Raw genomic sequence first — 72,089 nt, forward strand, 5'->3', positions numbered from 1 at the left:
GAGTCCTCCTCTTGGTCTTGATCCAATGAGTCGTCCTCTTTGGATTCTCCTTGATTTGGTACAGTGGAGGGGATCTCATGAATTCTTGCCAATTTGCTCCAAAGCTCCTTGGCATCTTCAAACTCTCCAATTTGTTCCAAGATGTTGCTTGGCAATAAATTGACCAAAAGCTTGGTCACTTTGTCATTGGTCTCACATCTTTGGATTTGGTCTTTGCTCCACTTGCTCCTTTTGAGTACTTTGCCCTTGGAATTTGTGGGAGCTTCAAAACCTTCCATGAGAGCAAACCATTGCTCTATCTCCATCATAAAAAAATTTCGATTCTTGATTTCCAAGAATCGAAGCTTGTAGATGAATATGGTGGAGCCACCCTTGTGTCAAATCCAAGTCCATCTTGGAATTGCATCTTGAAGTTGAGCTTGATAAAATCTTGAACTTGAAGAATTTGCTCCAACTTCTTCACCCTCTAGCTTTTCTTGTTATGCTTGACCCTTCCGGCGATGATTCCGGTGAAGAGCGGCCTCGCTCTGATACCACTTGTTATGACCAAAAGTAGCTAGAGGGGGGGTGAATAGCTCGTCGCGTTCGCTCGGTGCTCGGCGTTGCTTGTTCCTTCAAAGATGTGCAGCGGAAATACAAAAAAACAAATCACACAACGCTAACATGGTTGGTTTACTTGGTATCCACCTCACAAGAGGTGACTAGTCCAAGGATCCACACCTACGCACGCACCCTCCACTAATAAAACTCTCCTTTATGGTAACTACCAAGGGCGGAGAAGCCCTACAAGACTCAGTACACGAAGAGAGAGAAAGGATACAAGAAATACAAGTTTACAAGCTTACAATGAGTACAAACCCTAACCCTAGCTTCTCTTCTTGACTTTGATCCGCCTCTTGACTTGGAAACCTTCCAAGATCCTTCAAGAACTGGCGATCTGAGCTTTGCAAGTGCTGTGGAGAAGCTGGCGAGAGATCTGGAGTGAATCGGTGAAGTATTTCTGCAGCCAACGCACGCCTGCAGCTCAAATACGACGCAACGGTCGGATCCCGATCGATTCGAATATTCCCAATCGATCGGGGAGGCTTTGGATCGATCCACGGATCGATCCAGAGTGCCTCTGTGCTCTGGAAAAACGCCTGGATCGATCCACGGATCGATCCAGCGCTTATCGCGCAAAGCAGCCGTGTCCCAATCGATCCACTGATCGATTTGGACATCTGGATCGATCCACGAATCGATCCAGAGGCTCTCTGTTCGCTAGGAAAGGCCTGGATCGATCCACTGATCGATCCAGCACTTGATTTTTGCCCAAAACCAAGTCTCAAGCCTCTCAAACCAACATCCGGTCAACCTTGACCTGTTGATACATCATGCCTAGCATCTGGTCACTCCTTTGACCTGCTAGGACTTCCCACCAAGTGTCTGGTCAATCCCTTTGACCCACTTGGACTTTACTCGTCGTGCCAAGTATCCGGTCACTCTCTTGTCCTACTTGGACTTCCACCAGATGTCTGATCATCCTTGATCCATCTGGATTTTCCCTTGCCTGGCTTCACTCACCAGGACTTTCACCTGGCTTCACTCACCAGGATTTCCTTCTGCCTAGCTTCACTCACTAGGACTTTCACCTGGCTTCACTCACCAAGATTTCCAATCTGCCTAGCTTCACTCACTAGGACTTTCACCTGGCTTCACTCACCAGGACTTTCACCTGCCTAGCTTCACTCACTAGGGCTTTCCAATCTGCCTAGCTTCACTCACTAGGACTTTCACCTGGCTTCACTCACCAGGATTTCCAATCTGCCTAGCTTCACTCACTAGGGCTTTCCTTCTGCCTGGCTTCACTCACCAGGACTTTCACTTCTGCTGCCTAACATACCAGTTAGGATTTCCTAGTCAGGTATCCGGTCACTCTTGACCTACTTGACTCTCCTTCAATCACACTGATCAATCCCTGATCAGAATCTCCCCACATGAACAACTGCACCTGCATTGTCCATGTGTCTACATGTATTGTCAAACATCGAAACTATGACCAAGACCCAAGCTTGGTCAACTCAGTCAACCTTGACCTAAAGGATATTGCACCAACAGATCCAGCACTTATCGCGCAAAGCAGCCGCGTCCCAATCGATCCACTGATCGATTTGGACATCTGGATCGATCCACGAATCGATCCAGAGGCTCTCTGTTCGCTAGGAAAGGCCTGGATCGATCCACTGATCGATCCAGCTCCTGGATCGATCCACTGATCGATCCAGCACTTGGTTTTTGCCCAAAACCAAGTCCCAAGCCTCTCAAACCAACATCCGGTCAACCTTGACCTGTTGATACATCATGCCTAGCATCTGGTCACTCCTTTGACCTGCTAGGACTTCCCACCAAGTGTCTGGTCAATCCCTTTGACCCACTTGGACTTTACTCGTCGTGCCAAGTATCCGGTCACTCTCTTGTCCTACTTGGACTTCCACCAGATGTCTGATCATCCTTGATCCATCTGGATTTTCCCTTGCCTGGCTTCACTCACCAGGACTTTCACCTGGCTTCACTCACCAGGATTTCCTTCTGCCTAGCTTCACTCACTAGGACTTTCACCTGGCTTCACTCACCAGGATTTCCAATCTGCCTAGCTTCACTCACTAGGGCTTTCCTTCTGCCTGGCTTCACTCACCAGGACTTTCACTTCTGCTGCCTAACATACCAGTTAGGACTTCCTAGTCAGGTATCCGGTCACTCTTGACCTACTTGACTCTCCTTCAATCACACTGATCAATCCCTGATCAGAATCTCCCCACATGAACAACTGCACCTGCATTGTCCATGTGTCTACATGTATTGTCAAACATCGAAACTATGACCAAGACCCAAGCTTGGTCAACTCAGTCAACCTTGACCTAAAGGATATTGCACCAACAATCTCCCCCTTTTTGATGTTTGACAATACCTTTAAGTTAGGACCATTCTAAGTTAAGCTAATCCCATAGCCTTAACTCCATTCATGCCAAAAGTATGAATGTTGGTTCCCTTCATTCTCCCCCTATGAGCTCCCCCATAGGTAGTGAAAGCATAGCTTAAACCACACATTCTCCCCCTATTGGCACACATCAACCCATCTTTGAGCACACATCAACCCATGCCTCAATTTTAGGCACACTTCAACAAATGCCCCATTGTTGAAAACTCTCCCCCTGAAGAGTTGCTCATCGTTGTTCACAACTTCACTCGTTGTGGTCAACACGATAATGAAGGTCTCATACCCTTCATTATCCTTAACCTTACATTCTCCCCCAATGTAGGCAAATGCCCATCCTTGAGCATTATCCACTAGAACCCACTTGAACAATGAGGATATCCACTCCCCATTAAAGTTCAAACGCTCAACCTTGAGCATGTTCTTAACAGAAGGTTAACCACCTTCCAAGGTTCATGAAAAATAATTTTTCATGTCTTTAAAGAGTCCCTCCCCCTAAAGACATGGTGGTAACTTCTATCATTGCACCAACAATGACTTGGAATTCCTAAACCTTTAGGAAACCCAAATTTTAGAAGTTTTGAGGTTTAAATGTTCAATATTTGAAACAACCTCAACCTAAACTTCTACTTAGTCTTCGTTAACCAATCCATCCTTGTTTTCAACATGAAAACACCCTTTTTATGTATACAAATGTATTTTGAGGGGTTAGGAATGGTTACATTGACTAAAATAGGTTTAGAGTGCTGAAATCAGACCTTCCCAGCCAAAATCAGCGTCCTGGATCGATTGGAGTTGGGTTCCAATCGATTCAACCTATTTGAATCGATCCACTGATCGATTCAGGATGTGTGGATCGATCGGCTGATCGATCTAGTGAGCTTCTGCTCGCGAGAATTACCTTCTGGATCGATCCACGGATCGATTCAGGCACTCCAATCGATCCATGGATCGATTGGAGCTCTGATAGTTGCTGAATTTCAAATTCAGCCAACTTCAGAAACCCCTAGAAAATTCTACAAAAATCTAAAAATCAAGAAATTTCATGTAGACATTATTTAGGGCATACTTTATCATGGAAAAATAGTTTTCTATGAAAATACTTCATATTTTCAAATATTGACACAAACTTGAAAACATGCTAAAACTTTAGCGTTTTCTTCAAGTTTGTGTCTAACTATTCAATGGTGATTACTATCAAAAGATAGCCTTCATCAAGGTTTTCCAAAAGTCTTTTAAAATAATTTTCAAAACCAATATCCCATCACATTCCTTGGGCTTAATGCACATGACTTGTACATTAGCTTTCCCAATGATGGGAAAACACATAACTATGTGTTTTGATGAACCTAAAACTCAAAAGAATGCACTAAATCAACATGTTGAGTTTTGTTCATCATCCTAACATCTCACTTGTATCTATTGTGGGCAAAACACATAAAAGTCATCTTATAGGTCTTTGTGAGATATAAAATTTGATTTTGCCCTATTCTAGGGATCATGCATGTCTATCTAGGCATTTTAGAGATATTAGACATCCACCCAGGATGTCACTTGTTAATAAGTGTTGTTAAATGTCATTTGTCCTTAATTACAAGGAATTTAAACTTAATGCATGATTATGTTATGGCATACATCAAAAGGAAATAATTTTCAAAAGAAAATATCTTATAACTACATGATGTATGTATGACATGACATGGTATTTTTTGTATTTTCATAACAAGGTATGAGTGCAAGAATAAACATGATGTCATGGCATATGATGGGCAAGCAATCATGGCAAGTTTTAACATAAATAAAAATATACCTAGATTCCCTATCTAAATATCCTTAACCACTTAGCTACCTCAAAAGGTTAAACCTAAATTGCCCTAAATGCTTCAAGAAAATGTCAAAACCTAAATTGACATTTATATTTCTCTTGATTTGTTTATGCCAACTAAAAAATTAAGCATATCCTCAAATGTTAGTATATTCCATTTTTCCTCAAGAATAATCACATAAATCAAGGCCCGGATTACCTTAAATTTCTAAGAGAATACCAAAATCCCAACTTGGTATTTCTCTAGGTTTTCCCAATTTATGCCATTTTAAGATAAAATCAATTTTTCACCATTAGGCACATTTTACTCTTTCAAGGAGTAAATAATAATTCAATTTCATTTTCAAAGGTTAACAAAAACCTTGAAAATGCTCCTTGAGTGTCAATTTCTTCATGATTGGGTTAACTACCCTTTCACTTAAAGTTGACACTCTCTAACCCATTTATGGGGTAGAGAAAATGCTCCTAGGAACCCAACACCTATTGGTGCTCCTTGGATGCTCTAGGTATTCACTAGGGATAACTTCCCTAGATACCTTCCTAGTGACCTTGTTTGGCTTCTTAGAAGCCTTGGTCACCTTTTCTAGGTCAACTCTAAGGATAGCCTCCCTTGTGACCTTGTTGGTGACTTTCTTAGAAGTCTTAGTCACTTTGGTTGCAAAGATACTTCTAGGGATATCTTCCCTTGTATCCTTGACTTGACCCCTAGACTTAGGGTTTGTTCCATAACTATATGGAACCCTATGATAACTAGGCACATCCTTTTTAGCTTTGGGTTTGTATCCCAAACCTCTATGGTCATTGGATGGCTTTTGTACTCATAAACCTAGGTTATGCTCATTTTGCCCTAATAGGATATTTTCCAATCTTTTTAGGGTCTTTTCTAATTTATCAAGTCTTGACCTCAAGACTTGATTTTCCCTTACTAAGTCCTTAGTATTTGATTTTTCATTTGATCCATGAGCATTTTTATTCTTGGGCTTGTATCTATTATCCTTAGTGTTTTTGCCCAAATGTCTATCTACCTTCCTAACCTTAGGTTGGGTAGTCTTGGCATGTAGGGCCACATGCTTTTCCTTAATGCCCTCATGCTTTCTATTCTTATGGTAAATTGCATTAAAATGATAAAAATTTGAACTATCATGCTTTTTACCATAACGTAAAGGGTTAGGCTCAATAAATGTTACCTTCTTCTTTACCTTAGAGGCTCCCCCTTGACTAGTGCCTCCTTGAGCCTTGACCATCTTCTTCCCCTTGGGGCATTGACTTCGGTAATGCCCTTTTTGTTGACACAAGAAGCACACAATGTGCTCCTTGCTCTTCTTTGTCCCGGGGGTGGTCTCCTTGGGCTTCTCCTTGCCCTTTTGTGTCATTTGACCCTTCTTCTTAGCCAAGTTGGGACACTTGCTCTTGTAGTGCCCACTTTCCCTACACTCAAAACATATTATATGATTTTTATTTTTAATTGAGGCATTTATACCTTCTTGTGTAGGGATGGCACTTGCTCCTCCATTTGATATTTCTTGAATTTTGGAGGTGGCACCATCTTCTTCTTCTTCACTTGACCCGGATGTGGAGGCCTCTTCTTGCTCCGGGTTCATTGATCTACACTCCCCCTCAATCCTAGAGGTGGAGGCTTCATCATCTTGTACATGGAACAAGGAGTATGCTCCCTCCTTGTTCTCTTCATTGCACTCCCTTGAAGATGAAGCTTCTTCTTGGACTTCTTCTTCGGAGGTTGAGCATCTCTCAACCTTGGAGTCCTCCTCTTGGTCTTGCTCCAAAGAGTCACCCTCTCTGGATTCTTCTTGCTCTTGTACAGTGGAGAGGATCTCTTCATGAAGCTTGGTCAATTTACTCCACAATTCCTTTGCATCTTCAAATTCTTCAATTTTGCAAAGGATGGTGCTTGGCAATAAATTTACCAAAAGCTTGGTCACTTTGTCATTGGCCTCGCACCTTTGGACTTGCTCTTGACTCCATTTGCTCCTCTTGAGAACTTTGCCCTTTGAGTTTGTTGGAGTCTTGAAGCCTTCCATAAGTGCAAACCATTGCTCTATGTCCATCATAAGAAAATTTTCGATTCTTGATTTCCAAGAATCGAAGCTCGTGGAAGTGTATGGTGGAGCCACCCTCGTGTCGAATCCGAGCCCATCTCGGAATTCCATTGTAGAAGTTGAGCTTTTGAATTTCTTTGACTTTGACAATTTTGCTTCAACTTCTTCACCCTCTAGCTCTTCTTGTTATGCTTGACCCTTCCGGCGATGATTCCGGTGAAGAGCGGCCTCGCTCTGATACCACTTGTTAGGACCGAAAAGTAGCTAGAGGGGGGTGAATAGCTCTTCGCGTGCTCGTTGCTCGGCGTTGCTTGTTTCTTCAAGGATGCGCAGCGGAAATACAAAGAAACAAATGCAAACACGCTAACACTTGGATTTTACTTGGTATCAACCTCCAAGGGAGGTGACTAATCCAAGGATCCACACAACGCACGCACCCTCCACTAATGGAACTCTCCTTTATGGTAACTACCAAGGGCGGAGAAGTCCTACAAGACTCAATACAAGAAGAAGAAAGGGTAGTAAAGAAATACAAGCTTACAAGCTTACAATGAGTGCACAAACCCTAACCCTAGTTTCTTCTTCTTGCTTTGATCCGCCTCTTGACTTGGAAGAGCCTCCAAGAACCTTCAAGAACTAGCGATCTCGAGCTTGAGTAGAGTTGTGGAGGAGCTGGTGAAGATCTGAAATGAATCTGTGTAGAGATGCTGCAGCCAACGCACGCCTGCAGCTCAAATACGACGCAACGGTCGGATCCCGATCGATTCGAATATTCCCAATCGATCGGGGAGGCTTTGGATCGATCCACGGATCGATCCAGAGCGCCTCTGTGCTCTGGAAAAACGCCTAGATCGATCCACGGATCGATCCAGCGCTTATCGCGCAAAGCAGCCGCGTCCCAATCGATCCACTGATCGATTTGGACATCTGGATCGATCCAGAGGCTCTCTGTTCGCTAGGAAAGGCCTGGATCGATCCACTGATCGATCCAGCACTTGGTTTTTGCCCAAAACCAAGTCACAAGCCTCTCAAACCAACATCCGGTCAACCTTGACCTGTTGATACATCATGCCTAGCATCTGGTCACTCCTTTGACCTGCTAGGACTTCCCACCAAGTGTCTGGTTAATCCCTTTGACCCACTTGGACTTTACTCATCGTGCCAAGTATCCGGTCACTCTCTTGTCCTACTTGGACTTCCACCAGATGTCTGATCATCCTTGATCCATCTGGATTTTCCCTTGCCTGGCTTCACTCACCAGGACTTTCACCTGGCTTCACTCACCAGGATTTCCTTCTGCCTAGCTTCACTCACTAGGACTTTCACCTGGCTTCACTCACCAGGATTTCCAATCTGCCTAGCTTCACTCACTAGGGCTTTACTTCTGCCTGGCTTCACTCACCAGGACTTTCACTTCTGCTGCCTAACATACCAGTTAGGACTTCCTAGTCAGGTATCCGGTCACTCTTGACCTACTTGACTCTCCTTCAATCACACTGATCAATCCCTGATCAGAATCTCCCCACATGAACAACTGCACCTGCATTGTCCATGTGTCTACATGTATTGTCAAACATCGAAACTATGACCAAGACCCAAGCTTGGTCAACTCAGTCAACCTTGACCTAAAGGATATTGCACCAACAACCTCGACTCAATAGCGGCGCAAGCGTGCTTGCATGGAAGTTTATTGATCTGCCAAACTCTGCATGAACAATTCTTATCCATTAAATCAACAACAAAGGATTTTTCACCATCAACTACCTCAAACTTCCAATTACATGACCAATGCACTCTCAAATTTCAGGATTCAAGATATACTCTAGCAATAGACTTCTCCTTTCTCGGACTTAATTCCTTAACCATCACCAATGTTGATTCACGTCGCCGGTGCATTATGTTCATGATATGCATGCGTATGTGGTCCACCATAGCCACAATAGGGAGATAACGAGTTGGTTTAACCCAATTATTCCAACACTCTGCTATGTTATTATTCATAACACTCCATCTATCACCAAGAAATAAAGTATTTGTCTAACTTTGAGGATGAGATTGTACAATAAATCCTCTGGCAAGTGGCATGGAGTCGATGATATTGTTTATATGTTGTTCATGCTCTTGCAAAGATAGAGCATACGCAGCTTTCTTGAATACCAAAGACCAGTGCTTTTTGTTATGTTTTGGATAACTTTACAACACCTAGAATAAGGCAAACAAACCATTTTAGATTCAAAACATGTAAATAGACAAAAGTAAGTAATTAATTATTTACCCGCTTCACAAAATTATCCACTAAATGCCTCAAACAATAGGAATGGTGACTACCCACAAATAATTGTTCAACTGCCTTCATAATCCTAGGATGTTTGCTTGAGAACAAAGTGAACTCGTTGAACGAAATGCTTTGACACGAAATTAAGGCACTTCTCAAATGATAACAAAATCATTCTCAATTAGTGTCATTCTCCGCATCCACTACAGAATAACCAATTGTGAAAAAATCATCGTTGGTATCCTTCGATACAGCAACTAGGATACAACCTTTATACTTATTTTTTATATGAGTCTCATCCAAAAAAACAACGACCTACAACCAGTAAGAAAACCAACTACACATGCATGGAAACAAATGAATAACCGTTTGAATTTAGATGTTATGAGATCAATCTCGCACTCAGCAGCATTGCCAAGATTTGTTTCTCGAATAACACAACAATACCATCTTAGCCTATCGTAGCATCCCTTCTCTGTGTCATGAATATCATGCATCGCTAACTCCTTGCCTTTCCATACTTTGTGGGAGTCTAACTCTACCCCATAATCTCTTTGCAAATCTTTCTGAATTGTACAAGAGTGATAAGAGGGCTCTCCTCTCATTTTTCTTTCACAACATTAGCAATCCAAGTTGCATCGGCTTTAGGACACCCTCTACTACGCAAATTATTCTCACCACATGTATGCCACAGGTTGCATTTTCGAATCCCAAATATACTATCTGCTTTATATTTTGAAGTATAGATTCTCCATCCACAACTCCTTTCACTACAAATAATAATTACCTTCTTGCGGTCATTTTTTCTATACAAAAATGAACATCTTGTAGCAACAGCATAGTTTTTAACACATCTTTTAAAATTAGTAGCATCCTTGAAATTTTGCCTTTCGCCTTAGATGTAGTTAATCCAAGCATCTATAGTATTCGGCAACGGGGCTTGCTCGATCTCCTCATCACTCCTTGACTGTGTTTGTTCCTCCTAAAGCCTTACTAGTTTAATACGATTAATAGTATCAACTTAACTATAACATATGCACTTATGCTAGATATAACATATAATATTATCAAAACCACAATATGAAGAGGGATATAATATATGTTACCTCCCCAAATTTAGGTTGTCGTCGACATGTTCGTTTCTGCTCTCTACTCTCAAATCTATCATGCTCAGCTTCATACACATGAAAATGTATCATTTTGAGCACATCATCATCATCGTTCAAAGTCACATACATCTTACGTTGTGGAGCTAGGTATTGCAAAATCATAGATTCGGGAGTAATCTCGACACATTTTTTACCAAGACTCATATATATATCCATCAAATTACAACAACTGAAAATTGAAATAACAAACAACTGGTTCTTGCACTTACAACTACCCAAAAATGCAAGGTTGCAAGGTCCATTTTCAGAATCCATTTTAACCTAATCCATAAAAACATAACATTTAATTCAATCATAAAAAAACTGAATATCAAAACTTCATTCATATACAATTCAAGAATTTTTTTTCCAGAGATTTACTAATGATTTAAGAATTTTTCCATTCAAGAACTAAACAAAAAAATTTGTCATCAATTCGTCTCTAAATAATACAAATGAATTGATGGCAAATTTTTCACAACCCCTAAACCCTAAATCTTATCTTATTCACAAACCCAGTTTTATTCAACCTCACAAATTTTGAACATTATACTACTTAAATTAGGTACAATACTCCATTTATTGATAATCACTACAAAATATCGATATATCTTATTCTTTTTTGAATTGAAAAAGATGCAATACAAACTCATTCATAAATTTACGATTCTAAAATAGCAATCGAATTTTATTCAACCTCGACCTCACAAAATAAAAAACAACCATGAACTAAAACACCCATGACCTAAGGCTTCATTTTTTCACACAAGAATAACAAATTAGTCAAAATCTAGGACAAAAAATTATAACTTATCGATGATTCTTAGGTTGAAGGTGAAAGTAGGGTTCTGTCGATTCTCCGATTTCTGCCTTCAACGTCGATGGAGATGCTTTAGAGTTGAAGTAAGGGAAGGTCAAGTCGTCGTTGATAGTTTGGAGAGGAAGTCGAGGACTGCGTCGCCGATGGCTTGGAATCATGTAGGCTCGAAGTAAGGGGAGGGAGTGCATCGGTAGTTAGGAAAGAAAGCAGAAATAAGTAATATTTGAGGGTTTTAATTTAATAAGAGGGCAAGTTAGTAATTTCATATGGGTTAGGAAGTTGAAACAAATAAATTCATTTAATCAGGTATCGAGAAGAAAAAAAACTGACGCAGGGACTGAATGTAAATATTTAAATTTGCATGGAGATTTTAGAGCAAGTTTCCCTTAATTCAAAGGTATTTATAAAAAAAGGAAAAAAAAAATGAAGGTAAAGTGAAAATTTCTCACCTAGTTATCCAAAGCATTTACTGGATCGCTTTAGACAAGAACTAGAGTTTTCTCCTTTGGCATGAGATAGATACGTGGCTGTTCATAAGCTTGTCAAAGGCACTAGAAATGAGCAGCATCTAGATGGACCCTTCATGAGTTTGACATTGACAAAAAGAGACCTCCATCGACAAAAGCAACATTTTATGCCGCTTTCATTTGCTGGACTCTGATATAATGCGACCACACACATAATCGTCAAAATATAACAAACAAAATTTGTGTTGAATATAAGGTCAAAATTATGGCACAAGCCTTCTCTTGTGTTACCTCCTGGCTTGGTAGTATCTTCAGCATGGGTGATGGGTGTAGACACTAATCTGCAACTTGCATTTTCAGGCAAGAGGAAAAGATAGAGATACTGTAAGTTGATCAGAATCACCAACAAGCCCCAGACCAAAAATTAATGGGCAAGTATATATACCTTATCTGCTCCTACTAGTGAAGAATTTCTAGTTCAAAATATTCGCTTTAAATCCACTCACCTATTATAATAAAATATTCTCCTTGGTCATCAAATTGTTTCACCAAACATTTTGGTAAGGACCAGTTTAAGTATTTGCTCAAAATTAATGCTTGATGGTCTTTGTCAAGCTGATGTTAGTGTTGATCCTAAGCCAACCACCAACTAACCACAAGAAAGAAATAATTAAGTGTTCTCATAATGTATTCTTGTTCCAGGCCCCAGGCCAGCCGTTTAAATAAATAAAAAATCCCTTATATAAGATCAAAAAACTGAATTAATGGTGGAGGCAAAAAACAGAAATATGGCGGCCAATGTGCGACTGCACACAGTTTAAAGAAGAGAATAAAATTCTAGCTTAGTACTAGTCTTTTCTGGAGAAACAGAGACCATGATGCTTAGAACCCTTAACCATGTGGACATAGATGTATATTGGTGTAATCGAGCTCTTAGATTTTGATGTTTGTTTGACAATATGTTTAATGGAGTCTAATTAAGTCAATGTTGACTAGATGACTTACAAGTGGTAAGTAGTCTACCGAGTGGCTAAATCCAAACAGATAAAGGTGACTAATGCTTGGCAAGAAGAATACCCTAGGAGGAGGTAACCCTAGGTAAAGAGGAAAACCCTAGGGGGAGGTAACCCTAGGTCTCGGAAGAGTGAAGTCTAAGTGAAAGTCCTGATAAATAAAATCAAGTGGTGAAAACCCTAAGAGGCAACCTTAGGTAATAAGAAGTTTTAGAGGAGTGAACTTCAAGCAAAGTTGATCGAAAGGCTTCCGATCGGTAAACCTAAGTTTAGTTTTACTATAACATTTTACATTACTATTATTATTGTTGGCTAATTTAGTATTGCAAAAGCAATCTTAGCCAAAATATATTTGGAGGATAAATGTTTGGTTTGTAAGTTGAGATAAGCAACTAGAGTGGAGCAATGAGGAGGTCATGTCCCAGGAAAGGACAAACCCTAGGTCGTTGATCCAACTGAAGAAATCAGGATGTTTCCAAGTTGAGATCCAGATATGTCTTACTATCTTCTCTTACTTATGCATTATTTAATATTATACTAACTTTGTTATACAGGAATATTATTATTATATCAAACTAACTCCATTTTGCAGAAATTGAAAGGATCGGCCAACCGAACAGAAGGTTCAGTCGATTGAACCAAGCTGACATGGCACAGAGTTCAAGTCGCATAGAACACATTTGGAATTTAGGTGAATCGGTCAACCAAACCTAATTTGGTAAACATAGTGGTAGATTTGATCTCGGCAAAGTTGAAAAAGACAGGGATCAGTCGACCAATCAAGATAATCGATCAAACATTAAATGACATTAATGACACAAAGATCGGAACTCACCGAAGAAGAAAGATTAGTTGATCAGTCAACCGATAGGGAGATCGATCGACCGAAAGGATCCATCGACAATTTTTTCGATCAATCAAACAATGCTTATAAAAGTACATATCGGTAAGAACTTCTGTGCAACCTTCTAGTCTTCTTTCTCTCTGTTCGTGCTGCTACTGCTCTATGCTTCAAATATGTGCAAGTTATAGCAACAAAGAGCTACGACAATCTTCATCTTATATCTTAATTGTTAGTACATTTGCTTTTAGTTTACATAACTCCTTGTAAACTTCATTATACGAATTACCTCTTTTTTAAAAATTTCGAAAAGAGAAATTCTAGTTGATTATCCAACAGTGCGATCAAGGATCATGAATCTTAGATTTAGGATAAAAGAAACGATTTGTCACCAGTGATATTCACCCTCCCCTCACAATTCCGATCCTTCGTATACCTGCTATTGCAAATTCACGGTACAATATCAGTGTGAAAAACAAAAAGCGAACATCTAAAAAAACGAAGATGCATGTATAAGATTCGCCAGTAAATAAGTATTTTTTTAAAAGTTGGGTCTAAGTTACCACACCGCTCAATGAGATGCATCCCTTTGACTAGAAAGATATGGATAAAATATTTTAAACAGTCAAGGATTTCTACCCAACTCTGGAATCAACCTTGACTCCAGCCATGGGTATTACTAACCGGCATGTGGCCACTAAATACTGATACACTAAACTAGCCTCAATTATTAGAAGCTTCAGCGGAGTGGGATGCGGAACAACCAATATGAACTCAGACAACATACACAGAGATAGTAGGGTTAATCTAGCATTACCAGGGTTGAAGAAATATTAATCTAAGAAACCAGAGTAGGAGACATAAATCTGATTGAGTTGTGTAGCTGACACATAAAATACCACTGACCTTTATGCCTAAGTTACTGTGGTAGTTCAAAATTTATATCTGGCAGAAAATGAGATGATGGAAACAATAATCATGCAATTTAAATGCCAAATTTACATGAAAAAGATACATTTTCTGGTAGAATAAAAAAATAACATTTTTATTTTAAATAACAAGAATATGGTGGCAAAAAAGGCCTTGCATAAGGATACTGTAAATATTCAAAAAAATTCTTTTGTTTGTTAGATAAGAAAGATTAAATATCTAAGATTGCATGACATGTTCTCAAACAAACAAAGATTTATGTGTTGAAAAGTAGAGGAAGACTTGAACATTACTAATGATGGTGTCACAAAGAGTTCTATAATGAGATAAGATACGTGCAACCAGCCTCAACCGGTGCCAAATAACTTGGGACAAATATGGTATGATGATGATGAAAGTAAAAAAAAAAGAAACTAGTTATATCCTAGACTTTCATTTTAGCTACCCCTTTTTAGCAACTTACCCTCTCATCGAGTTTAATACTGAACCTTTAAATATCAAAAACAATTCTAATGCATTCATGCGTTTTATACAGACAATTTGACTAGTATCTGTTATCAATCATTAAAAGGAGACCAAATACAAGAACATGTAAGCGGGAATGACAATTTCAGAAAGGGAATGCCAGATGTTTGATTAGTGGCATGACATGCAATCTTTGTCATATTCACATGCAAAACTTGCACGTAGAAACTGTACGAGTCAGCAGCACATTTGTACAGTTTTCTCACAGAAAAGTATATATACTAACTCCATTTATAAAACATCAAGAAGATTACAAAAAAGATCTAGGGTTTATCTCTATGCTACAAAAGGACAAAGAAAAGAAAGCTGGAGTATATTCCAGCAGATTAACCAATGTGGTTTTACAAATTCACTCCAACTATCATCAAATTCTTCGTTTCAACTTGAACCAAAGCTACCAATAAAAAATGGTTACATAATGCAGCATCATATTATTGAGATAAAAACACTCACGAGACAAGAATTGTTTGTGATTAGCATGAAAGTCAGCTATAAAATTAATAAATTGTACTACTAGACAGCTGCAAATTGTTTCTGCTGTAGGAAAAAAAAACTAATGCATAGATCAATGAAATACTTCATAAATACATAAAGAACTACTGGCAAAGTATGATATTACATTTTTTAGTTGAATGTATACACTTGTTGGAAATGGCAAATGAACTAACACAACATGCATATTGCTGCACAAGTGATTGACATGTGGTTAAGACAATGTGTTTAGTCCTCCTGTTGAACAATTTATAATTTACAAGAATGAAATATTTTGAACGAGCAATAGCTCAAGTTACATACAGCATAATAAAGGAATTAATAAGGGAAGCGCATTTGAGATTGCCAGAAGAATCGCCACGAGGTCAAACCACCTATAAATAAAGTAGGGGAGTTAAAAAAAAAACTAAACTGTATTACCTTCTCTATCCTCTGTAATCATAAGATATGGTGTGATGGTGGAAGAAAAGTAAGTTTACACCTCATTTTTCTTATATTTGTGAGTCAGGTTTTGACAGCACCTAGAAGGATATGTAGATAGATTAAAGAACGTATGAAATTCATAATTCATCATAACTATTGTTTGATTTTAAAAGGGTTACCTCAGCGAATCGAATCTGTCGACGTCGTGATCTTGAAGGCCTGATATTCGTTTCTTGTTTCACGTCATTAGAGGGTGTTTGCACGGTTTGTTTCCTATTCTGAAGTTGAATGCCTAATAATGACTGTGGAGCTGGATTTTTTGATGAGACAGAAGGCAAAGTTCTAGAAAGCCAAGACTCTGATGGTGATTTCGGCAATGGTGGAGGCAGCAGTGACAGCAAAGGATTAATGCCACTCTTCAAATGCAATGGCTCACTATCATTGCCACGATTTCTATTATCATCAACATCCATATTCCCATTATTTAATCTTTTTGAAGGGAAGAGTGAAATGGGCATAGAAACTTTGGTGACTTCTGGTTGCAACGCATTTTTTTTATCAGCTCCAGCAACTATACTTTCTCTACTCCAACTATCTATACCAATCTCACCAGAACTCATCATACTTCTAGTATCACTGACAGCATAGAAGGAACTAGCCTTTGAGTCCGAAGATCCTGGTCTATTACCTGAATCTACACGCAGAGTTTTGTCCAATAAAGAGCTCATGGACTCTGAACCTATTTGGTTGCTGTGATTTATTTCCCTGTAGCTTCCGCTGCTTTTCTCGCCAGCATCAGAACCATCAATCTTACTACAATTGCTTTCTCTGCTTAGAATTCCAACAGAATCCTTCCTTTCATGAACAGTTGATGGATGCCCATCATTTTTATCAGGGGTTGTACCTCCGGTAGCCACTGAATTACCAAATGCAGATGAACAATCAGCTGTAAGAGTATCAGATTCACTCAATTTACCTATCACTTCTTTCTGGGGAGAATGTTCCAGACCCAATTTTTTTCCATAAACAGCTTCCCATGAGAGCTAAACAAGAAAATTTAAGACAACACAAATCAATAACAGGCCAAAGAAAAAAAAAATTCCGTAACAAATAATCTTGCCCATACTTTACCTCTTCAACTTGAACAAGAGATATTGGATATACATTCTTGATCTGTGGGCTTCCAGACTTTCCCCTTGCTGAAGGCAAGTGTCTTCCTCGAACTTTCATCCCTGGGACTGGATTTAGAAGACAGAATGAACTCTTCAAACAAAATTGAGGAAGCAATCCACAACCTTTAGAAGGAAAATGGCCAGTATCATCATAGCACTTCTCATCTTCACCGTCTTCATCATAGGTATCCTCTTCCTCCAACTCCTTAGCATACTGTTCGGGATAAGCATAATTTTTCTGGAGGGGAATAGGTGGCCTCTTGGCAGGATCACTAGTTTCAACCCTCTCAAGAAGCTTCGTAGCCGCTCGTGGAGGTGCAGCTGATTTTTTAAAGGTATAATGGGGTGAATCGGAAGACATTGCCTGTGCAGCAGGCAAGAACCTCTCTATCATGAAATCCCTGAGCTCGGGATCCTTGAGAAAGTTGCCCGAGAACTTGGCCACATCTGGGATTCCACTAATGCCACTGACACTGCAATTCATGAAGAATGACTCCGATCGTGATAGTGTATCAAGCGCATCAGAGAAGGCGTCTTCTTCAACATTGTCTTCTTTATTATGATTCTCTGAGGCTGAAACGGGCTGCTTTTCTAGCTTTTTCTCTACCTTCTCAGCTTTCTCAATCCTCTCTTCATTTTCAACCGTTTCCTCCACCTCAATCTCTTCCATATTCTCTGTCTTCACTGGCATCTCAATCCTATCGGCATTTTCTACCTTATTTTCCTTCTCAATCTTCTCTACCCTCTCATCCACGACAATCTTAGGCACGTCCTCAGAAGACTCGTAAGAATTGGCAGTTCCAGCATCGGGCGCAAAGGTCACAGCTTTACGAGTCCGCACACTGCTGCCAACCTTCACAGCCGGAGCCAAGGCATCCCGAAACGAGTTTCCCCCCTTGCCGTTCTGGATCCTTCCAGGCGGAAGCTTGGGGACCTTCATCACCTTCCCACCGCTGTCCACGGCCGATCGCGCCCCGTTCTTAGGCAACCCCGGAGTCTGCTCCCATACGAACGGGACGACCCCTGGAACACGCACTGGGCCCGATTTCAAATCCGACTTGTAGTACGGAAGCGATGCCCTCCTTGGCGGCGGAGGCCGCGCCTCGCCCTCCTCCTCCGGTAGCAGCGTCGGAGAAGCCGACGGCCCCGCCGAGAATCTCCGAACGGACAGCAGCGGTGCTTCGAGATCCATCTTCTTCTCCTCCATCGGATTCTTCAACACCCTTGCGCATCCATCTTCACCAAAACCCTAATCCTCCCTCCTATCCAATCCAACAAACATCAAATCATCCCCTCAAAAAAGAAAAACATATCAGATAAACCTTTGCGGGCAGACCAAATCGCAAATTGACATCAAAAGCGAGGCGGAATGGAAGAACAGAACCGTTCGAGAGACGAGAAGAGGAAGAAGGAAAAGCGAAGCGGAGAGCCTCGTGGTTTGGGAGTGTCCTCAGCGGGACTTTACGTCTTTACCTAACTAAGTGTGAGTGAGGAAGATAGCCAAGATAGAAACCCGAACGCGCTTACTTAGAGTTTACCATCCACATGGCCACCAACCATATGTGGGAACCTGCTGTATGGCTGAGCATTGCTGGGGACGTGTAGTTATTATACGATAATTCAAGCAGGGCTGTGCTTTCAGACGGATGTCCTGATTAATCATCTTATTAATTGAAATTATTAATTATTTGGGGAAATATATCGAGGTTGGTGATGTGTATTTGTTAAGACAGATATAATTAAGTCGAAATTTTATTTTACTTTATTTTTAAGAAAAATAAATTAATAGATTATTCTTGAGTTGACCTCTGACTTCTTCCGGTGACCTACAATCGTTGAACTTTAATCTTGGTCAAATACAGCTGGATAGGTTTCACTTCCTAAAGGCCCTTTTTGCTAAACAAAACTTAGACGAAGGGTTTGCATGGTTGCATCGATAGGACTCATTATAAATTAAGTGAGATTAGTTCAACGGTTTAGATTATCTTACATTTTAATCCAATGACTCGCAAGTGGATTTTACAGAGAACTCCTAATAAATGCCTCTGCTATAAATTTGATTCCTGCTTTCCCTTGGCTCAAAACGGTAACCGCCGCCAGAGCCGTCTCTCTTACTTTCTGTGCTCGCTCGCCCTGCGCCGGCGGCCGCCGTGTCACCCCGGGGGAGGAACCGCACTCCCAAGAAACGAGGCTTCCCCTGCCTCCTCTCCCCCATTGGTGGTCGCGCCGCCGGTCCAACTCACCTACGGCACTAACTCCCTGCGTCGCTTCCTCTACAGGGAGTTAGGAACGAAAACTAGGGACGATATCTCCTCGGCACTAGTATCCTGGCTGTCCAAACCAGAGACAGAACGAGAACGACGAGGGAAGAAGAAAGGAGATAACTTCCAGGACATCCGACCTCGATCGGCTCAGTGGATCCATAAAGTTCGATCACCCGCCTCCATGAGACCTGCGCACCCTACTCATACACGCCTAAGAAAAGTTTCGAAGCATGTCTTCTTCTACAGATTACCCAAACAGCACTTCAACTCCTTCCCAACGCAACAGCAAATTCCTCTCCAGCCCAGGCTATCTCAGGCTATGTACTCAGATCTCCTTCTTTCTGCTACACAATCGCAATCTTTGCTCCATGGGAAAGAAGTGCATTCGCACATCACCAAGCAGTGCTTTGTTCCTTGTCTGTTCTTGCAAAATACAATCCTGAACATGTACTGCAAATGCAAAGAAATGGTACTTGCCCAACGGCTGTTCGATACATTGCCTAGAAGAGATAGTGTCTCTTGGAATTCACTCATCTCTGGGTATTTTCAAGTTGGTCTCTGTTGTAAATCCTTGGATGTGTTTTGTAAGGCAAGAGGTACAGGAGCAAAGCTGGATCGTTTCACCTATGCCAGTGCACTAAATGTGTGTTCTAGAACTGAGGATTTGAAGACAGGGAAAGTGATTCACGCGATGATTCTAGTCAATGGATCCCGACATGTTTTCTTGACTAACTCACTCATTGACATGTACTCAAAATGTGGCAAAATTGGTGAAGCGAGGCTGGTTTTTGCTAGTTCAACTGAAGTGGATGATGTTTCTTGGAATTCTTTGATTTCTTCTTATGTTCGAATTGGTTGGGATGAGGAGACATTGAGGACGTTTGCTCAGATACATCGGTTGGGAATACAGATGAATCCTTTTGCTCTAGGTAGTGTGCTCAAGTCTTGTTCAAACATCAGCAATGCTGTGGAACTTGGGAAGATGATTCATGGATGCATAACTAAAGTTGGTTTGGACTCCAATGTGTTTTTGGGCAGTGCACTCATAGACTTGTATTCAAAGAATGGCTTGTTGGATGAAGCACTTGAGGTGTTTAAGTCATTATCTGATCCTAATGTCGTCGTCTTCAATTCCATGATTGCTGGGTTTTCAAGGTCAGAGATGGATAGAGATAAAGTTGAAGTTGAAGCAGTAAGACTCTTCTCCGAGATGCTGAGGCGAGGAATTAGGCCTTCAAAATTCACATTGTCAGGCATGGTGAAAGCATGTAGCTTAATTGCTGATTTTGAGGTGGGAAGGCAAATACATGGACAGATACTCAAGAACAGTCTCCAATATGATGAGTTCATTGGAAGTGCACTAATTGAGATGTACACTGACTCAGGTTCCATCGAGGATGGATTCAAATGCTTCAATTCTGTACCTAAGCAAGACATTGTCACTTGGACTTCCATGATCTCTGGATGTGTTCGAACTGAACAATTTGAAAGGGCACTGAGATTGTTCCACGACTTGCTGAGCAATGGCATAAAGCCTGATCACTTCACTCTATCATGCTTAATGAGTGTCTGTGCTAATCTAGCAGTGGCAAGGTCCGGTGAGCAAATCCAGTGTTATGCTGTTAAAGCTGGATTCAGTTGGTTCGCCGTCATGAATAACTCCCAGATCTTCATGTATGCTAGATCCGGAAATATTGATGCTGCTAAAACCACATTTCAGGAGATGGAGAATCGCGATGTAGTGTCTTGGTCTGCTATGATTTCGAGTCATGCACAACATGGTTGCGCAACAGATGCCCTGATGCTTTTCAAGGAGATGGAGGACTGCCCAATTGTGCCAAACCATGTCACTTTTCTTGGTGTTCTTTCTGCTTGTAGCCATGGAGGACTGGTCGAAGAGGGTCTTCGATACTACGAAAGCATGAAAATCGATTATAATTTGGATCCAAATGCAAGACACTGCTCTTGTATAGTTGACCTCCTTGGACGGGCAGGAAGATTGGTCGATGCTGAGAAGTTTATCCTGGACTCGGGATTTCATGATGACCACGCATTATGGATGGCTCTTCTAGGTTCATGTCGCATTCACAAGCACATTGCGATGGCAACTAGTGCCGCAAAACGAATAATGGAGCTCGATCCTCATTCCTCTAGCCCATATGTGATACTTTACAATATGTACCTCGATTCTGGGAGGAAATTCTTTGCCATGAAGACTCGGAATTTGATGAAAGAAAGAGGTGTGAAGAAGGAACCAGGTCTTAGTTGGATTGAGATTGGCGCATCTGTCCATTCTTTTGTTGCAGGTGATAATTCTCACCCCGAGAGTCCTGCAATATACGAGAAACTAGAAGAAATGCTATCCAAGATCAAGAAGATAGTTCCTAACAACCAGTGTGAAGCCTTTGTGAATCATCACAGCGAGAAGTTGGCAGTAGCATTTGGAATGATGCATCTACCTGCACTGGCACCAATTTGTGTTATGAAAAACTTGAGGGTGTGCATGGACTGCCACACTTCGATGAAGATGTTCTCGATGAGTGAAAAGAGGGAGATTGTTCTAAGAGATCCATTCCGGTTTCATCATTTTAGAGATGGTTGCTGTTCTTGTGGGGACTATTGGTGAAGCACAAACAATCAAGTTTTGTAGATATTGTGTACGTATTTGTTCATTTATTTGAGTCAAATTGTTTTAGATGCTAACACTTTGTGAACTGATTAAAAGGAATGTAAATTGGTGAAGAATGCACTAGCCAAGTGCAACAAGTAATTATTTGTTTAGTTAATCATCCCGGAAGAATGCGTTTTAACAATAACAAAAACTCAGGGGTACTTTGAAAAAACTATACGAAGTATATTAGAAATTTCTCTAATTTGTAATGGACAAAAATTAAAATTAAAAGGTCATTCTAAACATCTGATCAGATATTTTATATCCAAAATACCTTTTATTCTACTACAAATACTCTCAAATAATTTAACAATGGAATTAGCAATGGAATTATGTTGTTAATTTTATCTCTATTCTTATTTAACCTATTTAATTAGTTACGGAAACTTAATTTGTTACTAAAATAATAACGGAATTAAGTTTTTATCTCTATTTTAGCGATGAAAACTTAATTCTCACTAATTAACTTTCTAATTAAGATTTTCAGTCTCGATTTTTTCTTCCCAACACCCTAAAATCTTCCTCTTCTTCTCTCCGATCCTGTTCAATCAACCTCCTCTCTAATCTCCGACACACTCCTCTCCTCTCGATCTTTGGCACTGACACGCATCCTATCGATATGCACGATCCTCTCCCCTTCCCTCTCCTCTCTTAGCGATGGCTTTGCGGCAGCCTTGCGGCGAGGTCTCACCTTCCCCACAGCCTCGCAGCGAGGTCTCACCTTGGTCACGGCCTCGCAGCAAGGTCTTGCCTTAGTTGCGGTCTCACGGCAAGGTCACAAAGCCGAGCGCGACCTCAGTTGCATGCCCTAGCCTGCTTATAGTGTGCGCGTGCAGCCCTGGCCAAATGGTTGGGCGTGCGTAACCCTTATATTTACTTGGATTAAGAATTTAATGAAGTAGTTAATTATACTTGTGCTTCTTAAAGATGACAGGAGCTAATGCTTTCATTGCGTGTGTAATTTCATGGACTGTTAGTTGTGTTCATGTAAGGTTTTTCAAGTTTATACAAAGGTTGTGTTATTTGAATCTTACTGTCTCGATCAAAAGTTATAAAAATTGGTTTTCCAACATCGTATCGGCTGATTTGAACTCTAGAAAGCATTGCAGTGTTATGTTACTATTGCAATGGATAGTGAATTAACGAAGAAGATGAGTAGACATGGATCAAAAGAACTACCAATTTGAATTGGTCCAAAGTATCAAAGATCAAAGATCAAATCTAATTTATACTTGTTAATTAGCTTGAATTCTAGTAAAGATTCTTTCTTTCTTGGCATTATGTATAAAGTTAACATTTGCTACTTCCAAGAGTTCCTTTAATAAACTAATTATATCTGTTTGGATGATTGGATCTCCCATTGGATTGCCAACCTTTTCTAGGGATATTAAAAAAAAATCAAGTGAAAGAGAAAATTCCAACTCTCTAGATACTCGCATTCACTTGTGTTCATGCCTAAACAAGTTGATAAAAATGATCTAGCAAGTGCACCTTCGTTCGCCAATAAGGTGGTCCAAGGATTATTTCCACTATAATACTTCCAATCCACCTCATGATAACACTGTAGCAAATCCACGATAACATTTGGTATAATATCAATTGCTTATCAACTGTATCAAATTTAATAATTACAACTTATTGGTAGCTAGCAGTTTGGTCGTCCACCCACCGCCAACGGCCTCCGAATGACCTCTGGTCTTTTGCCCCGACCCAAATTATAATCGGGATGGAAATGTGAACTCAGAGATGGAACATAGTAAATTGCGGCCGAATTCTAGTCGGAATCTGGCCACAATTGCGGAGCATTTTTTTGGATGTGGACTGTGTGGCAAATTCATAAATATGAGGTTGTCGAGTGCCAAGAAGTTGCAATTATTAAGAAGTTGTAATTATTAAATTTGATACAACTTGTCAATATTTCAATGTTATAGGAAATATAATACCAAATGTTATAGAGAATTTGAGCTATTTTGACATAGCAATCAACATATACAAAGAAAATGACTAATACTAAAACACTCATATTGAAATAACCATAGTTGAGGCAACAAATTGGGTAGAAGAGAATTTACAATAGGCACAAACTCTCAATTATGATAGAGTCTAGTAATAAAAACTTAAAAACTATTAATGCTAATGATTCAAATTAGATTGTAATGATGATTAAATTTTAGAACATGTTTATTTTTAAATATAAATCTCACTAGTTCTATCATATAAGATATTATTATCCTGATTTGATTATTATTTGAAATATGTATATGTTATAATATTATTTTATAAATATAACGGTATTTAATGGCCAGATTATGTTAAGGATTGTGAGAGATTAATAAGTATTGATGTTATTAAAAATTTAAATTCATCTAATCTTTTATTTATTATTTTTATAAAAAAATATACATTTTTACTCCCATAATCATAATATATCTACTTAATAAAAAAAAAACATCAATATGCTACAACATTATTATAGCAACTAAGGGGCTGTTTGTTTGGGGGGTTTGGAATGAGAATGGAATGAAACTTGTGCTTGGTTTGGGGAAATGATGGTGGAACCCACGGATTCATTCCTCTAAATATAGGAATGGGTCATTCCTGAGTACTATGAGGGGTATGAGAATCATTCCCATTTCATTAATATTTACAATCATTCACATATCCTTTCCCATTCGCTTACCCGAACCAAGTGTCCCCTAAGAGATATCAACATATAATAGCTAAAAGATAATTGCTACAACATATAATAGTTACTTGATGGTTGTTACAATGTTAAATTTTAACTATTTTATTTTAATCAAAATTACTATATATAAAACTAGTGCTACATTATAAGCTACTACACAATTATAGTTAAATTCTAAATTTTAAAATCTTAATTTCTAATTCCTAATTTTTAAATTCTTAAAACTATTATATCAAAAATACTTTTTACCGACTTCATCAAAATTACTTTAAAATAATTATATCATCTACCTAAGTAGTTGCTAGAAGCTATTTAGCTACTACACAGTTGTAAAAACTACTTAGTCGTCGTTATAATACTATAATAGTGTTCTATTAGCTATTACACATTGAAATAGCTAATCGTAGTAGTTATAATAGCATTGGAAGTAAGAAATAATATTATAGTAGCTACATAAAATAGTTACGCATTATAGTAGTTAGTTGTCGCGGTTACAAGATTACTAAAAGTAACATTTGAAGGATAAAAGATATGATAGGGCACCCTTGATTATTTTTTTTAAAAGTGTCTTTTTAATTATTTATATAATTTGAACTATTCTTTTGATTTTGGACAAAAGTAAAAAAGACATTTTTTTCTAAATCATCAATAGGACACCCCCACATTACTTTTTAATCAAAAGGACATTCCTTCCCACTATTCAGTTGTGTATATTTATCCTCTTATCTTTTAGTATTTTTCTCATTATTATCTCTCGAATAAATTTTAAACCATAGCCGCTACATTTGTTGTAGCGACTATGAAACTCATGTAGTTGCTATATTTGTTGTAACAGTTACGAAATTATAGTTATTATATAGGTTGTAGTAGTTATGGTTTTATAACTACTACAACGTTAATGTTAGATGAGCAAGTTATAGCAACTTTGAAACTGTAATTGTTACAACTGAATGGTAAATGAACAAAATTAAATCCGCGTAGTAATAATTATGAAATCGTAATTATTACAATATGAATATTTTTAAACATATTAAATATTAGTAGGTATGAAATCGTAGTTACTATAATATATGTAGCAGCTATAAAATTATAATTATTATAATGAGTTTGACTGATTTAGAATTTAGTTAATTAGGGGGTAATTATGAGAAAGACATTAAAGAATAGGAAGAGGGTAAATGTACACGATTGAATAATGACATTGGACACATTTTTGAATAAAAAAATAAAGTGGGGTGCACTCATTTGAAAAAAAAAAAAAATAAAGACTTATTTCCTATATATATATATATATATACATTAATCACGCTTTAGTTAAATCAATAATGGACTCACTTAAACCTACTACACATGCCATTAGCGACAAATAAGGGAAAACAAAGCATGTTTAATAGTATATAAGTATCCAAAAGATGCTCTATTAACTGAGCTAAAGTCGAGGATAATGACTTCTTTATGAATCGAACCCTCCACTGCCGCTGCTAGCGCAGGCGCCGCCGCTTCCTTTCTCCTCGTCGCCGCCTTCTACAAAAGCAGCTTTCCCATTCACCTCGTCGTTGGTTTATTTGCTTGGTTGAGATCGTCGGGGAGTGTGAGTAGATCTACTGGTAGTGATGAATAAGCTCGAGATGATGGCATCCATTGATGCCCACATGAGGCTTCTAGCTCCGGCGAAGGTCTCCGATGACGATAAGTTGGTCGAGTACGACGCCCTTCTCCTGGATCGGTTCCTTGACATCCTTCAAGATCTCCACGGCGAGGAAATCAGAGAGACGGTATGCTCACTCTGTCTGTGTTTTTGATGTTTGCGGTTTGTTCGGGTCTTTGATGCCGTTTTGGCTGAGATACAAGGAAATGGAAGAAAAATTGTTTTTCTTAGATGTGATTGGCCGGTCGAAGTGGGTGGTATTGGTAAATCATTTTGATTTTACATCGTGTTGGATGGTTCTTATGTTGATCCATTCGAGCTGCTTCTTGGCAGGATCCTAAGGTCGTTGTTCGTTTCTTCCTTTTGTTTGAAGGTGGCTTTCGTTGCTCTGTTCGGGTAGTTTAGATGTTTAGCCTTCCCAGCTAGGGGCAACCTGAGTACATTCTTGACTGGGGTATTTGGACAAAGTACTCTTTTGCTCGCGAGTTGGGAACTCTGACTAAGTTCTAAGGTGAATGGAGAAAGATACTGTGATTCAGGTTGACCTAGGTGAGAATGAGCGTCCGTTGAGGTGGTTAATGGCTTAGATGAGATGCCTTCTTTTTTTAGTGAGTAGAGTGTAGGTCGAGGTCTGAGATGGTATGTCATGATAGAGGGGATTGCCAGGTCCAAGTCCCACACAAGTTACGTTCTTTTATAAAGATATAAGAGTCAAGAAGCAGTCTATGGTTGAAACTTGGACTTCAAACGATGTCTTGGATGCTCAATGCAGGTTGGCTTATAGCTGAACTTAGTGTGGAGGATAAGATTTTGAGGGCTGGTGCCCTTCCAAGTTTTACAGTCTGTAGATTGTCATGCCATTTGCAGGCTCATATTCTTTCAAATTCACTATTTGGTTTCATCATCTGATGAAGCTAATTGATTTTTTACGAATACATAATTGGAAGCTTGCTTCTATTTTTGATAAGTCTAAGGCAAAGTCACCGCTTATGAGTTTTAATTATGCTTTATATGAAGGTAGGATTCAAACACAAGACCATGAGAACAACTTTTGAAGTCCTTACCATCTAAGCGAGTCCAGATCCTCTGGTTTGCAATTCCTGGTCCCTTCCGCAATTTGCGCATCGGATTGTGGTCGGAATCCGACCAAAATTGACTACAATCTCCCCTGGGTTCACTTTCCCACCTAGATTATAATTTTGAATCAAGCCAGGCGGTCGGAGGCCGTGGCGGTGGGCGGATTGTATGGTGTTGAGCAGGGGGGCCCACCCACCACCGGCGGCCTCCGGCCGCCTGGCTTGACCCAAAATTATAACATAGGTGGGAAGGTGAACCCAGGGGAGCTCGCAGCCAATTTTGGCCGGATTCCGGCTGTTATCCGATGTGCAAATTGCGGAAGGGACTAGGGATTGCGGATCAGAAGATCTGCTGTCCATCTAAGCAAGCTAAAAGTTTTGACTTGTGCTTGCATTTTCCATGTCAGGTTCAAGATTTGTATGAATTTTCTGCTGAATATGAAGAGAGACATGAATCTCAGAAGCTAGAGGAGCTGGGAAAGGTGTTGACTAGTTTGGATGCAGGTGACACTATCGTGGTTACAAAATCGTTCTCCCACATGCTTAACTTGGCCAATCTGGCTGAGGAGGTCCAAATTGCCTATCGTAGAAGGATAAAGCTGAAAAAGGGGGATTTTGTAGATGAAAATTCTGCAACAACTGAATCAGATATAGAGGAAACACTCAAGCGTCTTGTGGTGCAGCTGAAGAAGTCCAAAGAAGAGGTATTTGATGCTTTGAAAAACCAGACAGTTGATCTGGTTTTGACTGCACATCCGACGCAGTCAGTCAGAAGATCCTTGCTCCAGAAGCATGCAAGGTTTGTTATTAACTGTCAATTATAATCTACTTGCCAAAATCATTTTGGGAGCAAATAGGTTGTTGGTTTTTTCCTCGATGAGCTAGTTTAGATGCATTTAACCTGGTCCATTTGTGGATTTAATTTTTAAATACTGGAAAGGATATTGGAACAATTTATTTATTTATTGGTTTTCTTTATACCTCTTCTTTTTGTCCTACATAATTCTCATAAACTTCATGATGAGGACCAGCATCATTGCTATACTTTCTAGTTGCACACACTGTCACAGTTAAAACTGGCCCTATATCTAAAATGCAAATGAATTGACTGCTATATCTCTAAATCTTAGAAAAAAATTCATCTTAATATTCTTGGTGTATTGTACTTGTTTAATAATGATTAGTGGTAATGAAATGAAGTTGGCATCTTTCAAGCTAAAAGACGATGATAATTGGCTTCTTACATATGATCCATACTTTTAATCAGGATAAGGAATTGTTTGACTCAGTTGAATACGAAAGACATCACTCCTGATGATAAGCAGGAGCTTGATGAGGCTCTTCAGAGAGAGGTAATTCTACCACATGCTGAACGTTACATTAAATGAGCATCTTTTTAATTTCTGCAACTTTTCATGGAGCTGGAAGCTACATGTTTGATTTTGGGATCTTTTTTAATCTTGAAACAGAGGAGAGAGAAGAATCAAAACCTGTTTAAAGGGAATACATAATTTAACAACCCATATCACCAACTTGTTTAACACTTTGTTATCATTGATATTTTGAGCGTCAGAAATAGGATTTCAGAATTTGTAATGCATGGAATGTAAGGAACTAAGACGCTAAACACGCGAAAGCGTAGCGGAAAACATCTAGTTCCTTTCCAGAAGATCCATGCGAAAGAAAACCATATACTAAGTTTTACATGAGAGGGTTATACCTTTGTTGCGTGTCATTCGCAATCCCAACATAAATGTTTCTTTAGATGCGGATCTTAGTGCGATCAAGTGGCCGCGCCTCTATGTTATCCATACAAACAAGCCTCGTTTGTCTCACAAACTCACAAAGTGGAGAATGAAACAACCAAAGGTTGTGCTAGCAACCCTTCTTGGAAGTTTCGACCAAGTGAAGAGAGGAGGAGGAAGAAGAGCAAGAACACCAAAAATTCATCATGAAAATGAATCCAAAACCCCCTTTTATAGATTCATGAAATTGCCTTATGCCTTAATGTCAATTGCCTTAATTGACATTAATATTTATCTTCATCTAATGAATCCAATGCATGAGCAATTCAAATTGTTTACTCTTCATCCAATGCATCCAATGCATGAGTAATTCAAATTATACACTTCTCTTTTTTCGTGAATTCAAATTCATGAAATCACTTAATGAGTCCAACTCATTAACCATCAATCTAATTGACTCACTGAGTTTAATTCGAATTGGATTCAATCCAATAGTTGGATCCAATTGAGTCTAGTCCAATTTGAATTATACTTAATCCAATGATCCATCATATGAATCCATCTCCATTGACTTGTTCTTTGTGTGTTATCCAATAGGTTCTCGTAATGTTAGCAATATCTCTAAAACTATTTTAGATACATAAACAATGAGTGTCATCTAGCAAGACATTATTGCTACCAAAGTGACGAGAATGTCGAAATCCTACCTAACCTTTTCATGTCTATTATCTTGTATGACTTAATCCTTCTATCCTTGATATCTAGATTGATCAATGAGGCATAGATCGTGTCATCCTCTTATCAATCTTTGTGTTTCTTGATCTCTAAGTATACACACTCAATCAAATAAGCTCAATATCGCATATTGACTCATTTAAGTATGATCATGCATTCTTGTGTCCTACTAATCAAGAGGTCCACACATATGACTTCCGTTATATGGAAGGGATAGATCCCATCTACATCACTCACATCCCTCCGCATAACTTATTGCATATCCAGTGATCGACTTTATGGTCCACCCTGTTTCGGGTGACGTTTGTCGATACCAAAGTATACAACTCTTTATGTAGGGAACCGTAGTGACTTCAGGTCTAAGGACTATTCATACTAATAATCACATGAGAATGTTTATGACATTCATATAACGATCCATGAAACATTCTCATGGTGGGGTCATTCAGTATATATTCTCTAATATATACTCATGTGTCAACTTGATATCTCATATCCATGACTTGTGAGATTAAGTCATCTGTTGACCTATATACTAGTTTCAACACATTAATATTATCCTTGCATATTAATGCTTGACTAGGAATAGTTAAAAGTAGTGTTCTATGTATATCTACAATATCTCACTATCAATTCAACCAATTGATATGTTGTAGATTAGAGCCTCCTACTGTAGGACATTATTATACTTATTCATTCAGCACTGAATTGAATTAAATATAATAACCAACTTTGTCTTTATTAATAATGAAATATGATACAAAAGGAGCCCTTTACAATCGTCTCATAATTGGTACTAGGGCTAATACTAACATGGAATTGAGTTGATAATTCTGGTAAGAAATGAGCTTTGTCTTTAAAAATCAGCTATATTATCTTTTCATATGAACATTTAGTGATGATGTGATGGACCATACCAATCTCCATTTAATCTAGAGTAAATTGTACACCCTCTCTGGTTTACTTGATATTCCAGGTACCAATCATTTTTTTCCTGAAAGAATCTCCACTTTAGTCCATTATATGGTTTATGTAATCTACCTTACTATAAAGTAAAACACATTATGTTGTGTATTTTTCTTTAAACTTGTAATTGTCAAGAACAAATTGGTTCAATGTAGTTGAATTAATGAAGTAGCTTAACCAAGGTTTCATATCTTTGCTAAAATTGTATAGTATGTATTACAATATTTCTATAATAATTGACTTGTAGATTCAAGCTGCCTTTAGAACGGATGAAATCCGAAGAACTCCCCCAACCCCTCAAGATGAAATGCGTGCTGGAATGAGCTATTTCCATGAAACTATATGGAAAGGTGTTCCAAAATTTTTGCGACGTGTTGATACAGCACTGAAAAACATTGGGATAAATGAGCGGGTGCCCTATAATGCTCCTCTTATTCAATTTTCATCTTGGATGGGCGGTGATCGGGATGGTAACTCAACTCCTTGGTTTTAGATTAGGCCTACATTTATTTTCCTATTATTTTACGATGGATGTAGTTGATTTGCATATATCCTGATTCCTGAATCTGGGAATGGAATACGGTTTAGGTAATCCAAGAGTTACTCCAGAAGTAACAAGAGATGTGTGCCTGCTGGCGAGAATGATGGCTGCAAACTTGTACTACTCACAAATTGAAGATCTGATGTTTGAGGTATTGAATGGCATTCTTATCATAGTTTTTTATTCTTTCCTTTGCAATGTTTTTGTGTGAATCAATGTGATATTTTCTTGTAGTTGTCTATGTGGCGCTGCAATGCTGAACTTCGAGTACGAGCTGACATTCTACATCAATCCTCGAGAAAAGATGCAAAGCACTACATAGGTTCTATGTTTTCATTGAATTTGTTTTTTTATATAATTGTAATTATGTATATGGATTATATCAGCTTTCACACCTGTGTTATGAGCTTATCTTCTTTGGTATTTATTAGATTGCTTCCCATTTTAGGAAAATCTGTTGAAAATCCTACCATTATGTTTCGACATTGCAACTTGTTAAGTTTCACTTTTTTCAGCCTGTTTTTTTTTAAATATCAAACTTATGATCACTATGGATTAACAATTCATTGTTTTCTTCTTATTTATTGTTTCACAGAGTTCTGGAAGCAAGTTCCTCCAAATGAGCCTTACCGAGTTATACTTAGTGATGTGAGAGATAAGTTATACAACACACGTGAGCACTCTCGCCATTTACTTTCAAATGGATATTCCGACATTCCTGAGGAAATGACTTTTACAGATGTTGAACAGGTACTTAATGCATCTTTATCTATGGTAAACAGAATTGTTTTAATCTCTATTTTGTGTTATTCCACATATGATGGCCACCATTGGGGTTAAATAATCTTTTGCGCTATCTTGTAGTTTTTGGAACCTCTTGAACTCTGCTATCGATCACTCTGTGACTGTGGCGACAGACCTATCGCCGATGGGAGCCTTCTTGACTTTTTACGCCAAGTATCAACCTTTGGCCTGTCTCTTGTCCGACTTGATATTAGGCAAGAATCTGACAGGCACACTGATGTTGTTGATGCTATCACTAAACACTTGGGAATTGGATCCTATCGTGATTGGTCTGAGGAGCAACGTCAAGAATGGCTCTTATCTGAACTTAATGGGAAGCGCCCTTTGTTTGGTATTGACCTACCAAAGACAGATGAAGTTGCTGATGTTTTGGACACATTCCATGTCATTGCGGAACTTCCTTCAGACAATTTTGGGGCTTACATCATATCAATGGCAACTGCTCCATCAGATGTCTTGGCTGTTGAGCTGTTGCAGCGTGAGTGCCGTGTGAAAAATCCATTGAGAGTAGTCCCATTGTTTGAAAAACTTGCGGATCTTGAGGCTGCTCCAGCAGCTTTGGCCAGACTTTTCTCAATAGATTGGTACAGGAGCAGGATTAATGGGAAGCAAGAAGTCATGATTGGATATTCAGATTCAGGGAAGGATGCTGGGCGGTTTTCTGCTGCTTGGCAGTTATATAAAACTCAAGAGGAGCTTATAGATGTTGCCAACAAGTATGGAGTAAAACTGACCATGTTTCATGGACGAGGTGGAACTGTTGGAAGAGGTGGTGGTCCTACACATCTGGCTATCCTGTCTCAACCACCAGGTACAATTCATGGATCTCTTAGAGTTACTGTTCAAGGTGAAGTGATTGAGCAGTCCTTTGGAGAGGAACATTTGTGCTTTAGGACACTGCAACGTTTCATAGCTGCTACACTTGAACATGGAATGCATCCCCCTATTTCCCCAAAGCCAGAATGGCGTGTATTGATGGATGAAATGGCTGTTGTTGCTACAAAGGAATATAGATCAATTGTCTTTGGAGAACCACAATTTGTTGAATATTTTCGCCTAGTAAGTAATCTAACTTATTTGATTAATTACTTGCAATTAGCAATCAAGAAATTTAATGAAAATTTGGGTTTGTTAGTTGCACATAACTTTGCTAACCTATTTTGTTGTTCAGTCTCGTTTACAAGTATGTGATGTGGTGCTGATCTTGGTGCCTCACATTATTTCTAAAAGTGGGAATATGGGCTCAAGGGATCTAGTTGTCTAACACATCCTACCTTTATCAGGGTAGCATCTTGTTGACAATGGTAAACAGTAATCAGTATAGCACCTTATCGGAGAAATGATCCCTTTGTCCTATCAAATTCTAGCTTCAACATCTAATGGAATGTGACATCAACTAATCAAGCCTTTGGATAAGGCCCTATTCTCCATTCACCTCTCCTTGATGCAATTGTGGTTACATTGACAGGCTACACCTGAACTGGAGTATGGGAGGATGAACATTGGAAGCCGTCCATCGAAACGAAAACCCAGTGGGGGCATTGAATCACTTCGTGCAATTCCTTGGATATTTGCATGGACACAGACACGGTTCCATCTACCAGTGTGGCTTGGTTTTGGTGCTGCATTCAAGCATGTCTTTCAAAAAGATATCAACAATCATCAAACTCTTCAGCAGATGTACAACGAATGGCCATTTTTCAGGGTGACCATTGACTTGGTTGAGATGGTTTTTGCCAAGGGAGATCCTGGAATAGCTGCTTTATATGATAAATTGTTGGTTTCTGAGGATCTGTGGCAATTTGGTGAGCAACTCAGAGCCAACTACGAAGAAACAAAGCATCTTCTTCTTCAGGTGCAATTTTTTTCATCAATTTTTTATTAACTCCCAGCAGATCATTGAGATACAACAACATCAATATATATATCAATTAATCTAAAGTGAAACCATTGTTAACTGATGGTTTTGCTTATACACATTAGTTATGAAGCTTATTTTAGTGGTTTTACTGTGTAAGGCAAGTAACTTTTGATTGCCAAGTTTTTAACCATGCATAGCGAGAATGACATATCCTTTAAGTCCATTTATTTCATAATAAAAATATATTTATGCTTTATTTCAAGGACTTGCATTACTAATTTAAGTTTATTTAAAATTCTGCCAAAATAATATCTTGTCCATATTAGTCTGAGTTGTTCTAAGAGTCTTTCAAATTTGCTTCTCCATTGTAGGAATAAGATTCTAAACTTTTGCAAATTCTGAGAGTACGAACATATGATATCTTGGCCATATTTTTTTTTTGTGACCACAAGGTGTTCCTACACCATTCGAGAGTGACAATGTTAAACCCCCTATAGTTGTGTTATACGGATTTAAACCTTCAACCTTCAACGGAAAGTCTTCTAATCTAGTTCAGTCACCCACTTGACAAAGCAATTGTTGGTTGTTTTGTTGCTAGCCACCTAATATCTTACATGCCACAAAAGAAACTGAGTTTTCCTTGTTCCTTCCTTTTAAGTTTTATATTCCTTGCATCATGTTTTGTCTGAAGTGCCACCTTGGTTCTCTTCTCGTAGGTCGCTGGACACAAAGATCTATTGGAAGGCGATCCATACTTGAAGCAGAGGTTGCGTCTTCGAGATGCTTACATCACAACTCTGAATGCTTGCCAAGCTTATACCTTGAAGAGAATCAGGGACCCCTCCTACCATGTGAATGTTGGGCCTCATCTATCAAGGGAGATCATAGAATCCAACAAACCCGCAGCGGAGTTGGTGAAGCTCAACCCTAGCAGCGAGTATGCACCTGGGCTGGAGGATACCCTCATTTTGACCATGAAGGGTATTGCTGCTGGAATGCAGAACACTGGTTAAATTATGAACTCAGTAAGGTAATTTACCACCACAGCTTTCGGTGTTTTATGGAGTTGTTCAAATCCATTGTTGCCTGACTATAGATGGTAAGAAGAATGACTAAACTGAGTCTATCTGTGAATATGTTTCTTGTGTTTTTAGTTCTCTTGAATCTGAACTTTTGCCCTGTCAAATCTTTGATGATGTTGGATTCGACTGTTCTGTTGCAGTTTTCTCCTTGTTGGAAGAATCAAATGATGGATAGTCCATGTTTTGTTGCATGAGTAGAGTAGATTGATTTACTCTAATTTAATTCGATTGGTATTTTCGTTCTAAATCACTTACTCTACTCATCTCGATCAATAGAACCAATGATTCATTGTCTCATTTGACCAATTCAAGTCATCCATCCTCATTGATCCACTCATTTGATCCCCTCCATCTTCTCGTAGCGATTGAAGTTCATCTTCTTTGTTTCCTTCGATCTCATTTAATCCCTACAGAAATTCATTTAATTCTTTGTTAAAAAAAAAGAATCGATAATTTGTCAAAAGGGCGCAGTTTAAATTTCAAAAGCTACATTGATATTTTATTTTTTATTTTTCCAAAAGGCGCATTTAATTTTCATTTTACCCTTTGAATTTTTATCTTTCCTTTTTGATTTACATGCCTCATCTTACCTTTTAAATTATTTTATATTTATTTATTTTTATTTTTATTTTAAACTTTAATAAAAATTTAAAAAAATATATAAAAGGAGGTTAATAGAAAATTTATTTTTTAATATCTATAAAAGAATAAAAATTAAATTAAAATAAATTAAATTAATAAATAGCTTATTTTATTAATAAAAATAATAAAAAATTGCTTTTGGGCTGGGTTTTAAATATCAATGCTATTGTGATGTTGATTTTTAAAACCTACACCATAATTTAAACATTAGTATTGTTGTAATGTTAATTTTTAAACAAGAATAACATATTTAGATTTTGGAGTATCCAATTGACATTCTTTAGCTTCATAAATAAATTTTGATCAAAATCTATTAATAAATTTAGGAATTTAAATTTTTTTAAAAAATAACCTATAATAAAAGAGGATAATACATATATTTACGATGCCCATGTCTAATTTTAATATCCCTACCAGAAATGGATTTACACTAGGACTATCCTCGCCATGATTCCAGGTATAGCCCCGTCCAAAAAGTCAATCAAAAAAAAGTTAACGATAATTTTTATTTAAAGGACGGATTAATTTATTAACGTATCCTTTTCTCTTCTATTTCTGTGTATCTTTTCTCTGAGGAAAGGGACATTGGACACGTGAATCTCCAATCTCCGATAAACCCTAATCTTGTTTTTTTTTCTTCTCTTTTCTATTGTTGTGTATTTCTCCGATAAACCCTACTCTCTGTTTTTTTCTTCTATTCTCTGTCGTCCGCTGACATGATTGAGTCGCGCGGTCGTGCGTGCGACCAACTCGTACAAAACCAAGGCAGCTGCCGAGCCATGATCGATGCTTTGGCCGTGTGTGCGTGACCAACTTGCACGGCCGCGGCTGCATTCTTGATTTTGTGCAAGTTGGTTGTCACGGCTGCCGCCTTGGTTTTGTGCATTTGTTAGCTTAATTGGATTCTTTTGCTTCGTCGGATTCTGAAATTGATGAGCGGAGCTAAGCGCGCTAAGGATGCGATCTCGCTAGCTTAGGTTTGACCCCTTGAATCCCATTACTAATAAGTGCACTGCTGATTGATTATTTGGTTTTCTACCGTGCTGCTGAGTGCTGATTGGTTATTTGATTTTTCATGTACGCAAATTTATACCACTATCTAATTCTTTACGTTGTATAAATTAATTTAATTTTTATAATTGATTTTGATAAATAGGAATTGAATTGCGACACCTTTTTTCTGGAATTGATGTTTGTAGTCTAGTATCTTCTAAAAATCATATTTACAATGTCAAACACCTTATTAAATTAAATGCTACGGACTTTCTTTTTGCCTAACATGTACCTTCGAGTATTTCTTCAAAAATGTTAGTCTTAGACTTATTACGTACTTGTGTGAATCAATGAAGTCTTTAATCATATGTGGGACTTTTGATGTAATAAATATTTTCCTATTTTTGTACATTTCTCTTTTTCACTTTTGTAATTAACTAATTATGTTATTTTCTAGTGTGAGTTGTTTGTTATATATCTGTATAATTTATTATATTTTATTAATAATATATAAGTTATTATATTGAGTTTCAATCCATCCCAACTCAAATTCTTCGATCTATTCTTGATCCCTACTAATTCGATGAGGAGAAAGAGGGAGTCACGTGGATGACAAGAGTTTTTATGAAAATTTCACTAGATACACCCCTACACTGTAGTCTCGACTAGGTTGTCATCGCCTCCGACACAGATCCACCACTATTGTGTACTCAGCTGGTGCCCCTGCCTCTAAATCCAGCTGATTTCTGATCAAAACCCTAGATCAGGCCTCCGAGCAACCTTTGCTGCTATGCTCTTATCATCGTCTTCGCCCTCTGAGCCATCGTAGTCGTCTCCAGCCACATTGATCCAATCTATTTTTGGTCGTCTCTGACTGGATCTAGTGCATCTCCGATCAACTCAGCTGCCTCGTAGATCCAGCACTACATCTTGGTCCATTAATCCAGACTCGATGAGGAAGAGAAGGAAGGAGATGTGATATTTAAATAGAGGTTGTAGAAAAAACATAGGAAGAGGGGGATTCACCAATGAAGAGAAACCACCTCTAGTTTTAAACGAAAATAAATTTTTATTCAAATCAAAATCAAACTTAACATATTTTTACAAGAGACATAATCCTTATTTAAATAATCTAAGAAATAAGAAAAAGTCATAATAAATAAAAGAAAAGATAAAAGAAAACTCATTCTAAAAAAAGATAAAATCTAAGCTATTTTTTTTTTAAAAAAACTAATCCTAAAAATTTAAAATAAATAAAAAAAAGTTAAAAGATCAAAACTAAAGTTCATCAAAAGACATAGTATAACATGCTCATGCTAGGGAGCATGGGATGACCATATTGGCCACTAGAAAGATGATTTTATCTAGTTCGGACTTTGAATAAAGCACAATCGAGTTAAGAGGCTACGGGCTAGTCATCTTCCTTGTTGGAATCTCAATTGTCCTTCTTTAAGACCAAAAAAGGAGGTTGGTGGCCTCATTTTTCTTCCTATCACAACTTGAAAGGGAACATAATTGTATCAGAGGAAATAAATTAGTCATGCTGTAGGATGCTCCCGTATCAGACGTCCCAGATTGAAAAGAACTCGTCCTCGAGTTTAAAATTGTGTCTTCTAGATAAAAAGTCCTCAAGTGTTGATAAATCAAAAGTTGTCTCGTAAGTGGTAGAATGGGAAAAGGATCCTCTAACATTAACTCAGTCAAATTTATGGGCGGCTCTGATAGAACATGCACTGTATCCTTAGATAATCTGCCATTTGGAATCTCAGGAATAACTAAAATCTCACAATCATCACCATAAAGTGTAGGGATCTTTTGCGAAAAATTATAACATACGCAGCAGAAAAGTGATCCCTCAAGAGATCCATGTGAATACAGTATACATGTTTTTACAACTCTATAAAGATAGAATAGTTACCTTTGTTGCATGAATGATACAATCCTAGCAACAACTTTGATTCGTCAGATCTCAGTGCAATCAGAGTGGCCATGTTTCTTCGGTATCCACACGAACATGTCCTTTGTTCATCTCACAAACTTAGCCTTTGGAGAAAAAACCACTTTTGTTGTGCTAGCCACTTTAGTGATTCAACCAAGAGAAGAAGAAGAGAAAGAAGAAGATCAAGAGTCTCTCAAAATTTTACTCAAAAGGGTCTTTTTATATTCATCCAATGAATACCAAGGGTTTTGCATTTTGGTTTTCTTCCATTAATGATGAATTAATCTCTATTAATTTTCATTAATCTTCTTAATGTGTTAAATTTAGTATATTAGATTAATCATTACCCAATAAGTCATTAACCCAATAATCCAATGAGTCTAACCCATTAATTCAATGAGTCTAATCCGAATTCATTTGAGTCTAACTTAATAAGTCAAATTCGGATTAGACTTAGTCCTATAATCTTATGGTCCATCATATTTTAGTCAAACTAAAATATACCCATCTCCTAACCAACATGTTCTTGGTATGTGACCCAATAGGTTCTTGTAACGTTGGCATTGCCTCTAAAATAATATTTTAGATATATAAGAAATGAGTGACATCTAGCAATGCATCATTGCTACCCAAGTGATGAGAAAGTCGAGATCCGACCTAACCTTTTTATGTCTATTATATTGTATAACTTGGTCATTCTATTCTCGATATCTAGATTGATCATGATGCATAAGCCGTGTCATATTCTTATAAATCTTTGTGTTTCTTGATCTCCAAATAGACTCACTTAATCAAATGAGCTTAATATCTCATATTGACTTATTTAAGCATGACCATATATTTTAGTAGTCCTACATAACCAAGGGGCCCATAGATATCACTTCCGTCATATGAAAGTGTAATACCATAAATTTCCTCTATGTCAAAAGAGCAAAAACAAATAGGAGACAATAAAAGAAATAAAAAAAAATAGATTTATAAATAGTCTTAGGTTAGAATTGAACCTAAGACCTTTTATTTAAGATTAGTTAAAGATGTCATTAGAGTGGTGGTAAAACATCACATTGGTAATAGGAAACAATTGGTTATAAGTAGATTTTTTTGTGAAAAGATGTTTCAACTTCCACCTAGTATAAAAGGGAAAAGAAGAGATGAAAACCTAGCTTTTCATCTTCCTCTTCTCCTCTCTAGCCGAAATCTCTCCTCCCTCCTTTCGAGTTTCGGCCAAGAAACCTAGGGCTTCAAGTCTTTAAGCTTTTCAAGGGAGGAATCTAAGGGGAGGGTCTCTCCCAAGGAAGTAGAACGTGCAGGAAGGTGTCTTGGGAATTAGGGAGGGCAAGAGAAGATTGTCTTCCCTACATCTTATCCTAGTAAGATTTAGCGAAAGGATGTAAGTACTTCTCACCTGCGGTATAAGTTGCTTCGTCGATGCCTGTTGTAGTATGTTTCTATGTAAGTTAAAAGAAGATTCATGCCATGATATGTTTTATGTATGTTAAAGGTGATAGATGTTATGATTGTAAGATGCCCTCTAAAGGTTGGTATTAAGAGCACGTTTAGAGTATTTAATTTGCTTCCCATTAAATTTTGGGACTAAGATGCATAATCAAGTGCCCCAAGGTGCTTCCCTATAAGTGTGAGGGATTAAGTGTACATAAGGTGTTTGTTGAAATGACAAGTTAATGCAAGTATAAGAAAGAAGTATTAAAAAGAAAGTATGTTACTTTAAGATGACATGTACTGGACACAATGTCTATGGGTAGGCTCCTAGATCGCCCCTAGGCCCCTAGATCGCCTAGTAGTACCTTAATAAGTTCGGGATTAGCTACCTCAGAATTTATTAAGGATGCGCGCAAAGTGGTACAATGCCGAGCCCAAAGCAAGTGATTATTATTTTCACTAGTATGTAAGATAAAGTTTTCAAAGCTCATTGATTTGTTAAAGTGAAAACATTATTAAGTTGAGAACTAGAGTTACAGAGTGCAGGGATTGATCTATATAACATAGCAAATTTTATGTTTCATTGCATGGGTTTAAGTGGATATTTTGCATGATAAACTGATTTTAAAATGCATGCCATATACATATTCCCGAGTTATGTATTTTAGCATAAATGATTGCTAAGTGCATGTTTTGGTTTCCGCAAACAGTTTGAAAAACATGTACTCTTTGAATGTATTATTTTGTGAGTAGATGGTACTTACTAAGCATTGACTTATAGATTACTTTTCCTTATACTGCAGATAAAGGTAAAGGAAAGCTCGAGTAAGGAGGGGCAGCAGGAGCAATGTTTGCCGGTGTGTGTGACGGAACAGTGAGAAGTGATCTTGGAACTTGATAGTACATGGAATATGTTAGATTTTGGTACTGATGAACCTATTGTCTTATTCTGCTTAGTATAAAAATGCTATTAAGAGTTGTGTATGATGAAACTGACAGTTTGTTAGTAATTAGCATGCCAAAGACTCTTCCTAAAGAAATGGGAGAGAACGGTAAGCCAAGAGGGAGCACAAATGGGAGAACCAACCTCTTTTGTATTGTTGTGTGTGACCCCTGCACGACCCATGACACAACCGTGTGGATTCACACGGCCATCACCTGCCCCCTCTTGGCCTGGGTGACATGGCCGTGTGGATTCACACGGCCATCACCAGCTCCTTCTCAGCCAGGGTGCCACGACTGTGTGATTTCAAACGACCGCACACCTCTTCCTGTTGGCCATAGTGACACGGTCGTGTGGCTTCACACGGCCACGCATCACTTTTGGTCTCGGTCAAGGTGACACGGCCGTGTGAAGCACACGGCCGTGCACCTCTTCTTCTCGGGTAAGATGACACGTCTGTGTGGTTTCACACGGCTGTGCACCCCTTTGTCACAGCCGAGGTTACACGGCCGTGTGAGACACACGGTCGTGCCCCTCTTCCTCACTTCCAGGTGACATGGTCGTGTGGAAGTCTCCCTAAAGGGTAGATTAAAAATCATTTATCTTTTAAACAAAATAGCTAAATACCTAATGTGCATAGATTATATACACTTAGCATGTTTTGACACACATTTACATATTTTACGCATGCTTTGTCTATGCACTTTCATACTCTTTGTCTTATTTTCAGCATAATTACTCTTCTTTATTCGGAGATCTGCTCTTGTGTATTTTCTATTTATAGGAGTCAAATTTGGATAAAAAATGATGTTTGTGGTCGATCCAGTCAACAAGCGAAGGAAGACAACACTAGCCATGTGAGCCACACGACCATGCCAAAGAAGCAAGGAGGAAAATGACTTTGGTCGTGTGGTGCAAACAACCCATGTAGCTTCACTAGAGGAGGAGCATGACATGGTCGTGTGGATCCACACGGTCGTGTCACCCTAGCAGCGTATCCAGAACACGACCGTGTAGATCTACACGACTGTGCAACACTTCCAGAGAGAAACCAAGTCCAGGTCGTGTGTGCCACACGACCGTGCAAGATTTCCAGAGGCTAAGATTGGCTAGGTCGTGTGAGTCACACGGCCGTGTAACCCATCCAAAGACAAAGCAGGGCACGACCGTGTGAAGACCACACGACCGTGGCATGGGTCGTGTGGTGCTCGTGCCCTTCTCTATATACGAGGGTTTCTTCCTCTTTCAAGGGGAGAAGGCTCTACCTTTGGGGAGATCCAATTTGGGGTTGTTCTTCACCTTCTCTGCCCTTGATCCGGCCATCCAAGACCATTTTCATCTCTGTACTGACTCCAGAAGCTAAGGATTGGTTCCAAAGATCACTCATCGTCTCTAGATAAGGATTTCTATTCTCTCTTCTCGATTGGGTTTGAAATATTTGTAATCTCCTTGTCTTCAAATCTCTATCTTTGTACTATGAAGTATATTCATTGTTCTAGGATTAAGGGAGTGTTTGTGGTGTGATTTGATGTAAGATCTCATGGATATGCCAATTTCTTATCTAGATGATGTAAGATCTCATGTATCTAATTAACTAAGTGTTGCTCTTGTGTGGATTCTTATGTTTGGACCTAATTATCATATTTGATTAAATGTTTGTGATGCTTGTGGATCTCATAGAGGGATACTCTAGATCATATGACCAAGGGTGCTAGTGATAGGCTACCCCGCTAACGGGCATCTAGGGGATCACCTTGAAAAGTGAAGCTAGTCTCTACAAGGAGGTGAGATAGTTGAATGCGTTTAGTTCCTACACCTTTTTGTGGATTGAGTGGTGATGTGTTTCTATGTTGTATAACTAAGGATGTTGGTGACAGGCTATCCCACTAACAGACTTCATAGGGATCATAACTATCTAATCGCTAGAGGTGCAGATCAAAGTCCCTTACCGGTTGTCTTCTGTAGGAGAAAATCAGCAACTTCCTACAAATGCATGTCAATTGAGGATATGAATTGAAGAACCATGCTACCTCAATGAATATCACAATGAAATCGAATTCCTAGAACACTCACAAAACCAAATACTTCATTTACTTTCCTATTTCTATTTTCTAGTTGCTTACTTAGTACATTCCCTACCTTGTTAATTGTTTAGCTAATTCTACGTGAGACGTCTCTTGTGCTTATAATCAATCCATGTGGGATCGATAATCTTTTATTACTGACGATGAAATCGTGCACTTGCGGTTGAGTAACAATACCTAGCTTTGAAAAGGATGTATTTGAAAAATACTTAAATCAATACTTAGTTTTGAAAATATTTTCTTTAAAAAAACTTAGCTCAATACTTAGTTTTTGAAAAATTTTAACAAAAACTTAGTTAAGTACTTAGCTTTAAAAAGATTTTGATAAAAGTTAGTTAAGTACTTAGCTTTAAAAAGATTTTGATAAAAGACTTAGTTAAATACTTAGTTTTAAAAAGAATTTGACAAAAACTTAGTAAAAAAAACTTAGCTAAATTTAAGTTTTGAAAAGAATTCCTTATAATAATACTTAGCTAAGAAAATGATTTCTTTGAAAAATATTTAGCTAAGTTAACAACACTATATCAAGTACTTTGTTTTTTGAAAAGATTTTTAAAACACTTAGTAAAGTATGTAAAAACTTAGTTAAAAATACTTTTTCAAAAATTTAATTTTCAAGCTAAAAATATTTGAACTTCCTTTTTCAAATAAAGTATTAAAGTTGTTTTTCAAAATAGTTAGACTTTCTTTTCAAAAATAGTTAAGCCAAAAAAAAAAAAAAATTAAACTTCCTGCTTGAAAAATACTTTGATTTGAAATCTTAAAAAAGAATACTATAACTTTAAGAAAACATTTAAGAAAAATTAATGTCTTAACTTCCTTTCACTCCCCCTTAATTAATGAAAAAAAAAATGAATGCTTTAAGTTTTAGGGTCCTAGAGTCCAAGCATGAGAGTTCAAAGTTAAAACACAAGTAATTATTTAGTTTTCTAATTTTTTATCTCATCCATTCTATGTTATCAAACATGTTCAGCTTATGAGTTTGTGTGAGATAGAGTTAAGTTAATTTTATCTATTACTTTGAAAAATATTTATGATGAATGAATCCATTAAACTTTGAAAAATATTTATGATATTGAAAAATATTTAAGTATGAATTTAAATTTGGATTTCAAAAATATTAAATTTTGAATTTTTAGTTTGAATTTAAATTTGAGTTTAAAATATTAAATTTTAAATTTTAAGTTTGAATTTAAAAATTAATTAGAATTTGAAGATTAATTAGATTTGAACATTTGAGGATAATTAAAATTTTAAAGATTAATTAACATTTGAAAATAATTAAGATTTTAAAAATTAATTATGATTTGAAAATAATTATAATTTTAAAATTAATTATGATTTGAAAATACTTAAGATTTTGAAAATTAATTATGATTTAAAAATAGTTAAGATTTTAAAAATTAATTATGATTTGAAAATAATTTTAATTTTAAAATCAATCATGATTTAAAAATAATTATAGTTTTGAAATTAATTAATATTTTGCAATTAATTATACATTCAAAACTAATATTTTGAAATTAATTAAGATTTTTGAAATTAATTAGATTTTCAAAATTAATTAAGATTAAAGTTACTTATATTAATTAATTTGAATTAATTTTAAATGAATTGAGCTTAATTAATTTGAATTTGGTTAACAACTTTTTATTTTAAACCTAGGTCCATCTCATCCATTTCTAGATTTTTAATCAGGGAATCTTAATAGTTTTGTGATATGGTTAATTCAATCTTCACTTCAGATTAAAATTTAAGAATTGTTCTAAATTTGTGTTAAACTAAAGTTTAACAGTTATCTAATTAAATATTCATTTCAATAATTGACTTTTAGGCTGTGGTGAGACACTAGGCCTTCTTGGGTATCAGATTATCAACCACTTCTAGACAAAGTCTTTTAAAAAATTAGCTATTTAATTTTTTTTCCTGAAAATCCTAGGTCTAACGAGTCAAGTGTGAATCAAGTCTAAGTCATTATCTACCTTAATCTACATTAAGAAATTAATAATCATGAATGACGTGACATTTATAAATTAATTGAGCATATGCATGTTCATGGTAGTTATGCATAGATCAACCAAGTCAAGTAATTATTAGTTAATTTATGTTTTATTGATTAGTTTCATAATTAAAAGATTTTTTTATTATAGCATGGTTTGTAGAGTTTAAGTTTTACATGGCTTGGAAGGTGTCTTCGATGAACAGTGTCAAATGCGCCTTCCATCATATTGAAGGCGCATTCTAGTGACCGTTAGTTGAAGATAAAGTTTTATCTTCGGCGATAAAACTTCTCAAATTGAAGGTGCCTTGAATCCTATTGGAAGCGCGTTCCATCTTTGGATAGAGTTTTCCAGGGGCTATAAAAAGACCCCTGGAGCTAGGAAATATTCAACAACTTCTGTATTCATTTCCTAGATTATTTCTAAACTTCCAACGAGTGTAAGAGGCTTCTCCGCCTTTAATGAAGGAGACTTTATAGTGCTTTCATATGTCTTGGATTAACAACCACCTAAATTGTAACCAAGTAATTATTTTGACTCTTTTATTTTATTAGTTGTTCAATTAATTTATTATAATTGTGCTATTAATCTAAGTTGAAAGAATGAAAAAGAGACTAATTTTATTTCAGGCTATTCACCCCCCTCTAACCAGCCGCACTAGGACCAACAAGTGGTATTATAGCCCAATCATTTCAAAAGGGCTAACTGCCGACCGAAGCACATAAGTGATAGCCGGAGATAGCATTTACCCACCAACATTCGAGGGGAGTTCGCGTTTTGGAAATATCGAATGGAAGTATACTTTAAAGCCTATTTCGATATTTTACTAACAATTAAGTATGATTTTAAAATCCACAAAAACGAAGAAGGAAAAGAACTTGAGGAGCATCAATGGACTAAAAAGCAGCACAATGATTTCATGGCTAATGGTAAGGCAGAGTTCCACCTTCTGAGTGTTCTACTTGCTGAGGACTCGACAGAATTGGTGCCTACAAATGTGCAAAAGAACTTTGGAAAAAGTTCTTAAAGCTCTATAAAGAACCAAAAGAAGTCAAATCCAACTCCTAAATAGACACCGAGTCATCATCAGAAGAATTAGAGATTGACAAAATTGCTGGAATGACACTTATAACCGAATACCTACCTGAAGACAAAGAAAACTCATCCGAGATGAGCATCGATGAAGGGAGAGAGTCTTCAGAAGAAAGTAACGATGAAGGAAGTGCATTGGACAATGAAATAATAATGTTAAGTAAGGTATGTTCCTAATCTCCTGAAGAATTATTTGTGTTCATTAAAATATTTTCTAAAAATATGGTTAATTTAGAAAAAATAAAATGCAAAGTTAAAATTAACCTTAGCAAAAGCATACAAACTAGAAGATTTTGATAATTTAAAATTAAAAATAAAAAATTGAAAACACAAATAGACAAATTGAAAAATGAAAATGCCTATTCGAATATTTCTCAAAATTCAAAAGTTAAAGGACCTAACTGATACTTACAATTTCACAAGGGTCAAATAAAAAAATCCCTATATATCATATACCACAAAATTTTTTGATTAATCCAGTAAGACATAATTTATTTTGGGTTCCTAAATCCTGCTTAGGTAATTAAATAAATTTATTTTTACATGCATAAATTGTTTTAAAATTGAAATCTTAAGGTCAAGGACGCTAAGTGAAAGTCCTGAGATCTCGGATACTTAGCAAAACTCCAAACAGTCTAGAGAATCAGTCTAGGAAAATGTAATCTCTCCTGAGAGAAGTAGGTGAGGATGCGTTTCTCGAAGAGGGAACAGTAGACATCGGTCCGACCTAGAGTTTCAGTGAAATTTAAAGTTAAGACTAGACAGTTTGGAGGCTGTCAAAATTATTCTTTATATATTGTTGCTTAAACTAACTCTTTTTAGGAAGAAAGACAAAGTTGGAAAAAGGTGGTTCGAGCGCTCAGAAGAGCTCTGATTGCTAGAATTCCGGGCGCCCAAAGTTGCTCTAGGCGCCCGGGTAAGGTTCGACGAAGGAGTGCCCTCAGGCGGGTGTTTGACCAGGCACCCGGGTGGTTCGGGCACCTGGAGTTGCTCCAAGTGCCCAGGCAAGGGAAATCTCATCATCACTCAGAGTTGGAGCTCAACGAATGGCCGACCCATGTCAGGGGTCTAGGTGCCTGGAGGGGGTTCGAGCGCCCGAACATTGATAAACTTCCAAGATGAAGTTTTTGTTGGGACCGAAATGTAGCTAGAGGGGGGTGAATAGCTCATCGCGTGCTCGTGTGCTTGGCGTTGTTTGTTTCTTCAAAGATGCAGCGGAAATATACAAGAAAACAACACTCAACGCTAACACTAAGGATTTACTTGGTATCCACCTCACAAGAGGTGACTAATCCAAGGATCCACACACTCACGCACCCTCCACTATGAAACACACTCCTCTACTGTAACTACCGAAGGCGGAGAAGCCTTTACAAACTCTCAATACAAGAAGAAAGGAAAGGATATGAAATACAAGCACAAGCTTACAATAAACCGTAACCGTAACTTTTCTTCTTGCTTTTGATCCGCCTCTTGACTTGGAAGAACCTCCAAGAATCTTCAAGAACTGGCGATCTGAACTTGAGAGAGAGCTGTGGAGTCGCTGGTGAAGATCGGAGATGAATCGTAGAAGCGATACCAAAGGAAATGAACGCTTGCGGCTTAAATCGACGCTAACGGTCGAATCACGATCAATTAGAATGCTCCCAATCGATCAGGGAGGCTTTGGATCGATCGGTGGATCGATCCAGAGCGCCTCTGTGCTCTAGAAATTCGTCTGAATCGATCAGCTGATCGATCCAGGGCTTATCGTGACAAAACACGCCACCCCGATCGATCCACTGATCGATCGGGGTTTCTGGATCGATCACTTGATCGATCCAGAGGCATTCTGTGCTCGCGACATTTCTTCCCAATCGATCGGCTAATCGATTGGGAGGAGCTCTGTCGCAGGGACTCACCCGATCGATCGGCTGATCGATTGGGAAGCATCTAATCGATCAGCTGATCGATCCAGATGATGATTTTTGCCCAAAACCAAGCTCTAAAGCCCCCAAACCAACATCCGGTCAATTCTTGACCTGTTAGAATATCATGCCTAGCATCCGGTCACCCTTGACCTGCTATGACTCCTTTACCAAGTGGTCGATCAATGCCTTTGACCCACTTAGACTTTTCTTCATCTTGCCAAGTATCCGATCACTCCCTTGACCTACTTGGACTTTTCTTTATCTTGCTAAGTATCCGGTCACTCCCTTGACCTACTTGGATTTTCACCAGATGTCTGGTCAACCTTGACCCATCTGGATTTCCCCCGTGCCTGGCTTCACTCACCAGGACTTCCATTCTGCCTAGCTTCACTTACTAGGACTTCTCTTCTGCCTGGCTTCACTCACCAGGACTTTCACCTGGCTTCACTCACCAAGATTTTCTCCTGCCTAGCTTCACTCACTAGGTCTTTCACCTGGCTTCACTCACCAGGATTTTCTCCTGCCTAGCTTCACTCACTAGGTCTTTCACCTGGCTTCACTCACCAGGATTTTCTCCTGCGTAGCTTCACTCACTAGGTCTTTCACCTGGCTTCACTCACCAGGATTTCCCTTCTGCCTAACATCCTAGTTAGGACTTCCCAGTCAAGTATCCGGTCAACCTTGACCTACTTGACTCTTCTTCAACCGACCTGATCAGACGCTGATCAGAAGGGAATTGCACCAGACAATCTCCCCAAATGCACAACTGCATTGTCAAACATCGAAACCCAAACCAAGACTCAAGCTTGGTCAACCAGGTCAACCAGGTCAACCTTTACCTGAGGGATATTGCACCAACAATTTTGATGAGAGCTCATCATGTCAGCACACTCCAGGCGCCTAGGAGGGGATTCAGTCACCCGAACGAGGCTATAAAAGGAGAGTTCGACCAGCAACTTCAAAACATCAATTCAAATAACTTCTGCTCCTGTGCGCTGCTCTGAAAAGGTCTATATGATGTTTGAAAGTTGTTCCGATGGCGACTATGCTCAAGACCTACCTCTAAGTCATCAGTATTGTTTACATTTTAAATTTCTTGTACTTAAATTGATATTATATCTATAATCTTTCCTATTGATTAGTGATTACCTATCGAAAGCACTCAACGAGTGCAGACCTTGGAGTAGGAGTCGTCATAGGCTTTGAAACAAGTAAAACTTAGTCGTGTTAGCATTTTTTTCTTTTCTATCTTTATTCTGCTGCGTTTTACTCGATCATAATTTACATGAACGTGAAATACACAAGCGCTATCCACCCCCTCTAATGCAATGATCCTACAGATACTTGACTAGGAAAGTCTTAACTGAAAGTTAGGCAAGGGCAAGACCAATGAGATGATTGGTAAAGCAGGTCAAGGTTGACTGGATATTTGATTGTGAAAGTCCTAACTGGAGGTTAGCTAAGGGCAAGATTAACAGGATGATTAGAAGATGAAGAAAAATCAAGTGAGTCAATGTTGACCACCGAACACTTGGTATGAAAATCTCGGTGAGTAAAGTTGGGCAATAATGAAAGTCCTAGTGAGTGAAGCCAAGTAGATGGAAAGTCCTAGTGAGTGAAGCTAGACAGATGTATAGTCGCAGTTAGTGAAGGTGGGTAGTTGGAGAGTTTCGGTGAACGATGTCAGGTAGATGGAAAGTCCTGGTGTGTGAAACCAGACAAATGTGAAAGTCCTAGTGAGTGAAGTCAAGTAATTGGGAAGCCTTAGTGAGTGAAGCTAAGTAATGAGGAAATCCTGGTGAGTGAAGTCATGTGAAAAAATTCTAGTGAGCGAAGTTAGGTGGTGAAAAGTCTTGGTGAGTGAAGCCAAACATTAGAGAATCCAAGTGAGTTAAAGGTTGACCGGACACCTAGTGTGGATGTCCAAGTGTGTCATGGAGGACCAGACACTTGGCATGAAGAGAAAAGTCTAAGTGAGTCAAAGGATTGACCGAACACTTGGTGAAGAAGTCCCAGTAGGTCTAAGGTGACTGGATGTTAGGCAATGAGGAGTCTCAACATGTCACGGTTAATCGGATGTTGGGCAAGAAACCCTAGAACATGAGTTAGGAGCTAGGGTTGCTAAATCAATTAGGACAATCAATTTGGAAAAACTTAAACGATTAAACGCTATGCTTAATCGCTTAAGAGCTTAGAGTAGCGATCGAACAGTGATGTGCTGAATCACTTAGGTTAAGCGATTCAGTAGGCCTTAAGCTATTAAGGTAATCACTTAAGAAACCTTCTGTTCAAAATAGAAGTTGTGGTAAGCGATTAAGCAGGGAGGCTTAATCGGTTACGACCTTTCTCACGATCGAGTGGAAGGGAGCGAAATCAATTAGGTAATCAATTATGTCGCTCTTAAGTGATTAGGGTAATTGTTTAAGATTCAAAAATATAGCCGTTCTGAGCAAGTTGTAGAGGTGGTAATCGCTTAAAAGATTCTTAAGAGATTAAGGTGCCCGAAGAGCCCTAGAAAAGGTGACACAAGCACTATTTCAATACTCTTGCTCATGATTTCTCAACCTCACATGGTCAATTCTTGGAGACTTAGAGTGATGTATTGTTGCATTTCCAAGTTGATCAAGAGGTGCTTCAAAGCAAGAAGAGAGTAAGCTAGGGTTTCATTGTTGTAATCTTGTAAGATTTAGTTGTATTGGCTTCTCATCTTCTTCTTCTTGTATTTTTTCGTGTGTGAGTTTGTACGAGACTTCTCCGCCTCCAGATTATTTCTGAGAAGGAGCTCTTTCATAGTGTATATGTGAGAGAGAGTCAAATCCTTGGATTAGTCACTTTAAGGAAGTGGATACTAAGTAAATCCTTATGTTATTATTGGGGAGTTCTTTGCTTCAAGTATTCCGCTATAAGATTATCTTCATCGAAGCGGGCGAGCTATTCATCCACCCCCCGCCCCCCCTTGGTCCTAACAAAGTTATGTGTATGTGTCAATTGCTTTAAATTTATATTTAATCACTATTGTTAATGACTTTAAGCTAATATCTGGGCAGAAACCTGCAGCACTTGGAATAAGTCCGATCGGAGCTCTCTAGGTTCGATGTGACGCGTAGAGTGTCTCATTCTGCTATCTGAGCCAAAAGTTATGATATTAAAAAACAGACAATTGACATATATACATAATTTATCGTATAGATGTCAGAATCAGACATGAACATCATAAATACTTTCACTGCACTATCCTCTTCCATTAAATGTTAACTCTTTAAAAATTTAAATATCCTAAGTCCATCAATGAGTTTCAGTCAAAACCTATGGATACACTTAAAGAGCTCTTATTGAATTCATTCAAAATGCTATAGGTTTCTAAAATGTTCCAGAGTCTATATGTGCCTAGAGATATTAGCTTGAAGGGTTTAACAATAATGATAAGAAAGTTTTCAAAGTTTATGATTTTAACATAATTGATAAATACACATAATTTATTAAAGGGTGTTAGAATTAGACATTGATACCATAAATACTTCTACTATACTCTTCTATTACATATTAACTTTTTAAAAATTTCCTAAGTCAATTAATGAGTTTCGGTCCAATCGATTGATGAACCTACAAAGCTTTAATTAAACTCATTTTAATTTTTATAAATTTATGTAATGCTCAAATATACCCTTCTTGACTAGTTTTTAAAAAATTGACATCACAACATGTTTAATCTTATGTGCTAGATAGCAAAACGATTTTTTGTATAAGTTCTCATGATTAATTTATTTTTTAAATCTTTTATAATTATATATTTAAAAATATTTTTATTTTTTATTAACCTTCCTTTATATTTTTTAAAATGCTTATTAAAGTTTTAAAATTTAAAATAAAATTAATAAATAAATAAATTTAAAAAATTACCTATTAAATTTTAAATTAAAGTTTATTTTAATTTATTGGTAGTAAAAGTTCAAGGGTTTAGTATTCAGGTCATTTAATTTAAAAAACACAGTGGATTCGTCTCCGCTGTTTAATTAATACGGAGAAAAATAAATTCAGATACAGATAGGAGAAAAATAAATTTAGATATATAGTTAAGGAGAAAGTTAGATGGATAAATTCTATATAGTATCAGTTTAATTTAAAACATAAATATAGATCTAGTTAATTTATTAGTCTTAGGATAATTAACCTGATCTCATGAGTCATCAAGATAAATTGAGAAGCGTACATAAAAAAAAAAACATCTATTGTATTTAATTTAATTTATGAAAAAAAAAAGAGAGAAAGTAGGGTAAAATGGGAATTAGGTGAATTTTTTAAATTTTTATTTAAAAAAAATCTTGCGGGTGGAAAAATAAAAAGAATATAAAAAAGAAAAATTTTATGGATAGACATATAATGAGGCCCATAAAAATCTCATCATAAAAATAAAAATGATAAACCATTAATCTACCTGTCTATTTCTTTTAAATTTTGTTTGTATTGTCCCTGGGTCGTGTCATATTTAAATTATCTCCTAAATACCCGTGATTTGAACCCCAATAACATATTTGTATAAATTTTTTCTTCAAATAAAGGGGATATTAGACTTTAGACTGATCACTATATACGCTTCGTGATTTACTTTGATGACGCCAAGTGCTCCATTGACATTACCCAACCTGATAAATAAAGTAATTAACACAAATAACTCCACAGCCGCAGTTCCTCAATTGTTGCTGTTCTTTCTGCGTTCTGTCCTGACCGCACCAAAGCTCTGGTCAAAAGCAGCGTCGGCGAAGGGCTTTGGATCGACAATGGCGTAGCAGCAGGAGCGCGAGAACTTCGTGTACCTGGCCATTCTCGCCGAGCAAGCCGAGCGCAACGACGGTGGGGTTTTCGATCTGTAACGCTACGGTTCGATTCCTTCTATTTCAGAGTTTGATCCATATTGGTTCCGGCAGAGATGGTGGCCGCGATGAAGAAAGTGGTGAATCTCGGCGTAGGTCTCACCGCGGAGGAGCGGAACCTGCTCTCGGTGGGCTACAAGAATGTGGTCGGCTCGAGGAGGGCCTCTTGGAGGATCCTATGCTCGATCGGACATAAGGAAGAAGCAAAGGGAAATGAGAACCGTGTCAGGAACATCAAGGAGTACCGGAAGAAGGGGGAGACCGAGCTTTCGAGCATTTGTGCCGATATATTTGGCTTGATCGATGAGCACCTCATCCCTTCTGCGTCGGCTGGCGAATCATCTGCTTCTCTACTATAAGATGTGAATTTATTAGAAACGACCTTGATACCATTGCGCATATGATTTAGGGTTTCCAAACAGTGTTCCCGTTCTGTCACAGGAAGGTGGATTATTATCGTTACCTGGCAGAATTCAAAGCTGGAAACGATAAAAAAGAAGCGGCAGAACAGTCTTTCAAGGCGTATGAGGTAGATGTCGTTTTCCTCCCTCTTTCATTATCATTTCAACATTTTGTTTTGACTGCTGAAATATGACACCAATTGTTTATCACCAATCAAATCAAATATCTGGTAGAGTTTTCCCCCCATTAAGAGTCGGTTTCTATTTGTGCATTAGATATTTTAGCAGTTTATGCTCCTGGGATGCTTATTGTTGCACTGTAATTCTGTCCATTATAATTAGAGTTCTCGTTGTTGCTATGTATCCTTTCAACACGTATGCTTAAACATGATTGCTTTTTTCGGCACTACCCGTGGAGATGTCTCAAACTTTTTTACAACAGTAAGAAGACTATGCGGCAGAAAAGGCCGTCCTCTTCAGGAGTAAGTGCTTTGTGAACACGATCTGACAAACTAGTTGTACACTAATATCTCACTTTTGTCCATTTCATTCTTTGCTTTACATTCTCAAGGTTTCTTTGTTGTGGAATATGTGGCTTCAGAATTTCAATAAATAATTTCATTTATTTCCTTTATTAATATTATTATGGTGGTAATGGGCAAGGGCTATTATTTATTAGCTTCCTTGAGCCATTGCTACCTATTCTCTTTATGTTAATTTTTTCATGATAAATTGAATTATATTTCAGTTAGTAGACAGCAGCCAATAACTGATTTTTTTTTTTCTTATGCATAGAGTTTGCATCTATTATTGTGTATGAGGCATTCTGCGAGCCTGATCCTTCTTTTTGATTTATGATTTGTTTCAAAGTGACATGAGGCAAGGCATAAATGAGAAGCGATAAGCATATTTCGTTTGCATAGAATTGAAGCATTCACTTGGTTTCACTTCTGCACAAATTGAAGTCTGAATTGTTATTGACTTACGGTATATTATCATACCAATATCTAAACTGTTATCATACATACTTATCGTACTAGAGTTTGAATGGAGGTATATAAACAACAGTGCTGTTGTACGTGATGCAGCATAGTATTATGATACTGTGCTTTATTTATGCATAATGTGTTCTATCATGCCATTTTCTTTTTCTTTATAGCATCTGACTTCCTGTCATTCCCCATTTTGTGATTCTTTTGCTTCCTTGTGAATTTGATGTTTCTTTAATATTGACTCTTTTAACCGAACTAATTATGATGTCTTCTTTTAGACTGCTACAAAAGTAGCTGAGGCAAATCTTGCTCCTAGTCATCCTGTTCGATTGGGATTGACATTGAATTTTTTTGTTTTCTATTAAGAGATCATGAACTCACCTGAACGGTAATATCCATCAGGATAATGCTTTTTTAGGTATGTGCTCATCTAGTTTTCCCTCAAAACTTGTTTACCAAAATACAGGGCTTGTCACCTTGCAAAACAAGCTTTTGATGAGGCTATTTCTGAGCTTGACACGCTGAGTGAAGAATCATACAAAGATAGTACTTTGATCATGCAACTATTAAGGGATAATCTTACCTTGTGGACTTCGGACATCCCTGAAGATGGAGGTAATTATTGATAAAAGATATAGAATATTCTTTCATGCATCTGAAAGAGAACCTCTGTCTTAATATATATATATATATATATATATATATATATATATATATATATATATATATATATATATACACACACACACAAAATCATTCCCCTGCGGAACGATTCGTGCGGAACGCTACGGACCTGCCCCCGTGGAGTTTCCGCGTCAACTTTTTTTTCGCGTCAGTTTTTTATCCTAGCCCTAATTTCTAACACGCACAAATCTTCCCCTCACCTTCCTTCTCGCCTCCGCCACCCTCTACTTCGGGTTCTGCTTGCGGCCTTGCGTCGAGAGAACAGGAGACTCTGCCGCCCTCCGCTTCCCTCCCTCGCAAGTCCTGCTCGCGACTGACGTCGTCGCAGCCTTGCATCTCCCTTTGTTCTACAGTTCAACTCGCTATGTCCTCCTTCGTCGCGACGCACCCGCCGAAACGTACTCCTTCCTCCTTCGTTGAAGAGTCCTCCTTCCTCATTCCTCATTCGTTGCGACACACCTGCCGCAACGAAAATCCTCGCTCTTCTTCTCGCTTTCGCTGCAAGCAGAACAGAAGACTCCACCGCCCTCTGCTTCCCTGGCTTCCTCACGACGCTCACTGCCGCCTGCGTCTTGGCTTGTGGAACGGAGCTAGGGTTCCCGTCCTTCACTTGTCGCAGCCTGCCTCGTCCATAAGCCGTTAGTGTATCTAGGGTTCCCGTCTCTCAACGCGACGAATTTCTTGCAGGGAAACTCCACTGAGCTAGGGTTCCCGTCCCTCACTTGCGCAACATTCCTCGTCCAGAAGCCGTTGGTGTATCTAGGGTTCCCGTCTCTCAGCGCAACGAATTTCATTGCAGGTAAAACCTCATTTTTAGAAATGTTATTGTTTCTGTTTTTTTATGGTATCTATTTGAAACTGTAGCAGCGTTCGCACCTAATTGATGTTCGGTCTTAGAACTTTGTTCAGATTAACTCTTCAAATTTTTCTAATGATAGTATTTTGTTCAAGTAAGAGAATTTAATTGAACTTGCAGTTTTGATTTTATAATAAGTGCATGATCAATGTGACATCAATTAACAATATCAGTGTAGATGAATCTGTGATTTATTATGTGACATCACTTAATTTTTTTTATTTGACACTGTATCATCAAGTCTATTGAAATTAATTGTATCATATTATACATTAAAATGATATATAATTATTGTGTTGTAATTTTGTGCTGTAAGGAGTGACTATGAATGACTAGCACATGAACTAAAGATGATTATTTCATTTTCAAATAAGTCCTCTTTAACATAAACAAAAAGTATGTTGTCTTGAAATGTTTCACTTTTTTGTGAATTGAAGGAAATTTTAGGCCTGATGTGATGTATGAATTGCTTACTTCCATCATGGTGACAATCGTGTGTTTCCCAACTTGCTACTTTTTTTGTTGACCGTAACATTTATTTTTTAGTTGGATAACATCAGTTGCCTGATTATTATATAGCATCTATTCATTATCATTTCTTAATCTTCCTGATTACATTCTTCAAAATGACACTGGTCCGTTATCATGAATCTGTTACTGCTACATGACACTTTTTCATTAATTTGTCTTACTATAAACACTGATATTTACTTATTACAAAATATGATGTCATAAAATTTAGATATTTTAATGCAAATTGTGGCTACTTTTAATGCAAATTGGTCAAATTTATCATAAAATTGTGTGATTTCCCATTACTTAAGTAAATTGCTATTATTTAGCTTAATTTAGTCAAATTTATCATAAAATTGTGTGATTTCCCATTACTTAAGCAAATTGCTATTGTTTAGCTTAATTTGGTCAAATTTTACTTTTTAGGTTGTGCTTGAATGACATCATCAAGTAACAGCAGCATCAACTATACAAAATATGAAATTGTGCGATGCAGGGACTACGGACTAAGAGTATTGGTACTCTAGATCGATCAAGAACCTAGGAAGACTATATTATGGATGTAAGCATCATGGATGGTTAAAGTGGGTGAGGTCTGATACTATACTAAATGAAGACACTAATGATATACATTTTAGGATGTTGCCAAGAGCGGAGTCAAGGGTGGGAAGTGAACACATTGCTTATCCTGGTCATAATATGGGAAATTGGAATGTACCGCTTATGGTCTGGATATTAATGATAGTGAACTTAATTCTTTTGGCTATATACTTGTTTTGTTTGTTGGTTGGCCTAGTTAAGTAGTACTAGTGTTGTAATGTGATAAAGAAATGTAATTATGGATGATGCTAACATTTGTTTTTTTTTATTTATGGATGATGTTGACATTTGTTTACCAAAATGTATGTTGTAAACATGTCTCTTGAACTTGTTCAGATTGAATGAAGCTTGTGCTATTGAGCTTGGATTCCACCAACATTATTCACTCTAATATTATGAAATGAGATTTTGACAACCTTGCATTTATCTTTTCTTTGGGAATTTGGGGATGAAATCGTAGTAATTGTATGTATTGATGGTATTAGATTCCTATCTATTTACTGATCAAGTTAGATTCCTGTCTTTTTATTTCCACGAACTTAATACGAACACCTATTCATCTAAACCATCATCCCATGGCTTGTTCTCAAATTTTTTGTACTCAGTAGTATTTCAGTCACTGCTTGAGTTTTTATATATCTTAAAATTGAATTAAACATTTCACAAAGTGATTTTCCTATAAAAATTATACTGTCAGATGTGCATCAGTTATACGTAACAGCTCACTTTACAGTAATTGATACTCATACAGTATCAATTAGAACATGAATTTTCGCAGGAGTTGCAGAATATAACACTTTGCAACCACTATAAACTCTAGGGAAGTAAATGCAATGCTCCTGTGCTCAAACCATTTCAGCGTTCCCCAGCTTGCTTTGTTTTTTTTTCTGCTTGCAAAGTATCAGCACTCTTGATTTTTCCTCTCCAATTTTATAGCTTCATAGGACATCATAATTTCTTTAAATTTTGGTTCAGCCGCCACTGCAATAAGAAGAATGATATGCTTTCCATCATCAAATATATTGTAATCAACAAATTCCAGACATGATATAGATATATTGTGTTGCATTGCTTTTGTGTGGAAAGCAGACTGCACTAGTTTAACACAAAATGAATGCACGTCCAAGTGTTTGAGATAACTATTTTTAGATATTCATATACGTGATCAAGAAAAACATATAGTGTCCATCTGAAATGTTGGAGTATGAATGTTGGCATCTAGTATGGATATGGAAGAGATAAATGGTGAATCCCTGAATAAAGAACATAATGGTAAAATCCAGCTGCAAGCATCTCCCTGTATTTACTTTTAAGTTCAGCTGCAAGCATTTCCCTGAATAAAGAACATAATGGTAAAATCCAGAACAAAATAAATATAAACCAGAAAAAGATGATTCCATAAACTCAACAGTCAAAACTACCTAAATGCTTCACCAACAGCAGGACGAAAAATTTTGTAAGTTCCCCCACTTCTTGAACTATTGAAAGGTAAGCTTAAGAAATCAAATGGTCACAACCGACTTCATCAAAGAAAGAAATTAGTGGGAAATTTGACTCAATTCTTACTCCAGTCAAACTGGAGATAAGTTTATCACCAACTTGAACATATCTTCTAATATACGATGGACCTTCAAAGCATTTTAAAACTCCAATTACATTTACATCAAGGTTCAAGATTCAATAAAAATAAAATATATCAAACCATGCACAACATCATGGCAAGTCAGTAGGCAATATGGAAATAAAACAAGAAACATATAAAGTTGATGGTTGTAAGCCTAAATCCAAATAACTCAATTGCACCTACTAAATCCAAATAACATACAACAAGAGACTGATCATAGTTTACCATCTGAACAAACAAAATAACTCAATTCCATCTATTAAATCCAAATAAAATATATGCTATCAATTAATGTCAGCAATAGATGAGAATTACATAAGATGCATAATAGATCTCTACCGTCTCCAGATTGTGAATGTGACTGATACAAGTGTGCATTGGTTCCTCTCACTGATTACGACATCCTAGCGCATGTTACTAGAACCTGTAACAATAAAGATAATTTATTAATCTCATTTTCTCAATAAACAATAAACCACTATAATTTAATAAATTAAAACTTTCATAGTACCCGCTATAGATCCGAAATCGAGTTCATATGTGTCATCAAGACTGATATGATTATTATCTTCAATCGATCTGATAAGTGACACATTGTCATATAATAAATATAATAAACTAAATTTATTTGTAAGAAAACATATAATAAAAATGAAAAAATAAATCGACACAAACCCTTGTTGAAAATTGGGACGGTTACGTTTGTCATGTGATACTTCTCGTTGTCCGCATCCACGACAAAACCTAGAATTTGATGTAGATTTCTCCTTTGATGATTTTAATCTCTTCCCATATCTCTTTGTTCTTACTATAGAAGGATCATTAATACCAAGGCTCTCATCAATGGATTTTTTTCTTTGACTTCTATTACTACATGGTGTACTAATGGACATCTCTTGAATTTTATTGTAGATACAATCGAATTGTTCATCCAAGAAGGTTGTGTTGTTGCGGTTAGCACTAACGGTCTAACTCAGGTTTTGATGAATGACAAAACAGGTTAAGTTAGTTTTGTTGTTAATCTAACACTCTGACTGAGTGTGTAGGAGAAGCCCAGACAGGTCGACGGCCTGACCGGATGTCTGACACAAAGCCCAAATAGGTCAACGGGTAGACCGGATAGCTGGCATGAAGTCCAAATGGGTCGACGGGCTGACCGGACGTTTGGCACGAAGTCCAACTAGGTCGACGGGTTGACTGGATAGCTGGCGAGAAGTCCAGACGGGTCGAAGGGCTGACCAGACGTCTGACAGGTAAGTAAAGGTAAGTCACTCGAGGGGAGTGAATATGAGGGCGCGTTCCCGGGAAGGAAACTTAGGCGTCGATCCAACTTAGATCCATTTCGGAAATCTAAGTTGAGATCATGACTAGATTCCGGTCTCGGAAAGACGGAATCTAAGTCATACTCATTTCGGTTAAACAATGAATTGTGCTAATAATCTATTTTGCAGGGTATAATTGCCTCGGACTAACGTGTTTCTTGTAGGAAGGTGTTTGCTAGAAAACGTGGGTCGGGGCGCCAGGGAGGTACCTAGGCGCTCGGAGGTCCGGGCGCCCGGGAGGTACCCAGGCGCTTGGAGGTCCGGGCGCCCGGGAGGTACCCGGGCGCTCGGAGGTCCGGGCGCCCGGAGGCAAAATTTTATCCCCTTCGCGTCAACGCCACATGGAGACTCCTGGTTGGGTCAGCTACGTCACATCGGGGCGCCTTGAAGGTTCCAGGCGCCCTCGAACCTCCTATATAAGGAAGGTCGAGGCTGAAGCTCCAGAACAACCAAGAATTCACTCTCCTGTGCTCCTGCGACGCTACGAAGCTCCGATAAACACGTTGTTTCTCTTTTGGTCTCTTACTTTGTTGATATTGCTTTAATTTTTCATTAGCATTTCTCTGTACTTAGTTTGTAATAACTTTCGAACTACTAGTGAATTGCCCATCGAAACCACCCTTGTGTGCGGCCCTTGGAGTAGGAGTCGACACAGGCTCCGCACCAAGTAAAAAGACCTGTGTTAGCATTGTTTTTACGTTTCCGCTGCGTACTTTACTCCACAATTTTTTGTTATCGATATTCACCCCCCCTCTATCGATTCCTCATGATCCAACAAGTGGTATCAGAGCAGGTACCGCTCTGACTTGGTGCAACCACCAGTCAGACAAGGGTGTGACATTTCTTTCCATTTTTTTTCTTCTGAATTTTCAGTTTTTTTTCGCATAATTCCAAAGTGGTATCATTATTTTTTTTTAGAAAGTTTTTTTTCGTTACAATTAAATCTAAATTGGTGCAACACTAATTTGGCTTTTTTTTTCTTAATTCTTCCTGCACTACTAATCTAAGACCAAGTCTTGGGATTGTGTTTGTTGCTACTTTATTGTGTGCAGGGTCATCATGTCTCAGATCGAAGGTTTCAGTACGGTGCGTCCTCCCCTATTCAACGGAGATGACTTTACATACTGGAAGAAAAGGATGGAGGTTTACTTGAAGACGGATTTCAACCAGTGGCTCAGCATCACGAAAGCCTACAAAACACCTGTTGACAGCTCCGGGGTTCCGCTAGACCCGGAACAGTGGACTTCGAACTTGAAGAAGAAAGCGTCGACAGAGAGTAAAGCGGTCAACACATTGCAATGCGGACTGACAAGGAAAGAGCTGAACCGGGTAGGACCGCACCAGAACGCTAAAGAGCTATGGGACAAGTTGATCGAGCTGCACGAAGGGACAAGTGACGCAAAGGTAACGAAACAAGATTTACTATTAAATAGAATATTTAATATAAAAATGCAGGAAGGAGAAACGACGAGTCAGCCTCACGCGAGGATCAAGGATATCCTCAACGGGCTCCACGCGATAGGCCACCAGATGGATAACAAAGATTTGATAAGGTACGCGTTAAATGCATTCCCACGCAATAGTTTGTGGACATCCATCGTGGATGCCTACAAAATTTCTAAAAACTTATCTAAACTAAAATTAGATGAACTTGTTTGTGAATTAGAACTACACGAACAAACTAATGCTAGATCCGAGAAAGGTATAGCTTTGTTTGCAGGTTCCTCTAAGGAAAAGAAGAACAAGTCGGAACCTGAAGAAGATTCTGACCAAAACTCCAAAGATGAAGAGCACCTGGTGAACCTGGTAAGGAAGATGTTCACCAGGAAGAAAAGGAGCTTCAGCAAGAAGGATCTTCAGAAGATCAACACTCCAACCGAATCAAGGAACGTGACGTTCTTCGGATGCAACAAAAAGGGGCACTACAAGAATGAGTGTCCGAGATCGAAGAACGAAAAAATGAAGCCGACCAAAAAGAAGGCCCTCAAAGCAACGTGGGACAACTCATCTTCGGAAGAATCGGAGGACGAAGACCAGAAGAACCAGAGTTACCTCGCGCTGATGGTCCGCGAAGCAGAGTCGGAGGACGAATCGGAAGACGGGTCCGAACCCGAATCGAGGCACAAGTCCGTACTCGTTTCCGAAGGTTCCGAAGAGGTATACTTTAATTTGAACAAAATTTTTTTTAATATTATTTCATGTTTAAATAATAAATTAATGAAAATTGAAAAAGAAAATAAATTGCTCCTTGAGGAAAATCAAAACCCCAAGGAACAAATCGCAAATAACAAATCAACTCAAGATCTAACACTTGAGGAGGAGAATTCATCATTTAAATTAGAAATTAACAATTTAAAAGGTATGTTAGAAAAATTTACTACAAGATCAAAAAATTTAGACTTAATCTTAAATAATCAAAAAGCAAGTTACAACAAAACCGGACTTGGTTATAAGTCAAGTTTAAATAAAATATTTAATTCATTAATAACCCAACACAAACCAACAAGAAAAGCTTGGGTTCCGAAAGCATGCTTAACCATGCAAGTAGGACTTAACCAATATTACATACCTAAAAATAAAATATATTACGTAAAGTTAAATAAACCAAATCAAAAATCAAAATACAAACCTAGACAAAAAACTCAAAATCTAAATATTCTAAAACTCACCAAAACTTAGACTATCATCAAGTAAATTATAACTATAAAAGAAATAGACATAAACCTAGAACGAAAAATTAAAAAGGACAATAATTCAGGGGGAGGCTCCAGAATAGCTGGCACCTCCAAAACTAACCTACCCGGAAGGGTAACCCGAACCAATCTACCCGGCAAGGTACTTAGGGCCAATTAGGAAGGGGACTCAAGTTTAACTTGAAAAATGGTACTGGTGAAATTTTGGATGATAGTACGTTAGGGAAGTTTAGTCTATGCATGTTGATCCTGTCCGAACCAGAAGTCAACAGACGCTGGGCACGTGACGCTCCAAGGCTCGCTGATGTAGGTCTCCAACTAGTGTCGAGATGCTCCGGAAGTCTCAGAGTACATACCAGCCCCCTCTGTCGATGAAACCTGAGGTTCTTTATATAGAGCTGTGAAAGGTTTGGGCACGCGTACCAAGGTGCATAAGTGTCCCCTGTCCTATCCTAGGTATGCGGCTGTCAGAAAGTTTACCTGTCCTTTCCTAGGTACGCGGCTGTCAGAAAGTTTACCTGACCCATATCGCTACAGTCAAAGCATGCCCTCGATGGGACAGCAGAATCCCCTGTCACAAGATTTGGAGCATGACACACACGTGAAACCTACAGGTTGTCAGAGAAAGAAATCCTCTGGCCCTTTCCTTTGCTCCAAACTTGTAGTCCGAGCGGAAAGAGACCTAAACATCCGACCGGACATCCGCAGTGGTTTACTTGTGCTTTGTGGAGACTAACAAACAGGGGTGCTTTATGACTGTGATCGGTCAAAAGGTCAGCTCGGTCCATGACCTTTTTAACTGAGCGTCGGAACCCCGATTTGACAGGGTGCCTACCAACTATAAGTGCAAACCGGCCGGACCCTTCCAGGTACTCGATTCCATCGGCCGGCCGGCAGTCCAGTCGGACCGGCCATTTACGGTCGTCCGTCCGGTCGGACCACACTCTCCCCGGATGGGCGGCTGCTCCGGTGACTTCCACTTGGCGTTGACTTTGCAGGGGGGCCCGCTCTTACTACCGGATCACTTGCCTTCCCTTCAAGTCTAGTCGAAGGAGGCGCATAGTCCGACCGACTGGACTGTGAGTCTAGCCGAACGGCTCTTCCATGCTAATACTCTCCGCCCGGTCAGCGGCAGAGGTATCCTTGAACGAATCAATGATGGCTTTCGCCGGATCTCCTTGCGTTCTGCGCCAATCTTCGACATCAATGTCGATCATACCTTCATTAAATGCTCCGAATGATTGACTGCCACGTGGAGCAATGCCATCAGAGTACGGAGGCGGTTGCATGATATTTTGATGTGACCGAAGCAATTCGAAATAAACGGCTAGATGTATGCATTGATTCCCGTGACCTGGATCCGACGGTGGAGGCCGACCGGCCCTCACCCTATAAATTCTGCGTTTCCTTCTCGCCTTCACACGCCTCCGTTACCTCTACTGTTGCTCTCTGCGCTGTGGAGCTCCGGCGATCTTGTTGCTGCCTTCTGACGCTCTCCGGCGCCTTTCCTCGATTCATCTCCCCTCAGTAAGGTTTTAGATCTCTCCTCCTTCCTTTCCGGTATCTAATCCGTATTTCTTCCCCTAGCTCGAGTCTTTGAAATTCCATTCCTTCGTCTTTGGAACTTCCTTTTTGATTTCTTCTGCCCCGATCATGGCCAGTTCTTCTCATCCCGAAGAACAATCCTTAGGCCCATGGTATACTACCATGCGATCTCGTTTCGAACAACGGGATTTTGATATTTTGGCTGACAATTTCGAAATCCCCGAGGATATCGAAGTTCGCCTAGCTGGTCCTGCCGCTCGGCCACACAGACCGCCGCGCGGTGGTTTCTGTGTCTTTCGTGACCAATTTACCGCCGGTCTGCGGTTCCCCGTCCATCCTTTTATAGCAGACGTCTGCAATTATTTTGGCGTGCCGCTCGGAAGTTTAGTACCAAACACCTTCCGTCTCCTCTGCGGCGTTGTCGTTTTGTTCAAGATTCACAACATTCCCCTCCGACCGGAGGTCTTCTTTTATTTCTATTATCCTAAGCAAGCCGAGCCGGGCACCTTTATGTTCCAAGCTCGGCCCGGTTTGGTCTTCTTCAATAAACTACCCACTTCCAATAAACATTGGAAGGACTATTATTTCTACCTCCGCATGCCCAGTCAGCCAAACTTTCCGACCCAGTGGCAAGTCAGTCTACCTCCCCCTCCCGAACTGAAGAAATTCAAGACCCGACCGGACTATCTTCACGCTGCAAATGTACTAGCCGGTCTACGACTTGACATCAACAAGCTTCTTCACGAGGGAGTGATGTACATTTTCGGGCTGAGTCCTATACGGACCCCACTTCCGACCGGCTTCGGTAAGAACTTTGCTTTGGCACTTGCTTTAATTGCTAACTGATTTCTTTTTCTCTTCATGCAGCTGACATCGTCATGGACTCGGTGATGGCCGGCGTTCTAAAGAGAAAGGCAGCAGCGCTGGAGGCTGTGGCAGCCAAAGAAATGAAGGCGCTGGGTATTCAGCCGGTCGGTTCTCACGAAGGAGAAAGCGGCACCCAGGCTGAATCGGCCGCTCAGGCCTCTCAACAGCATGTGGACAGCGGCGCTACCCCCTCCAGGGAACCAACGGCCCCCGAGGAAGGGTCCGTTCGGGAGGAGGATCAGCCGCTGCAAAAGAGACGCCGAGTGGAGACCCCGCTACGCTCGGCTACCTCCGCGGTCCAACCCTCTGACCGGGCCGCCTCGACTGCGAAAGGGAAGGCACCGGTGCCTGAGACCATTTCATCTGACCGGACGCCTTCTGACTGGGACGAGCTGACTGCTCCGGTCGAGGCCACTCCGGTCGACACTCTCCCCCCCGCTCGCCGTTCAGTCCAACGTTCGACCATCCATTCGCGGTCTTCTGCGCCAGCTTCTGATCCCGGTCGGGCGATCCCTGGGCACGGCCGCACAGTACGGGTTACTCTTCATCTTCCGACTGAAGAGTTGCTGCCAGAAGCTGACCGGACGACCGTGCCCGAGCACACTGTTACTTTGAAAGGGCCCCTCGCCGAGATGTGGGCCGACGCTCGGGCGCGCGTAGCACTGATCCCTCTCCAGAACTTAGCCAACAGCCACATGCAAGCGGCTACGGGGGTAAGTTCTTCGTTGTTTTTTGTTTTTTGTTTTACCTAAAATATTTCCGCTCGGCTTCTAACAACTGCGCCTTTCGTTTCAGAGGTGGGTGGAAGAGATAGCAGTTTCCAACCGTCTGGCTATGGCGGACGAGGAGATAAGGCAACTGCGGGCGGCAGGTGGTCCGAGCGGCTCCCAAGGACCTTCCTACTCCGAGCTGCAAAAAGAGCTGAAGAAAACTCAAACTCTGCTAGCTGCTGAGCAGAAGAAAACAGCTGATCAGGCCCACGCCCTAGCCGAGTCCGAGCGACAGGTCAAGTCGCTTGACACAAAGATAACTCTGGCCACCACTCGGAAGAACACAGCCATCTCCGATCTGGAGAAGAAAAACGTGGAGGCCCGGGGCCTGGAGTTGAAGATAAAGGAGCTGACGGAGCAGCTCGATCGGGAGAAGGCAGGCCGCTCGGCCGATGCGGAGAAGATTGAACGTCTGAATGAGGCCCTGACAAGCTCCCGGGCAACCTTCAAGGAATACCAGGATGCCGAGCCGAGCCGAGTCGCCGCTCTCCGACAAAGTTACATCCGATCGCCCGAGTTCTCGGAGAAAATTTGCGAGCGGATGTACTCGGCTTTCGACCTGGCAATTACGGCCACTATGACCTATCTGAAGTCGAAGGGCCTTCTTCCGGAGTCCACCAATATTCCAGCCGGCGATCAAGTGGAGCTCCTGAGCAACATTCCGAGGGACCTCTACGACTACATCGAGTAATTTTTGTAATTTCGCCGCTCGGCTGAACATGAACCTTTTTGTACTTAGGCCACTCGACCTAAGGTTCTAATTTTAATGAAATGCTTTCCTTTCGTGTACTCTATCTTTTTGCACTGTTCCCTGGCTAACACTTGTACGGTCCGCTCGTCTTCTATCACATCATACCTTGGGCATTCGAGGTGCACTCTTCCAGAATGAAGTGTTTTCCCCAGCTCTTCCGTCCGGCCGAATATCAATCTGGGCTGCTAGCCAGAATCGCTCGCTATAAGCCGATCCGAACCTTTTATACCTCGAGTCCGATCGGAAAATAGCTTCGGTCTGACAATCGGCGGGGAATACGGATAATCGCAATGTCGACGATATTCCGCTCGGATTATTTATAGACGCCGGCTCGTCTCTTGATTTGTAACGACGGAGCTCGTCGGCGCGGATATTTATAGCCGGTCGGCGCGGCTCTCGATCTTTAACGACGGAGCTCGTCGGTATTCCGCTCGGAGGGTTTATAGACGCCGGCTCGTCTCTTGATCTTTAACGACGGTGCTCGTCGGTCTTCCGCTCGGAGGGTTTATAGACGCCGGCTCGTCTCTTGATCTTTAACGACGGTGCTCGTCGGTCTTCCGCTCGGAGGGTTTATAGACGCCGGCTCGTCTCTTGATCTTTAACGACGGAGCTCGTCGGTATTCCGCTCGGAGGGTTTATAGACGCCGGCTCGTCTCTTGATCTTTAACGACGGTACTCGTCGGTCTTCCGCTCGGAGGGTTTATAGACGCCGGCTCGTCTCTCGATCTTTAACGGCGGCGCTCGTCGGTCTTCCGCTCGGAGGGTTTATAGACGCCGGCTCGTCTCTTGATCTTTAACGACGGTGCTCGTCGGTCTTCCGCTCGGAGGGTTTATAGACGCCGGCTCGTCTCTCGATCTTTAACGACGGTGCTCGTCGGCGCGGATATTTATAGCCGGTCGGCGCGGCTCTGCGGTTTAACGTCTGGGCTAGACGGCCGTCAAGGCTAATTTTGACACTTCCGTTCGGAGTTGCTCTTCGCCTTTCCCCCAGCTTGGATAATGCCCTCCTGGCCGCACGGCTCAGGATCTACTTCATCGAGTATTTTGGCTCGGATAATATACCTCCGTTCGAAGGGTACGGGGCCTTCGATCTTCGAGCGTTTGGCTTGACCAATTTAATTCCGGCCGAACGGCACGGGTTATTTGCTTACAAGTCTAACCACATAAACCTCCCGGCCGATCGGCCTGGGGGCCTTCGCGCTACGATGATAATGCCTTATATTCGCTCCTTTGACTTTTCATCTCTGCATTTCAAGTATTTAGTCGAAAAATGAAATACACAGGGTGATTTACAGTGATACACCTTTCACCTGCCCGGTAAGGCGGAGGTGGTTCGCGCTCCACGGCCTATCTAGCTGTCGTCCGTCCTCATCCTGAGCGGAGCTTTTCGATGATTTTGAAAGGGCCTGCCCATGGCGCCTCAAGCTTGCCGACGTCGCCGACCGGCTTGACTTTCTTCCGGACAAGATCGCCGACTTGGAACGATCTGGGAATTACGCGTCGGTTGTAGTTTTGTTTCATCCGCTGACGATATGCCATCAGCCGAACTGACGCCTTTGCCCTTTCCTCTTCGACCAAATCCAGCTCCATGTTTCTCCGCTCGGCGTTGCCCTCATCATAGCATTGGATCCGAGCGGATTCAACGCCGACTTCAACCGGTATGACGACCTCACCGCCATATACCAAATGGAACGGTGTGACTCCCGTCCCTTCTTTTGGCGTCGTTCGGATAGCCCACAAGACGCTCGGCACTTCATCCGGCCAACTCCCTCCCAAATGGTCGAGCCGAGCGCGCAGAATACGAAGAATTTCCCGGTTGGCGACTTCAGCTTGACCGTTGCTCTGAGGATAGGCCACGGACGTGAAATGTTGCTCGATGCCGTAGCTTTGGCACCAATCCTCCAACATCTTCCCTGTGAACTGCCGCCCGTTGTCGGACACCAGTCGGCGAGGGATGCCGAACCGACAAATGATGTGCTGCCAGATGAATTTTTTAACCATTTGCTCAGTGATCTTTGCCAGCGGCTCGGCCTCCACCCACTTGGAGAAATAATCTACCGCCACTAGTAAAAATTTCCTCTGCCCGGTCGCCATCGGAAATGGACCCACAATATCCATTCCCCCTTGATCGAACGGACATGAGATGGTTGATGCCTTCATCTCCTCTGCCGGTCGGTGGGAGAAGTTGTGATACTTCTGGCATGAAAGGCATGTAGATACTGTCCGAGCGGCATCTGCTTGTAAAGTTGGCCAAAAGTATCCGGCCAAGAGGATCTTCTTGGCTAACGAGCGTCCGCCCGGATGACCTCCACATGATCCTTGATGTACTTCCTGGAGGATGTAAGCTGAGTCCTCCGAGCTCACACATTTTAGCAGAGGACGCGAGAAAGCTTTCTTGTAAAGCTGATCTCCGATGAGTGTAAACCGACCGGCTCTTCTTCTGAGGAGCCGGGCTGCATATTCATCGGATGGTGTGGTGCCCGAACGGAGGAATTCTATAATAGGTGTCCTCCAGTCACTTGGAAACGCGAGGCCTTGCATCCGGTCGACATGCGCCACCATCAGCGTTTTTCAATTGGTTGCTGAATGGCGACCGGCGTTATTGAGCTCGCGAGTTTGGCCAACTCATCGGCCGCCTGGTTCTCCGTTCGGGGAATCTTCTGGATAAGCACTTCTCGGAAAGTAGCTTTGAGTTTTTCAAAGGCCTCAGCGTAGAGTTTAAGCCGAACACAGTTGATTTCAAAGGTGCCGGAAAGTTGCTGAGCGGCCAACTGTGAATCCGAATAGAGAGTTACCCGACCGGCCCCCACATGTCGTGCCGCCTGTAATCCGGCTATAAGGGCCTCATACTCTGCCTCATTGTTGGTGGCCTTGTAGTCCAGCCGGACGGATAGGTGCATCTTTTCTTCTTGCGGTGAGATAAGTAATATCCCAATTCCGAGCCGAGTGGAAGACCCATCCACATATATCCTCCATAGAGCTTCCAATTCCGGCCTCTGTACCTCGGTCACAAAATCAGCCAAGGATTGGGCTTTAATCGCCGAGCGGGGCTGGTACTGGATGTCAAACTCGCTTAATTCTGTCGTCCACTTGATAAGCCGTCCGGACGCTTCTGGATTCAACAGGACTCTTCCGAGTGGACTGTTCGTCCGGACAATGATTGTGTGGGCCAAGAAATACGGTCGAAGGCGCCGAGCGGCTAGAACCAATGCAAAGGCCAACTTCTCGAGCCCGGTGTAGCGAGATTCAGCATCTTTCAAAATATGGCTCAGAAAATACACCGGCTGTTCTTCGCCGTTCGCCCTCACAAGTGCTGAGCCTACAGCATGCTCAGTTGACGACAAATACATATACAGTGACTCGCCTCCGATCGGCTTGGCCAGTACAGGCAGGGAATTCAGATATGTTTTCAACTCTTCAAATGCTCGGTCACACTCTTCGTTCCACTGGAACTTAGTAGCTCTGCGTAGGATCTTGAAGAATGGCAGGCTCCGGTCGGCAGTTTTGGAGATGAATCTGGACAAAGCAGTTATCCGACCGGTCAACCGTTGCACTTCCCTTGTGTTTCTGGGAGGAAGCATGTCTTGCAGAGCTTTCACCTTGTTGGGATTTGCTTCGATCCCCCGCTCGGTCACTATATACCCCAAGAAACGCCCTCCTTTAGCTCCGAACAGGCATTTCTGGGGATTTAGCTTGACTCCATATTTGCGCAGCGTTCGGAAGGTTTCTTCCATATCCTTGAAAAGATCGGCCGCTCGGACGGATTTGATAAGAATGTCGTCCACATAAACTTCTAGATTCCGCCCGATCTGCTCCTTGAAAACCTTGTTCATCAAGCGTTGATAGGTGGCTCCGGCATTCTTCAATCCGAACGGCATCACATTGTAGCAATATGTGCCGTCAGCCGTTACGAAGCTCACCTTTTCTTGATCTTCGCGGGCGAGCGGTACCTGGTGATAGCCCTGGTAGGCGTCGAGCATGCAAATTAACTCACAGCCGGCCGTAGAGTCCACCAGCTGATCTATCCGGGGCAGAGGATAAAAATCTTTGGGACATGCTTTGTTTAAGTCCCGAAAGTCAATGCAAACTCGCCACTTGCCGCCCGGCTTGGAGACCAATACCACGTTAGCTAGCCAGCTCGGGAACTGCACCTCGCGTATGTGGCCGGCCTCCAGAAGTTTCTCTACTTCCGCCCGGATTATAGCATTCTGCTCGGCGCTAAAATCTCTTTTTTTCTGCTTTACTGGCCGAGCGTCAGGTCGGACATGCAACTCATGTTGCGCTAGGCTAGGCGAAATTCCGGGCAACTCGTGTGTCGACCAAACAAAGACATCATGATTTTGCTGGAGGCATTGGATCAGCTTCTTCTTCTGTTTTTCCTCTAGATCTGAGGCGATGAAAGTGGTGGCCTCCGATCGGGTCGGATGGATCTGAACTTCCTCCTTTTCATCATAAATTAAAGCAGGAGGTTTCTCGGTTATGGCGTGTACCTCGATTCGGGGGACCTTCCGAGCGGAAGAAGCTTCTGCTCGAATCATCTCTATATAGCAACGCCGAGCTGCTAGTTGATCTCCCCGTACTTCTCCAACCTTGTCCTCCACGGGAAATTTTATCTTCTGGTGGAAGGTTGAGACAACCGCTCGGAATTCGCCGAGCGCCGGTCGTCCCAAAATGACGTTGTAGGATGAGGGAGAGTCAACCACCACGAAGTTTGTTGTCCTGGTCCTCCTGAGCGGCTCTTCTCCCAGCAAGGTGGCCAACCGGATTTGTCCGACCGGCTGAACTTCATTGCCCGTAAACCCGTAGAGCGGGGTCGTCATTGGAAGCAGCTCGGCTCGATCAATTTGCAGCTGATCGAACGCCTTCTTGAATAGTATGTTGACCGAGCTCCCCGCTCTTGGCTACAGCCGACCGTATGAATCTGCAGCTGCCGAACGCCTGCCTTTCTTGCTCGGTTGGAGTCTCCTCCGGTCGGCCCACCAGCAATAACATTGATTTCGCCCCGGGAAGTATTGCTCCTGTTTTCTTCCTCCCGAGTGGATGGTCGGGACCGTTCCCTGGACGTCCGGCGACTTTCCTGTCTTGGGGATCTATGCCGATCGGACGTATGGTGATGTCGCCTCTCTATGCGGGTCCGGTCGGCTTCCTGGGTCCTTTGCCTCGTGTTGAGGGGAGGAGACCGTCGTTCGGTTCTCCGGGGAACAGGATTGGACACAAAGGGAAGGCTTCGGCAATCCCTCGTGTTGTGCGTATCCGTTTGGTGGAATTTGCAGAACATTGGGGTCCACCTCTTCTTTGGCTTGGGCCGAGCGGCAGCCACTTCTTGCACGTGCGATCTGGTGTGGGGAGATCGAATTGCTTCAGCCCTTGGTCCTCTAGGTGGTTGCTGAGCGGAGTGCTGCTTCCGCTCGGCATGAACAAGTGCACGCTCGGTTGGAGCTTCTTTTTTCCGAGCGGCTTGCGCTTCTTCCACGTTTATGTATTCGTTGGCCCGATGTAGCATGTGATCATAGTCT

At 39.9% G+C, this 72,089-nt stretch overlaps 3 protein-coding genes and 1 pseudogene across 6 annotated transcripts; 3 read left to right on the forward strand and 1 right to left on the reverse strand.

The window, feature by feature from the left end:
* Positions 1–13,659: 13,659 nt before the first annotated feature.
* On the reverse strand, positions 13,660–18,447 carry LOC122009819. Of its 4 annotated transcripts, none has more exons than XR_006119663.1 (4): positions 16,922–18,446; positions 15,970–16,833; positions 15,788–15,888; positions 13,660–13,856 (listed from the first exon to the last, which is right to left on the reverse strand). XR_006119663.1 is itself a non-coding variant. In XM_042566122.1 (4 exons), the coding sequence occupies exons 1-3, from the start codon at positions 18,167–18,169 to the stop codon at positions 15,859–15,861; spliced, it is 2,142 nt and encodes a 713-aa protein (XP_042422056.1). In that variant the 5' UTR covers positions 18,170–18,447; the 3' UTR covers positions 15,540–15,741; positions 15,849–15,858. The 4 variants fall into 4 exon arrangements, 3 of the variants coding, with proteins under 3 accessions (XP_042422056.1, XP_042422057.1, XP_042422055.1); XM_042566122.1 differs by lacking the exon at positions 13,660–13,856 and adding an exon at positions 15,540–15,741 and having other exon boundaries at positions 15,849–15,888; positions 16,922–18,447; XM_042566123.1 differs by lacking the exons at positions 13,660–13,856; positions 15,788–15,888 and adding an exon at positions 15,540–15,741 and having other exon boundaries at positions 16,922–18,447.
* A 586-nt stretch (positions 18,448–19,033) lies between these two features.
* LOC122009822 (pentatricopeptide repeat-containing protein At3g13880-like) lies at positions 19,034–21,996 on the forward strand. The gene has a single exon (XM_042566126.1). It carries the CDS (start codon positions 19,408–19,410, stop codon positions 21,850–21,852), a length of 2,445 nt encoding a protein of 814 aa, XP_042422060.1. The 5' UTR covers positions 19,034–19,407; the 3' UTR covers positions 21,853–21,996.
* Positions 21,997–26,006: 4,010 nt separating this feature from the next.
* LOC122009821 (phosphoenolpyruvate carboxylase, housekeeping isozyme-like) lies at positions 26,007–35,232 on the forward strand. Its single transcript, XM_042566124.1, has 10 exons — positions 26,007–26,358; positions 27,715–28,106; positions 28,575–28,659; positions 31,001–31,223; positions 31,342–31,445; positions 31,529–31,616; positions 31,890–32,044; positions 32,159–33,157; positions 33,567–33,953; positions 34,676–35,232. The coding sequence occupies exons 1-10, from the start codon at positions 26,197–26,199 to the stop codon at positions 34,970–34,972; spliced, it is 2,892 nt and encodes a 963-aa protein (XP_042422058.1). The 5' UTR covers positions 26,007–26,196; the 3' UTR covers positions 34,973–35,232.
* A 17,589-nt stretch (positions 35,233–52,821) lies between these two features.
* On the forward strand, positions 52,822–58,426 carry LOC122011041 (annotated as a pseudogene).
* Positions 58,427–72,089: the final 13,663 nt, after the last annotated feature.

The sequence above is a fragment of the Zingiber officinale genome, chromosome 8A (genome assembly GCF_018446385.1).
Source record: "Zingiber officinale cultivar Zhangliang chromosome 8A, Zo_v1.1, whole genome shotgun sequence".
In the NCBI taxonomy this organism is placed as follows: domain Eukaryota; kingdom Viridiplantae; phylum Streptophyta; class Magnoliopsida; order Zingiberales; family Zingiberaceae; genus Zingiber; species Zingiber officinale.

Coding starts and splice junctions, on each gene's coding strand:
- LOC122009822 (XM_042566126.1), top strand. CDS start 19,408: ATGAGACCTGCGCACCCTACTCATACACGCCTAAGAAAAGTTTCGAAG.
- LOC122009821 (XM_042566124.1), top strand. CDS start 26,197: ATGAATAAGCTCGAGATGATGGCATCCATTGATGCCCACATGAGGCTT. Junction 31,224..31,341: donor GATGGGCGGTGATCGGGATG/GTAACTCAACTC, acceptor AATACGGTTTAG/GTAATCCAAGAGTTACTCCA. Junction 33,158..33,566: donor TTGTTGAATATTTTCGCCTA/GTAAGTAATCTA, acceptor TTACATTGACAG/GCTACACCTGAACTGGAGTA.
- LOC122009819 (XM_042566122.1), bottom strand. CDS start 18,169: ATGGAGGAGAAGAAGATGGATCTCGAAGCACCGCTGCTGTCCGTTCGG. Junction 16,834..16,921: donor CTCTTGTTCAAGTTGAAGAG/GTAAAGTATGGG, acceptor TTTCTTGTTTAG/CTCTCATGGGAAGCTGTTTA. Junction 15,889..15,969: donor GACAGATTCGATTCGCTGAG/GTAACCCTTTTA, acceptor ATATCCTTCTAG/GTGCTGTCAAAACCTGACTC.